Source organism: Lathamus discolor, chromosome 1, assembly GCF_037157495.1.
Source record: "Lathamus discolor isolate bLatDis1 chromosome 1, bLatDis1.hap1, whole genome shotgun sequence".
NCBI lineage: Eukaryota > Metazoa > Chordata > Aves > Psittaciformes > Psittacidae > Lathamus > Lathamus discolor.
In genome coordinates, this window is record NC_088884.1 from 122,131,148 (window position 1) to 122,203,236 (window position 72,089).

Sequence of the window (72,089 nt, forward strand, 5' to 3'; positions counted from 1 at the left end):
CTTGAACACTGCCAGGGATGGAGCATTCACAACCTCCCTAGGCAACCCATTCCAGTGCCTCACCACCCTAACAGGAAAGAATTTCCTCCTTATATCCAATCTAAACTTCCCCTGTTGAAGTTTTAACCCATTACCCCTTGTCCTGTCACTACAGTCCCTGACGAAGAGTCCCTCCCCAGCATCCCTATAGGCCCCCTTCAGGTACTGGAAGGCTGCTATGAGGTCTCCACGCAGCCTTCTCTTCTCCAGGATGAACAGCCCCAACTTTCTCAGCCTATCTTCAGATGGGAGGTGCTCCAGTCCCCTGATCATCCTCGTGGCCCTCCTCTGGACTTGTTCCAGCAGTTCCATGTCCTTTATATGTTGAGGACACCAGAACTGCACACAATACTCCAAGTGAGGTCTCACAAGAGCAGAGTAGAGGGGCAGGATCACTGTTTTCGACCTGCTGGTCACACTCCTTTTGATGCAGCCCAGGATACGGTTGGCTTTCTGGGCTGTTTAATGCATCCAAAATGTTTTTTCCACTGGCAAAATCCTTTTTGGGCTGTATTTTTTCAGTTTTGTAGTTGAAGAGGCTCATTCTTGAGTGAAAAAATATGATCAAAAAGGCTGGTTTCCTCATGGTAAAAAACAGAAAGTAAATCAAAAGGTAGGTTTAAAAAAACCCCAACTATATTGGAGTCAATTCTGAATCTGTGGCTCAGGACAAAGGGGCTCCATATTGTAGAAGTAATTATGTCTTTTATGAGTGACAAAACCAAAAGCCTGTCAGTATTGTTCTGCAAGAATGGAGTTGTTAGCACTCTCTTCAAATTCCAATTTGGGTAATTACTTTCCTCTTACCTAACTTCACCAGCAGCTCCAAAGGGATGTAATCTTCAATTCCTATTATAAACTATTGTGTAAAATCACTATAGCCCCTGTAATTTACCCTAGAACTAACTGCAATGCCTTGTGTCTGAAAAGGTTCTTGTATAGTTTACATTTAATTTGTAAAGACCTTTGAGATAATTGTAAAGTGCTATGTGTATATTAATACATGACATCACTTTCCTAGGTTAGATAAAATGGGGAATGTGATTTCTAGCTAAACATGTCAAATGCTATAAATTAGCCAAAACTTTGATAGGAGGGAACAGAACAATACATTACTCTTTAGATCTTTTGTTCTCTTCATACACAGTTCTGTCAATTACTTTATCAGCACCTTTTGTGCAGATGGAGGTCAGAGATCCAAGGGAAAGTAAAAGGCTCACTGAAGACAGACATTTAGTGGTAGCTTAACCCTCACCTGAAAGAGATGAAACACTGAGAAAGTCAGATTGTACTACAGAGGAAGAGCATGTTCTTTCCACAACAATAAACATCCATCCTTCATAGCCTCTTGCCTCTCAAGACAAGAATACTGCTATTACTGATGCATTTTTCCTCATGATGTTACACTGGCTGTTAATACAGTAAAGGGGATCCCTGGAAAACTGGAGCATTTTCCCCCTTAGCTTTAAGATGGGGGAGGTAGGAAGAAGTCAAGACATGTATTCTGGGCTGTTAATGGCAGGTATTGCTTTGAGTTGTTTTTGAAAGATTGCTTTATTTCAAAATACATCCACACATTAATTTTGTCCCAGCTATCAGCTGGGATACTTGACTTTGCTTTGCAACGTTAAAAAAAGGTATTTTTAACTTTATCTCTATCAGGTAAAATTTAGCAGCAAGAGAAATGCATGGATGTGTGATTGCAGAGATAATTTTTTGCTATATAATTGCCAGGTGTTTTTACAATTCTCTTTTTCATAGGCTTCTATGATTTGAATATATTCTTTGTATAGCTGAATACTTATTTTGACCTTATGTTATCTGTGCTGGTTTTGTTCCTCCTCCCCCCATAATTTCTTTGGGGGTGCTGTCTTTAGAAATCTTCCTTCTAATGTAGTGCCTCTAACTCTTACAGGTGATTTGAAAGAGTTGATCGTAAATGCTGAAAACTATTACAGAAGTACTGGTGATAAGTGTAATGATGCTTAGCTTTCAGCATAAAAATCTGTATCACTAAGAAATTGTACTGATTTGCAGTATTTGCGGTTTCAAAATCTTTAAACTAAGGATCAAAACCACGATACTGAGACCCAGTTCCATTATCTACTGCATAAAAAATAGGTTGGAAATAATTATTATTGGAAACTTGATCCAATTGAGATGCTGAAGTTAATTGTTTTTGCTTCTTCTCGTGTGAAGCACACATTTCTTTATCAATATAGAACTTGTCAATACTGTATGGATTTTGTGTAATTTTCATTGCTCTTTCTTAAAAAAGTGTAGTCAATGACACTCGCTTCTCCAGTTCCCATGGAGATCAATGGTAATATCGTTACTGACTTAAAAGCTAAAAAATTTCACTTTTTTTTTAATGTACCTTAAAGGGCGGTTGAGATAATTTTTGATGACAGGTGTCTTATATGACACATATTGAATTCAACCTGCATTCCTCCAAACCAAGCAAAAGAAAAAATTAAGATCAGATTTGGTGAAAGGGTAAAAGACTGTAAAATCACGAATTCTGCAGAATGAATAGACTCAAATGGCACATCTAATGGTCTATGAAATGCATGACACCTTTACAGTTATGCATTAATGAGGTGCTATTGTGTATTTCAAACTGGCTGGAAAAACACAATTTTTTGGTTTTTTTTATATTGTGTGACCTTCTGGTTTTAATACCCCAACTTCTCAGTAAGTGTTATAGGTAATTACTAGTTGTCTCAGGGCCAACAAATACCAATTTAAAAGCTTAGATATAAATTTGCATGAAGATTATTCAAAAATTGTAATGTGTCTCATTTTTCAGAACTTTTAATATGTGTTACCAACTTGTCTATGTCTCAATTTGGTCCATGCATTTGAAAATCAATTTTATTTTCAGAAGTTTTTTCCTCATATAATAATAAAATTTTTTAAATCTCTGCTTCTATATGCCTGCCCTTTTGTCCTTAATTTTACATAACTTATGTCAATATAATTATTTGAATTAGAGCGTCTGTATAGTCATCAGCTATTCAACAAAGATATTTCCATTACTTTCCTTCTGCAAGGTTTCCCTGTTTGATCATACATTTGTTTGTTTTCATCTCTCTGGATCATTATGACTGTATGCTGTGATTTCTAAAATGGCAATTTTACAGGTGCCAAGATCAAAATTTGTCTCATGGCTAAAGACCAATAAGACAGTGAGCAGTGAGCCAATAAGCAAAGTGTAGTGTTCTGTGTCCAATATAGTGTAATTCCCTGCTTATGTTGTTTTCCTCTGAATGTGAATAGCACAGTTGATAAACTGACTGTCTCTAACAATGCTTAATATGTGCCTATACCTTCATTTTATAGACAACTTCAAATATGTTTCCCTTCTGAACTCAATTTTACATATATTACTAAAATTTCTTTCTTGTTTTATTAGTTTTGTCTATCAACAAGCTATCTCATTTCTTTTATGCTATGATCATTGAACCAGATTGAGAATGATTGAGCCTTAAATCTATGTAGTCTTTTCAATACTGGTAATACACCATGGACAAAAATATGGTACATATCTGAAATGGTGAATAAACTCAGTGTTATAAAGAAGTGAATATTTATCACAAAGTGCAATCAAATTGCAATGGAACCAAAATGTAATCATTGAAGAATAATTACTTTAATATGCTGCTGTGCAGTTCCCTTGTAGAAATGTCCTAGGGAATCTGAAAAAAGCTAGCACCATTCCCAGCATGGTCCAACATTTGTATAAAATTCTGTTGTTAATTGTATATGTGCTACAGTGTGTACTATGGAGAGAACCATAATTCTCTAGAAAATCCATTTGGTATTTAGAATACTGTCTGTAGGACTCCTGTACTTCTGCTTAACTTCTAACAAAGCCAAGTACCTTTCATAAAGACATTGAAGATATAAAAAATGCACACTAGAGAGCAAGGTGTATTTATACTATTAGTATACGGTAAGCATGTAAATATAAGACAAAATCTAATTGCTTTCTATTCAGTTAAAAAGACAATTTCAAATATCACAGTAGAAAACAGGGCTTGGAGTTATACACTTGCAAAAAACCGTCATGTAAAATACTCCTGCTGTTTCAAATTTAGTTTCTCAAGACTCCAAAGCTGTACTGCATTACTATCAGAGATGGTGAGACCTAGTATTTCCTCCTCATAAGAACACTCAGTGGGGAAAAAAAGCCCAGTCTACTTATGGATAGAAAATGAGTGACCTAGTTCTATGTTTTTACCTTTATAGGCTTTTATAACTATGGAGTAAGATACAGGTAGTTTCTTATATTACCTGGCAGTTGTTAATAGTGGAATGGAAATGTGAATCCTTCTTGCACTGCATATTTACTCCCTGAAAAGGTGAAGGTGATGCACATCAGAATAGGAACACTGACAAATGAGTTGCAGCACTAGCGTCTCATGAAAGTAGGATGATCAACTTAGCTGTAAAGGTGCCTGAATCAGTGACTTTAGTCATAGCAGTTTGTCAGGCAAATAAATATCAGATGTTGTCATTTGTATTCTGGTTAGCTAGACACAGCTTTACCTTTTTTTTAATTTTTTTAAATTTTGTTTCTTTTTTTTTTCTTTTTAATATAACAAGAAATTGCATCATGCAATACCATTAATCAGTTTATTAAAGTCCACAGTAAAACAGTTTGACATTCAGGCTTCCCACTATTTCAACCAGTAACAAGGCACTTCTTTGAATTTCCAGAACAATTTCAATTCTTCATCCCAATTTATACACATCTGTTCTTGTAGCACATTACCTTTGATATCAAATAACTTTTCTCTCATTTTGATACATCGCCTCTTGATATTTCTGCAGAGTGCAATTACATCAAACCTTGGACTTTTGATACGCTAAAAGCCTAGTTCTTCTCTTCCATAGTGTCTATCTCTCTGACAGATCTATAACTCTTCTCTGTGGCAGGAGTGATCAGGAGATGTACTGTGAAATTTGAAAGCCTCTTGAGACTTCCGTGGTGGCGGAAATTCTTCTTTTCTCTGCAGTTTTTGAGAAACCCTTGTCCAATTTCCTGAGAGGGATCTTGTTCTCTTTGAATGCAGTGTGGGGCTGCTTTGGTTCTGAGCCAGGCAGGCACACCCGCAGAGTCCAACAGCAAAGAAAACCTTGTCCTCTCTTGTGTCACCTGTGAAGTAATAAAGACAAGTTTGGATGCTCTTAATCTGGTTCAAATGCATAGTAAAAAGGTTTATCTTGAAAAAACACAGTGCTGAGTATTCTGATCTAAACCCTTGATGGCATGGGAGTGTCCTAAACCCTGCTGATTCCTGTGAACCTGAATTGCTGAGTTATAATCTGCAGGAGAATGAAAGTTTTAGTATGGAAGTAGAACAGAAGCAGTCGTGATTAATTTCCATGTTAGTCATTCTTAGGCTGAGCATACTTTAACAGTTACAGGAACTTCCCAGCTGCCTAGATTCAGGTTATACTTTGAATGGTGCATTTGTGTGCTAATGTGGGTGAAAAATAAGGCCTTGGTTGTGCATGCTAAAGGATACTGTCACTCAGAAATACTATTTAACAAATAAAAGCAGAATGTATTGGGAAAGAAAAGAGCACATTAAAATATGCTATTGGGAAGTAGTCTCTGGAAGGATATCTTTGAAATAATTCTCAACATCACATGAACAAAACAGAATAACCCATTTTATGCAAATTGCATATTGTTCCACTCTGTGTAATTCGTGTGTTACACCAATGAGGACTCTGTGGTCTCATCACTTACAGTGAAAATTTTGTCGCTGATTAGAATGAAATAAAGGTTTTTTTGGTAGTCTGATCTGGACTAATTTACAGCTGCTGTGAGACAGGAAATGCTCTCATCCTTTCACCAATCTGTAACTCATCTGTGAGTGTGACCAAATTAATGGATACTCACATGCTTATCCAGAAGTTATTCATGGTGGCATTCTGGACAAATTCAGTGAATACAATGCAGAATTGTTACCACGTGTATAAGAGAACACTTACAATATTAATAAAGAAGTATGTCTGAATACCATTTCTCAGATTTAACGTGCTAAAGACTAGCAGAGATCATATAGAAATTTTTCAAAATTAAACCCTTTAAAATATAGAATTCTAAAAATTAACATATAATAATGAATTAAAAATACTATAACCTTTACAAAATGTTTTTGTGGGTTTTTTTTTTATTTATTTTATTTGTAAAGTAATAGGGAAAAAGTGAGAAAACACCTCTCCAATCCTATATAAAGTCTGGGAGATTGCTTCATTAAAAAATAAAATTAAAAAGGCCATTAGATATTCTGTATTTGTGTTTTTAAAATTGAAGTTTTATAATATTTCATTAAGGGAAAAAAAGCATTAAGACCACTTTACCAAACGTTCAGAAATGCAGCATGAAATAAACTCAAAGCTATACCTGCTTAAATGTTAATGTAAGAAGCATTGGGATTGTATGCCAACAATGCTGCCCAGGAACATCCTTTCATTTTGGTCACTTTCATATAGAATCCATAAAAAACAAAGTTTCTTGGCAATGTTATTTCAGCCATTCTTTTCTTATTTTTTTTTTTAATCAAAAAATTCATTCTATAAGATGTTGCAGGATGTATAAACATCTCGCAAACTGTTGGTATTTCCTCCTGCCTGTTAAGAAACGAACTGTAATTCAGGAATAATAAGCTCTAATTGGGGGGACATGACACCCATGATACAGTGCATAGGATCTGATATCTGTTTGCATGCCAAAGCCCACTTGACTATGCTATTCTTTGCAGGCATGTTTTAGAACCTTCTAATTATCCAAAGGAAATTATGCGCGTGTGTCAAAGTGACTGAAGAAAAATTAAATAGTTTTGCAAAATATTGGGAAATTTGGTGCATTTAGGCTTATTTTAGGTCTCTTTTTAACAGCAAAACCAATTTGGACACATGTAAGTAAAATACACAAATCTAAAAAAAAAAATAATTTGTTGAGGAAAACCAGTTATACTGATGAAGAATGAATGTTTTAATGAGAGACAAAATAAAGGGCTATAATTGAGATATGAAAAATGCACTAGTAATGTACTAGCAAATGAAAAATTAAGACTTTAAATTTACATTTTGTTCAAATGAATCAGTGTATAAATGCACGCAATTTTGAAGAGTACAAAAATAGTGTTTTCAATAGTCTGTTTCACAGGCATGCTATAATACCAGCAAATGACTGTGGAATTCATGACACTTTATTCACCTATTCTTCATATTTATTGGGATATAACTTTAGGAAGTGAGGCCATAAATGTTTTCTTTACTTACTAAAAGGCATCTCTTTGTTTTTCATTCCATAGCTATACTGCCATTAAAACAGTGAGATGCCTAATATATACAATGTATAGATGAGTATGTGCAATAAAGCATGCGCCATGAATTATAATTTAGCTAATCATGCAGCAAGTTGCTTTTTAGGATAAAGTTTGCATCAAAGTAAAGCTAAGGTAAAGTTTATCATGCGCGGTTGAACTCAAATGCAAAGAATAAAATCATACCTGAAAGTGCAAGAATAAAATCACACAAAAAGTGTTGCTTAATAAAAAAATTAAACATGTCACATAAACAATAGCACCCATTTTACCTGGGTATTTAAGCAGTAGGATTACTGAAAGATACCATTGCTGCCATTGATCTGTTACTGTAAAAAATATGTAATGTTAATCTTATTTTTCTAGATAATTTAATTTCCTTTGTCTTGAGACAAGAGGCCTGTCCAGTTCAGTATTTTCATTCTGACCTTGGGAAGTATACTGGTTACTGTATCTATAGCTATGGAAAAACAGCAACAACAACAAAAAACAAACACAAAAATAAAAAGTAAAAACAAACAAACAAAAAAGATATTGATTTACCTCTTTAGTTGACTTTTTTCCTGTCCGCTTACTATAAAAAATGGAGATCAGAAGCTCCCAAGCATTTCCAGATTATCAGTGCATATATTTTTATTGTCATGAGTATACGTGGTGAGAAAGAGTAACTTTTTTCAATCACCTTTTATAGTAAAAATGTTCCAATTTTTTTTATCATTTTTCCATTTCTTTATCATTTATCTGAATCTTTCTCTGAGATTTGAACTCTCTTTTCTGAAGCTCTGCCAGTTCTTTAACACTTCTTTTGAAACACAGTGATCAGTGCTGCACATAATATTCTGGAGGAGATGGTGTTTTAGATGGATATATGGTCATTTCTTGACTGTAATGGCACATTGAGCAATCAATGTGTTTTATTCCCTCCTTTTCTCTTTCTTCATTGTCAGCTAGTTTAGAAGGCACAGTGTAACTTGCTCCAGAACCAGTATATATATATATATATGAGTACCAAACAGAAATTGAAAGGAGATATGATGACTCTTTTATTTTCTTGCTCAGGGTTGCAGTCAATTACTGCTGTCTTAACAGTTTCTGACCCAGCTAGAAAGAATATCCTCTGCTTTGATAAGCGACTTGGTTTGAGGAGAAGTGCTGGGATGATGGCTGGAGTAAGAGGTTGTGCCACTGCCCTCTGAAAGAGTGGAGCTACACTCAGGGTTGGCAAGGACACATGCCATGTAAAGCCTGTTGAAAAACACTTTAGTTGTCTGTAGCTGGTCAGTGTGGCAGTCTCTAATTCGCTGCGTCAGATTAAACCTATGACTAAATTTAGTGAAAAGAAGGAATTTCCCCTTATGCCAGACTGTTTTACTATGTAGTGTTTTAAAAGATTCTGTTTCAGGGATCCTCTGGGTATTTTCACCAAAAAGTTCCATTCTGTTGCATAATCTCAAGACATAGGCAGTATCCTTAGTCACTGCAGGCTTCCTTCTCTGGTATTTTTTAATTCTGAAAGCTCTTGATCTTTTATATTAAAGTCCTTACTCTGTAATCAGATGCTGAATCATGTTTTGTGCATTGAGGGGTATTTCACAACTCAACACAGAACAACTCTGTATCTGTGTATCACATGTATATCTGGCTGTATTCCATCTCTGAATCTGATTAACTTGCTGGCAATGACCTTAAAGGACCATTGCTTTGTAGCTTGAGTTTCTAAGTGTGTGTAGAAGGTGAAGAGGGAAAAGTGGAAGAGATGGACAGAAAATATAATGAAGGAGAAGAATCAGAACAAATGCAAGCATAACTGCATCCTTAAGACTGGGTGCTTGCTGTACTGGAGGGTGTGGCCTTAGCCAAGAATGTTGACTCTAAAAGCTGTGGTGTATTTTACTTCAAATAGTCAGAATATGGCCTGAAATGTATGCCTCCCTGTAGCTCATGTTCTAGGTGTCAGAATATCTTTTTCACTGCCTTCTCCACTTTAGAAGCATTGTATGGGGCTGGCTTCCAGCTGTACTCTGATTTTTGTGGTTTTGACACTCCTGTTTGTCCCTAACTTCTTAAATTAAATTTGGGAAACTAAGTCAGAAGTATAGATTTCTTTAAAGGGAGCAAGCAAGGAAAAAAAGATGTTTCAGTGTTGGGGAATTTAAATCCTTCTTAGATATGGAGCTAAGATCTGTCTCAAATATAAAGGCTTTCCATAGTAATGAATTCTTCATAACCAGGGGAAAAAAAGGACATGGAAAAAATACACGCACAGAATCCAGATTTCTCTACCTCATTAAACAACAGAAATTACAAAAAATATTTATTTCAAACTGATTCTACTAATTTAGGGATTATCTAAAAATGAAGTGTAAAACTGAAGAGTAAAACTTGGGCCGCTATACAGGTTCTTTGAAGTTATTTCTTCACTCCTCTTTAATGTTTTATGACATAGGTGACTTTGGGAAATATATCCTTTTTAGATGTAACAATAGTATTTCAAAGATGCTTTAAGAATTTTATTTGCCATCTGTTTATTTCTGTGCTTTTGGACCGAAGAGCCAAGATGCTGAATATGCAGCACACACAAGCACAAACCAGGTAATAAAACCAGCTCTATTTTTTTTTTTTCATTACTATTTTAGTTTTGTTTCTCTCTGAAGTACTAAGCGGGTCATGAATTCTAAAATCTAATCTTCTGTAAGTGTTAGTAATGAGACACTGCAGCATAGAGGCATGGCCTCTTCACACAGAAGGGAAACAAATTCACTTTGTTTATGAATTAAGTCGTATGAAGTAAGTGTGGAATCTGAATTAAGGTATGAAATTTTTAGGTGGTGCCAGCTGGCATAGCTCCATTAAAATCAATGGAAAGACACTAGATTTCACCAGTATCTTGTGACTCACTCCCAGGAGAAATAAAATGGTTGATATAAATCTTTTAGTCATAAGCCTTTTAGATTGAACTATTGACAGGACAAGGGCAGATGCCAGTATTCAAAATCGGAGACAATTTGAGATCTTATATTTAGGGTTTGAGAGAATCCAGAGGATGATAGCTCTCTATCATCCAGTATTGCTTTGACCTCGACTCACATTTGAGTTTAGTAGAAAGTATCTGAATAATGTAAAGTTTCTTGTGGCTGTGGAGTAAACTGTGGGCTGCTGCACAGCGTTAGGATGAAATCTAGCTTTTCTTAAAGACTCAAGCACAGAAGAGGAAAATCAAATCTTTTCCCCTTCATTCCTCATGAGACATGTATTGAATTATACTACCCAGTACTTGTCAACAATATGACCATTGATGGATGCTGTAACTACTAATTTCAGTAAAACCACTTAAGCTGATAATATGCATGTCACTTTCTGTCGTTTTTCTCTAAGGTAGGCATGGGATGCCATTTTCTAAATGTAATGTGGCAATAGCTACAGCCAAACCTGTTTTTGAGGATACCTTACTAGGCTTAGAGAGAACGGAAAGCAGCTTTGGATTTTTCTAAAACCTCTTTCAGAATTTACAAATTCCTGCTTCAAGTTCAGGATGCCCCCAAGCAAACAAAATGTAGAATAAGAAGCAGAAACACTGCTGATTTATGTGCTTTAACTTTCTTTAACATCAAGATGAGCAGGGAGAAAAAAAGCAAGCATGAGGCAAAGCAGAATCATCCCTTTACTGGAAAACAAGAGTGGCAGACCCTATGAATCCTGCTTACATAAAACGTAAAAGAGGACATGGACAGCCTGATTTCTCCATTTACATTACCCTTGGAGGAGTGCACAAGCAAGTTTCTCACTTTGGACCTTTATTAATGAAGCTATTGTGAAGCAAGGAAGCTTGACTCTTTTCCTTAGAGATGACAAAAGGAACAGTTATTTGGGCTAAGATCTGCCTTCCAGAGAGGCACCTGAAATCTCACCAAGTTGTGACTGATTTTAACTGTAACAGTAGGAATGAATGGATTTGGAAGTTGTTTAAAAATATGCCCCATTAACTTTAACCTGTGCTAAATATTGTAGCAGAATTTTAATTTTCTGCTTTTCAATATAGCTATACTTTTTCCTGTGTTGATGCCTTTCTGTGGAAGAGATTACTGCCACTAAAAGGCTATAAATTATATTTTTCCTGAGTTCTTAGAATTATTGCAATCATAAATTCATAGCAATGATTTTGACAGCAATTACAGCTGTTCTACAAGGTTTTATTTTTAACCACCTGCTCAGTCATATCTAGGCCATTCATTGGAAAAGGTGGCTGTAAAATTGTTGTGATAGCTCACATTCATTTTTGCTCAATGGCAGCAATAATGAATTATTTTCATGAAAGACTCATGTTAGAATACGTATTCTGTGTGGAAACAGGCAGCTTTCTGATTTAGTTCTGTCTGTATTCCTCTCCTCAGAAAAAATCCAACCTTGGAAACTTTCCAGTGAGAAACTTTCAAAGTTGATACAAATGGAGAAACATGTTGCTTTGATGAAAAGAAATACGTTAGTAAACATAAGAGCAATATGAGAAGGACTGGTGTCAACATATCTGCAGTCACAGGCAAAAAAAAATCATTCTGAGCAGACTTATCACTACGTGTAGGTTTTCCAGGAGGACACCGAAATTAAGGATCTGAGTCATCCTCTCAAATTCTGCTAAGATTTTCTTCAAGTTAATAAGCCATGATTCATTATACATTAGTGCCAATTTAACAAATGTTTAGTTATGCTATTTACGTATGAATGTTCCTGTTTAGGGAAGCCTTTAGAGATGCAGTATCTCACTTTCATTTCAGTCCCAAGGGATAGGAAGCAACTCATGCATAATATCTATCAGTTTCATAAAGCTAATGAATTCACACTGCTTGTAAATAATAATTGTGTATCAAATGTGACAATACGCAGTAGGAGATTAACAATTTGTAAAAGCACTGACAAGATAACTGAAAAACAAACATAACTCTTTTTTAAGCAACATTTTCAAATGACTCTTTACATATACTCCTTTTAGGAAAGGAGATAGGAAATAGTAAACTTCTCTGGGACAGAAGTGTGTTATGCTACATTAGCAGATTACAAAAAAATTAATGGGAAAACAACCCATTAATCCTCTAGATTAATGTGTGTTGGTTAGCTTCCTCTCTGTTCCTGCATTTAGATTATGTGTTCATTACTGTCCTTTCTTATGTGCACTGGATACTTTTAACATGCTGTTTGAAGCAAAAAGTTTTAGTAATGGTATTTTGATAGAAGTTCGGAGAAGTTCTTAGGATTTTAACTCAGTTTCACTCTGCTATATGAAAACAAATTCAGAAACAGCTTCAACACATTCTGTCTATGCAACTAGGGGCAGAAATTTCATTCCAAGTTTCTGTTAGCCTCATTTTGGTACCATTGTATTAAATTATGTCATTCTCTAAGTGTATCCAAAGTATCATTATGTAAGCTAGAAGTCAGCTAGAGTGAAGTGGCACTCTGGCATGTGTCTACCATCAAGGCTTTGTTTAGATTTCATTGTCATAAAAAGCGGATGTTGTAATGACATCAGTGCCATCAAGACATCATTAAGAGATCCCCTTAGCTGTTAATCCAGAGAACTTTTATAACTCCTTTGCACATTCGTACTGTGCAGCATATCAGGGCAAAGATCATAACATCTTTCCAAAATAGTGCTTAAGCACTTTAAAAGGGGCAATAGATATATTTTTTTCTTGTCATAATTTTCTCTTCCACTACTGTTTTATAATAAATATAATATCCACAACATTCCACCAATAAATACTTTATGAAAAAAGCTCATATATGTAGCTCTTTGGACACACAGAAGCAGAAAAAATACCCTTTAGATCAACGTGTTTAACCTGGTTGCTAATCAATAAACAAATTGTCTTGTGCCCAGCAGTACCAGCAAAGGTAACTGTACTCTGCAACTTCCTTGCAGCAGAAAAAACTTCGTTACTTGGAAACACATTCTAATCATATAAACAGAAGGAAATCTTTAACAGGAAATATAAATACAGTCAGACAAAAATGAAAAATGTGGGAATGATATGTAACATGTATACTATAGATAGTAATTTCCCCTTATCCAAAAGGCTGGCAGTATTTCATGGAGTATCCCTGCCCTGAATTGATGGGAAGCTTTCTCAAACGACAGTTCATTGATTGCATCAAATCTTGCCCAATCTTTCCTCATACTCTTAACAAGTAATTAACTATAGCATACGTATCTTCTTATCAGGCTTTTACTAGTGTCCAAAGTACCTTCTGTCTTCTTTAAACTCACCAACAAAAATTGTTAAACCAGTGATTAAATAAGTTACTGATTATCAGTGCATTCATGCTGCTGTTCACTTCCTTTACTCACAGTAAATCTATTAGTCTGCAGTAGCACCTCATCAAGCGCATCGTAGAATGTAAAGTAAGAATACCTTTGGTCAGATCCAAAGGCATATTAAACACTTAACCAATCTTTGATTTAACTGCATTGCTCAAAGTAAAAAAAAAAAAAAACCCAAAATGTTCACAGAGTCATTTCAGTTAAAAAAAAGGAAAAGTTTTTTCAATTTAGTGTACTTCTAGGATTGCTGGAATTAAAAATTGAGAATAAAATGGCTAGTAATTCCTTTATGTACATTATTACTGCCAATGCACTTGAATAGATTTCTTTTGACAATGTCTTCTGTTGAACTGATTTCCCTTGTTGCTTTTAGTGACATTTAGAGTAGAGAGGATGAGAAAGAGACAAAGAAAATGGAAATCAAGGAAATGAAGACAAGGGAGACTCGATATTGTTGATATCTGCTTGATATTGTTTTCAGCCATAGCTTTGGACTTGGCTAGACTTCAAAGTAATGATTTCTCTGTAGAAATAAATATTTGAAAGTCACATTCTTGCCCTCACTAAGTTCATAATTATGGTTAAAATAGATTTAGTTTATCTGATTGAATTGGGCACTGGCCTTGAGTCATTTCAGTGGCAAAGGGGACAAAATAGTCTTCTTTGTGGCTGCTTGTATGTTCATTAGCGCTACTGGCAATTAAGAGTAGAGTGAAGCAAACTTGAAACTCTTCTATGTAATTCTCTAAAATCTTGACTAACTTTACAATCAGAGACCTGAACAACTGCTACAGAGCAACTGTTCTCTCCCTTGTGAGTTCATGAGCCAAACTATAAATGAAAACTTGGACTACGAAATTGCATTTTTCTCCCAAAGTAGCCAGAAATATTAAATGTTCAGATTCATATAATCATTATGTGCAATTTTAAATACAATAAAGCAGATGGTTCAGAACAGAACCAGCTTCTTTTTGGTTGTTGAATTGCTAAAAGAAAAATGTCTATTGATACTAGTTCAGGAAAATTTTAGCTGTGAAACTTCATTCCTTTGTTTCTTTACTTCTCTCTGCAATTAGGAAAATGTTTCAAAAATTAATCAGTTGTTTCAAAAGCTTTCTTGTATCCCAGCCAGCTGATGTGTACTTCAAGTCTATAATTAACAAGTCCTTGTTTTTCTAGAATCCAAATAACATTATTTTTTTTTAGAAAAGTGACTGCCATTAATAAATGATCCAGAAATAATGATTATAATTTTAGCATTTCTAAAGAGTGGATACAGTTTTTCTAGAGATCAAACTACATTTGAACTTTAAAGTTGATAGGAAGATTAAGACCAAATTATTTTCTTGTATTTCATCCTGAAATTTGATTGTTCAGTGCAAGTGTTAATAGGAAAAACTAGCATCAGCTTCAATTTTGATTTTCCTTTTTTCCAGTTGTGACATATCCACTGTACATGTTTATAGAAAGGCCCTGATTCAGTCTTGTGCTCTTAGAAAGAACGTAAACTTGAAGCTATAGTTGAGCTGTTTCCCATAGAAGCAAATCAATTTTAATCTCTCAGAATGAGAGATGCAGTTGAAGACTTAATATTCTTGCTCTTAATCTGATGGAAACTGTTTCTTGTGTCCTGCTAAATAAAACTACATGGCCTTATTTGAAGGACTTCTGAAACAAGTAACTTTCTTCAGATTCCTCCCCTGCCATTTGATGACGACTTGTAAATCTGGAATCTGTGTTCCACATGATACAGATGGATTCATTGGTGTCTTTCACTTGCTGGGAAAGGCATTGAAGAAGGTCATAATTATTGTGGACTTGGTTGGGGTTTTTTTTGGTTTTTTTTTGGCTATAGCATTTATATATTTGTGTGAGAGAAATGACAAAATTTGAAGTTAATAAGATAATAATGGACATTTTGGAATTAAAGTGCTTTTTGGCTTACAGAATATTGCTGTCACCATTTGATAATAAGGAGAATGGAATGGAGTGGTTTACTGAAAGCCAGTCTGAAAGATAATGATACTTTTACAAAAAGCATCCGAGCTGTGCATCCTCTGTAGATCATGTTAAATGAAAAAATAAGAGTCTAGAATATCTTGTTATTTCTGTTTTTCATTAAACCACATGTGCTGTTAGAAATATACAAATCTGATACCCTTCCCAGTGGAGCTTAAACTCTTCAGTGGACTACATGAGGAGAAGAGGGTAAAGAAACTAAAAGCAATCACTCTATCTGATTTTATGTCAGTTCCCCAGATAGTTATTTAGAAAGATTGGGACATATAGAGACATATGAATCTCTCTTTCCTAAGAGGACTTAATCTAGGAGAGTGCCAATATATCATAAACAACTAAGTAGACACTCTAATTTTACTTGCTATCAGTTATCACTTTCTTGAGAAAAAAACTAGGTTCAATAGGCCAGCTGAAAACATCACATCTCAGGAGGAATTTGAGGCAACATGAAGAAAGCAGTGAAAAAAAACCAAACAAACCAACCCCCAAAAAGAAATGGTTGAAAGCAAGTAAATTGATAAATAAATAAGAAAAAACGAAAACAGTGTGGAAGTGGAATGCGTTTTTCCTTCTCTTCAGACAGAAAGGGAGACAAGAGTGCTCTGCCTCATTTCTGAGAATGTCAGTGAGTTCATCTTTGTGTTTGACAGCCAAATCAATACAATCCTTTTTATTACATTACATCAACATACTTCTTGAGAAAGGACCAGTGCTCTATTAGATCACTCAGGAATGAGGCAGTGGGAATGAACATGTAGTAATGCTCAGTCATATCCTCCAGATCTACAGGGTCTCTCTGCAGCTCTCACCCATCAGAACACATGAAAAAGCTTTGATTCATCTAAAGCCTATACATTTCCCCTTTGGTCAGTTTTCATATGCATCCCTTGCTGCTGGTTGTCAAAAGGACCCTTACCAGTGTTTAACTATTATTCAACAGTGCCATCACTGGGTGACAGGGATAAAGTCAGACCGGGAACTTTGCTGCTTCTCAAAACCCATTTGTACCCAAGAAGGGTAGGTGTTCAATAGCTTGCACAAAACAGGAAAATTGCTACCTGGGATGCCAGTGTTGAACACACAGTGGAGAGTTAGTTTAGCCATTTCAAAGGTTTTTTTGAACAAACTAACATCAGGAGGAACAATGCCATAGATTCTTATGAGGACCAACATTTCTTAAGAGTTTGTTGTCTCCTCCATTCCTTCAGATGTCCATCTGGACTGCTAAGGCAAGGGAAGACAGGAGTCTGTCTTTCCAGCAGGATGAGAGATCTTTGGACAGAGGACTTAACGCCTAGAATAAATCAGAGAGAAGCATCTAGTGTGAGACTAGGAAGGGGAATAAAACATTCTAGTGTAAAGGGTGAGTCATTTGCTCTCACACCTGACAGACATTTATTGTCTCCTCTGTTTGTAGTTCCTGAAGCCACTGCACCTGTACCTAGTTGTGAGAGTACCTAAAAGAAGGTGGACAATAATTACTACATGAATAGTCGTCTTTGATGAGACCTATTTATAATAGAGTGTTTTTTGCCTCCTACCCTTCCCCCTGCTTCGTCAATTCCAGCTCAGGCAATTTTTTGTGTATTTCAGGGCTATACGCTTTGTTTTGCCTCCTTCAGAATGGACTACTCCTGACAAGTGAATCCTTTGCGCATCTTCTGCAAAGACTGTGGTGATGCAGGCCAGGTAATAATTTTACTACCACTAGTTTGTAGGGCTGTTACCAACTGAGCCAGCAGCAAAGCAGGTCTGTCTCTGCCTTGCAGTCATGATTGTGGTAGGGTAGCCAAAGAGAGTTGCTCTGGAGTTCTGGATGATGTTGAGTGCTTGGCAATAGTGTGGGATCAGGATCCTACATGTGCAGGAACATACATGTGGGAGATTACTGCAGCTGGCTGCCAGTAATTCTGGTGGCTTGTAACTTGCAGCTGAGTTGAAATGATAAGAAGTTCTGATACTGTATGAAATCTAATGAAATTTCTTCACAGTAATAGAGGTGATTGCTCTTAGCAGACATGCTGGTGCCACTGTAACACCAAAGTCTGCTAAGAATATGTGAGGCCAATGTTATGCCTGTGTCTGTGTCACAGAGCTACAAAGAGACAAGGCAAGCAACAAGATGTGGGATTTCTGCAAATTTTTCATGAAAATGTGGTTCTGTTTCGCAGCTTTCTACATGGTATCTCACTGATACAGACTCAGGTGGGGATGCTGTTGAGGCCTGAAGCAACAGCTAAGGAACTTATTTCTCAATAATGAATGAGGTGAGCTAAAATAGAAGCTCAGGATTTTGAGATTAAATGTATTAGAATTATTGAGTTATTAATAACCTATGTCTTTGAAACCTGAGAGAACACTTTACGTTTATATTAAAAGGTTTATTACCTTACAATCTAAAATGTCATGCTGTGTAATTGTGAAGGGAAAGGAAATGGAAGAAAATAACTCATAAAAGAGTATTTCTAAAAATGTATTTTTGGAATTATATTTCTGTAACTTATGTAGAGAAAAATATTCTGGATATTTAGAGAAGGGGAAAGGGCAGGGAGAAATGGGCTCCTAAAATATGAGCTAATAAGTGAAGTTATACATTGTACTGAATTTTGTAGCTCAGTCATAAACCTTTGAAAGCAAGGGTTTACAGAGTAAGTGCTGATGTTATCTTAAACACCATAAAATATTCTATAATGGTACCAGATCTCTGGAATTTCTTTTTATATTTTTTAATAGCTAAGCTTTTTGGAAAGAAATCTTACAGGTTATAGTAAGAATTATAGTTGAAGAAAGGTATTTTTTTTCTTTAGTATAATAGGTGTCAGTACTAAAGATTATTGACTTTCTAGCAACATACTGTAAGTAAGCATAATAGAAGTCTTGATCTTCTTCATTTAAAACCTTCAAAGTGAATTTCACTTTTTTAAAAAACTTTTTTTAAATAAAAGCTGCTTACACAGATACTTGAAATGATGCTGCTATTGATATTTTTTCTCACTATGTTCACATTTTTCTCTTCACTCACAAGAAACGACTCCTTGGTTCTGAAATGAAATATCTGTAAGTGCCACATTTCCTAGAGATGGGTTTGTGTGGTTTTAGTTAACCGTCATAATTTCGTCCATGCACCAAACCTGTAATATTACAGTTGTAAATTCATAAGTTTGAGTCAGATATCACATACACAGAAACACTAACTTATTGTTACAAAACTGATCTGTTTCTGCTTTGAAAAAAAAAATCTCCTTTGTGGGTAAGGATTTTTAGATATAAGACCATATAAAACTGTTGATTTAGTTTTTGCTTTTCAATGTTGCACATTTTTATCTACTGCCATTCTATTATTGGTAAGTTGTTACTCTAAAACCATCATGGTCCATTAGGGATAACACAGTCTTTGTCAAGTTTAAACTTGTCCTCATCCGCAAAGCTGAAACTTTCTTTAGATTATCAGTGGGAACTGTTGCAGGACTTCCAAGCAGGTAAATTCTGATTCATGACAGCCCTAAGCCTTTCTACAGGTAATGTGGGAAGCTGAGTGGCAATTAAGGAATCATTATCATCAGCCCTTTCCATCCTTCCACAGTAATGACTGACTACACCCAGCCTGGGACAATCATATAACAACACCTTTTAGAAAAGCAAGGTGTTTCCTTCTAATGAAGGAACTAGAGCCCACTATGCACTGAAGTAGGTATACATTGAAATGCTGAAGGTAAAAGCATTGTGCATTCTTCAAAATGACATATTTGCTTCTTTCTCCAAAACCTGAAGTCACAAGATAGTGGTGGAAAAGCACATTTTAGTCTGCTTGCCTCTGGCTGCTTTGGTAGTGTGATGACTAATTGAATTTTAGGGAACTGGAATTTCTGCTCCCACTATTGGAGGCTGTGCTGTTTCCAGGATCTGGTAGCATCAATTCCAGACTGTAAGTATTGTCAGCCTTCACAGAGAAAGCTGTTAGAAGTCTGACATTTTATGATTTCAAGGATGATTTTTTTTGAGCCATATGTTCATGTGGTACAGCGTATAGAATATGGAAAAAAGAACATTTAAGCAGTGTTGGTCAAAACAACAGTTTTAAAGTACTGGAAAACAGGGTTTGCCAAGAGAACATGAATTCTATCAACTCTTGCTGTGTTTAGACTAGCAATCTCTTTGGAACTGGCTTCTCTGGACGTACAGATGAGAAAATCAGGAAGAAGGAGAGCATTCCTGAATACGGTGTCAAAGGTTGAATAACATATTTTTAATGCCTTTAACTGTTTCTGAATGTCTGCTTGTGTAAGAAGAGATGTTTGTATGAATCTGTATAGACATATGCTTTCCTACTCTGCCTGTGAACCCACTGTGAATCTTTATTCCCACAAGAATTTCCACATGCATGAAAAAATTTACTTTATTGGTGTTCCTGTCTCGAAATTTCCTTTCTAACTTCTGCTCCCACAGATCTTATGAAAAGACATCTATCATAGTTGCAAAGACCCCCCCAGGCTGTTTCTTATTTTCTGAGTTTGTTTTCATCAAAACTTTTTTGCACTAATTTCTTTAAATCTTTGCCCAGCTCTAAAGTTAAAAAAAAAAATAATCTTGGTGTTAAACATGTTGTCTAGATCCATGTTTCTATTTCCAAATGAGATACACAGACATGAGTTTCAAGTTGAAATATTGTTGCAACATTCTGTCCTTGTTTAAGCCACATGATATTTTGGACTGATGTGATTACTGAAGAGAAAATACAGAAATTGGTGGTTAATTACATGAAGGGCAGACACAAGTACTTTTTGGTTTAGCTCCAGGAATGTCAGCTTATTCTGTAGCTATAGAAAATTGACTGAGAAATACACAAGCCTGAAGTTTTCTGCTTTTAAGGACTGATCCAATACAAGTGACACTCCAAAAAAGTAGCCATCAATTGAAGGTGAAAACACATCCAAGTCGCTTGTAACAGAAACAGTGCAGTTCAAAATGGATATCATACACAACATATTTGTCCCTTGTTATCTTTATACTATTTCTATATCCTTGTATAAGAAGACCACTCCATTGTTTCACAATACTATATAGAAGAGATGAACATATGCCACACAGGTGGCTGTGGAGACTGTACCTCTTGAAACGCAAACCACATCAGGCTGGCCAATCTGTATGCAGTCTTAGTTCTGCTAAGAAGTAAACCAGATTATATTGAGAAGCAGATCATGCTTTGGAGTATAGTTTTAATGGGTAACAAAATATACTCAGGATCTAAAACAGTTTAGTTCAAGGACATGTCTGATGTCCTTTTTAACGTAGCAAGGTGATGAAGGATGAGGGGTGTATTTTCCTGTGTTCTATAAAACTGAAATATACTTTATTCTTACAGCTCAGAAGACAATTTTGTGCCACCACTGAGCTCTATCATTACACAGAACTCTCCCATGAGTTCTTTATTTCTGGTGGCATTAAGCAAGCAGGAGCCAAGCGAAAACTTAAATCTATGGAATGACTGAGAAGCTAGATTGACTGTTGGATGTTGGATTAACTTTTAGATGCAGATATATAAAGTCACATATTTAAAAAAATCAAGAATACCGCATTCAATATGCAAAAAATGTACATATAATTTGTTTTATAACAGTAGCTAGCCATATCAAAGGATCTTTTCAAGTTAGACTCTTGTGAGGAGTTGTAAGTGGTTGGCATCCCTGAAGTCTGGTTTTGACAGAGTATGAGATTTGAGGACTGCTTTTCTTTGGATTTTTGTGAGAATAAGACCTACATTGTTCATAGAAATGGGATTTCTGGTCAGTATTCTTTCTTCTTTTATTCTATTAGACAAATGTTTTCCCTCTTCAAGGAAGCTGTAATTTGACCGCATTAATGCTCTACTGTTCTTTCACAATAATGGTGTTACTGGCTGTTTTACAGTTTGAAGTAATTCAGACAATTATATACCGTAAACCTTGGGTGTTAGTAGAAACCCAAGTGAAAATACATATCTCAGACTGGGCAATGAAAAGCACAAAAACCTGGGAATTTTTATATCACTTACTTTGAGCAAACAAAGCAGGTTTTTCTTTCAAGATTGTTATACAGAAAAAAATAACACATTGAACTTATGATTAAATGGTTTTAGAAAGATGAAGACCCTTCACTTACCTTATTATGAAAATGGGCAGACCTGCTATTTTGAAACATATCTTTTGGATCATCATAGTGAAACCATGCTACCGATATTAGCCAGTTGTATTAAAGGACGCTCCTTGCCTCATTATTGTTGCTTCTTTTGTACTGTATTGATAGAATTTAAAGTGTTGGAAATGAACTAATGTTAAGGTCTAATTTCCATTTAGTGGTATAATGAAATAATAAACACAGTTTAATTCAGATTAAAAGTTTTTTCCCCTCCTAACTAAAAGCCTTTTAATATCTTTATGTAGATTCAACGTCTATAGAAAAATAGCTATTAGCTGCATGGTTACATTAAAAAAAAAAAAAAAAAATCCAAATTCAGCCCTTGCTAATCCCAGAAGAGGCTTATCCTCAGTGCTCAGAATTTTTATGGTATCTGGCTAAGCAAAGCAATATCGTTCATTCAGCTTGGTCATGAACATTAGCCTGGATTTGTCCTATGAGCCAATTTTAAACAAACATAAATGAGGGCATTTCCTTCACTCCCTGCAGACAGCTTGATTGTTCCCCTTAACGGCATACAACTAGAGGTGTTTGCTTCCCAATAATGCTCAGCACCAGCTTGTAGTACCCATATGGAACCTATATTTAAAAAAGAAAATGCTAAAGAGATACAAAGATGCATTTCTCCTTCAGTCCGAAAAGCACTGGATCAAATCTTGCTCTTGGCTGTATTGTGTGCACAGCACTGTTAATAGAGTGAGTATTTGCCTATAGTAATCTAATAATGTCTTTGAACAAAACATATAGGAAGAAATAATGCTATCACCCAGAAGGCAGGACAAAGTACTGACGTGATGTGGAACAGGTTTGCTCCCGTCTGCTTGTGAACTGCAGATCAGAAACAGTGCAAAGAGATAAAGTATGCTTATCCAACAACTTTTACCCTGCTCAAAGTCGTATTGACAATAATATTTATTTTTTTTTTTAATTGTTGGAGTTGTAGGAAATTTGTAACTGGTGTACTTAGGTTTTATGTTATTTGTTATTATAGATTATATAACTCATAAGGCCAGTTCAGTACCTTTCTGAACAATTCACTGCTGAGGAAAATAGGGATATGTGGAGCAGAGAAATACCTGCTGGTTTTGTCACTTCTGAAAATGGGAATGACAGGCTATGTGTGCTCGATTAATCATGTTGATTTGTAGACAGGGACACATTTTGGCTGCATATCACTTTCCTAAATATCAGTGTGCCCCACTGTTATGTTTTCTCTGTCATTTTTGATGAAATGTAAACAAACTGTATATTAGCTATCTGTGCAGCTCCAGTATAGCAATAGTATCAGTTCTCTGATTCCACCTTCTGCCAGAGATTGCCAAGCTGTTTTATCTATATTTATATCATCTATATCTATATCTATCTATATCTATATCATCATCTATATCTATCTATCTATATATATACACACATAAGTGGAGAGAGAGAGAGGAAGAGCACTTGCTTGTTACTGGGAATAGCTATTTTAAAGAATTTGAAGACAAACTTGCCAAGCAATTTGTCATGTTTGTTAGCTATGCCTCTGCAGACTGTGGAATGGCTCTCAAGCTCAGGTCTCATCATGTCTCACTCTGCTCCTCAAACTGTATCTCTTATTTTCTGAGTCTGTGAAAGCGCTGTGGGTTTCTGCTCACTACACACTACAGAAAAGTTTTGTGAAAAATCAAGCAAAACCTGGTATTATAAGTTCTCTGTGACTTTGGATTAGTCTCCCTGGGAGTGGTTGGCCGTGGTGTCTTGCGATACATTGACAAATAATGAATGACGATAAGCTTTTTATTCAAGATGTATCCATTAGGGGTCAGAAGTGGTATATGATGTCCCTTATCTAATCACCATCTTGTTTTGCAACAAGGGATCGCTGAAACATAATAAAATTGTGAATGTATTCTATGAATGTATATATTTCAAATTTCCCTGTAACCATTACATTTAAAGGATTTATCACCTGCATGTGGTGTGAATTACATATTGCTTTGAGTATTGATGTAACCTTCTGAAGTGATGGACAATAGAAACAGCAGGAAAATCCTTATTGTTAAGAAGCATGGATTTTAGTTTTGTGTTTTTGGGTTTTGGTTTTTTTTTTTTTTGGTGAGGTGTTTTTTTTCAGTTTTGATTTTTAAAATTACAAATCTGAACAGAAGGTCAGCTCACACAGTGTCTTCCGTGGGGTTTCCGGATACTGTAACAGTTGATGTGGAATTTTTCAGCTTGCTAGAAATACCTACAGTGAATGACAATGATGTGTACCCTAATCTGCAGGGCTGCTAGGCTGCCTGAGAGCATCAGGAACCAATTAGTCCAGCATTTGGGCACCTAAGTTGGCACCTAGGGCTTGCTTTGGAAGCTTCTTGCTAAGACTTCTTGAGTTGACTTGTTTGGAAATAACTGCTAAAGGTCACTCAGTCACCAGCTCTGAAATCTAGTTAATTAATACTTGTCAGAAGAACTTTCCCCTGGATGCCTAATGTCTAGTTACACTGACCTTTAAAAAATAACACTTGCAGCTGAGATATCTACCTAATAGCACCCTGTCTCCTGGATGCTGGCTTTCAGAAACAGGCACAGCAGGCTTACAATACACTTTTTCTTTTGTTCAAAACTGTCACACTTCTTGTCCTCCTTTTATTCAAAACTTTTCATCTAGCCATAGTGCAGACACAACCATGGCAGAGATCACTTGCACTTTTTATTTTACCTTTGTCCTCTTGCAGCATTGTTGGTCACTTCACCAAGCACTTCCCTGTGTTAAAAATGTCATTGTCTTCCTTAACAAGTTTTGTTTTGGGGTTTGTTTTTGTTTTGTTTTGTTTTGTTGTTCTTTTTTCTGTCTGAATTAAATTTCTTGCTGGTCACAACATTTTCACCTGTCACAACACTTTATAGCTCTAATCTCTAATCAAGACATGCATATAACCAGATCTGCAATTTCAAATTTGCTTTTATGTTTCAGTACAGACCATTCATAAGATAAAGACATGAGGTCTGGTTTTCAGAGCAGACTCTCCATGCATTCCTTCTCTACCTTTTATTAGACAGTAGTGTACAATTACATAGCCAGCTTGTGGTTAAGCAGAGCAGCAGCAGCAAGCCAGGTCCATCAGCAGCTTTTACACAAAAAAGGTGCCACAAAACTGGCATCATCAAGGTTACCAGGCTTTCAATATCTGTATCTACTTAGGCATTCAAACTCCTCATGTGGCAGCTTCCTGTGCCCTGAGATTTGCTGTTTGCCTCTGTGCAGGCTGCTATCCTGCTAACTAGAGAAATGGTATGTGCTTGGGAGCTTTGAGACTGCAGGCCAGTTCTGCAGCATCTGGCTGCCCCTCCTGCTTGTTGGGGTGGGAAACACTGAAAGCCTTGTCTCCCTGAACACACCACAAAACAAGTTGTTGGGGACCTGGTGGGTCAAGGGGCTTCCCTTTTGGGTGAGTGGATTCTAGCACGAGAAAGTTGGCAGCTGGTAAGAAGTTAGAGGGCATTGCCTCAAAAAATGGAATTAGCATTCTAGAAGATTTTCCACCTGATGTCATGAGCAGAGCTGTGAAAACAGCACACATTGCAGGAGGAGATTTTGAAAAGGTCATTGGCTAAGCAGTCATTTTCCCCCTTAACTTATTGAGGCTTGAGAGCATATTTCAGGAACAGAATGATGCCCAAGTGTTCAATTGTCTTTGGAAAGTTACCTTTTTTCCTCTGAATGTCCCAGCCTGAATGTCTGGTATTGGTGCTGCATAACTAAGATTGCCCTTTGGAAAATTTCCCTACATGTGGTTTATACAAATTGTACTATATTTTAAAGATTTTAATTTTTTTTTTTTTACTTGTAGTATTTTAAAATTCTTGAATGACAATATTTTAGGAAAATTATTTTTATTTATATGCATGCAATGTTTTAAAATCACCACTATCAAGTACTATTTAACTTTGCCACAGGCATAAGTCCAACATTGTGCATCAGAAGACATGTGGACTTTCTGAAAAGGCACTACAGTCACCTTCCTGCACAGCTAAACAACATAGAGCTACAGTTGTTTTTAAAACACACTTTATTACAAGATAAGTAGAATGCCCTTCTATGAAGTTAGAAATGTCAATATTTTACAATTTCAAAAGAGACAATAACTGATTTTTAAAAAAAATGGAATCACAAAGAAGAAAATAGCACCACATAAATGGGGAAAAAGGAACAGAAAAGCATCCAGCAAAATGTGGTTTTGCCACTTGTATTTTACCATACTGTGTCATGATAGCAGAAAGCTAAAACTAAACAAAAATTGCTAGTGCAAGAAAATACAGAGCAGAGAACAAGCGTAGCAAGAAGTCAGTCATACTTCCCATTTCCCCTGTGCATCCTTCGATAATGAGGAAGGTGGTGCTTCTGTATTGAGCTGCTCCTCATCATACAACCTTGACTACTCAATCCAACAATAAGAGGAAATCAGCAATAAAAGAACTCAAAATCAAATACTGAAATGACAAGTGATGCAATTCTATTTTTCTTACTGCATGGCAGAGTTTACACTCATCTCTGCCTCCTTCTATACTTAGTTATTGATATCAAATTAATGGGATGAAACACAAGTGATTATCTTCCATTTTGTATTGGACATGCTCTGTTCAAAAGCAGCAAATGATCTGAAGGCTTTTACAGCGGCAGAAACACATATTAACACTTACAAAATTATAGTATACCTTAACACATAATTTCCATTTTAATTAATCAAAATGAAAAACTTTGAAGCATGAATTCCATTTTAAATAGTTAAGCAGTTATTTGAACTGTAGTTGCTGTAAATGTGGTTGCATCAGATGCTAAATAAATACATTGCCTGGTACAGTCAACTCTTTAGTAGCATGATTGTAGTCACTGGGGGTCTTTTCTCTGACAAAGTGTTTTGAGGCAAGCCTTTTGTTACTGTGCTTTTGTAGGTTATGTTTATAAACGTGCTGTACCATATTCTAAGAAGCACTTGCAGAGCACTCCCAGTGAGGGAGTAGCAGGATATGAGGAAAGTGCTTGCAATTGCTTGCTCTAGATACCAAAGTGCAGAATTCTTTTTCAATTGCCTTACAAAATACTGCAAAAAGCTCCCCATCAGTCTTTTGTTCATTTCATTTTATGCTATGTCTAGGCCCCTACAAATGCTCTCATCAGTTGAAAAGACCCACATAACTGAAGAGCTGTATTTTGAGCTGTAGTATATCATGTTTCTGGAAAAAAGAGAGCAGAGCAGTGTCAAAGCTGAATAGTTAGAAGGCTTAAAGGCTGGAATGTATGTTATTCTGAAATGGAGAGCAGAAGCCAGAGGGTAATCACCGCAAATTCCTTAAGATAGATTTAGAAAATCATCCAAGGGCAGTTTTTTATTAAATCCCTCAAATAAAGTTCTCTGTATTATGCACAAATTCCCAAAGCACATTTACCAACGTAAATGTAGCCAGTAAGGTAGCACCAATGGGCGAGTACAGCACAAAGATCATATTCCCTGAATTACATTTAGTGCTATGTCTGCTGCTACAACTTTATTCCTCAGATGATAAAATAATCCAACCTAAAAATGTGAGTTTGTAAAGAAACTCCAGTATTATTCCATCAAAGTTATACTTTCATCAGAAGGAAACAGCCACCTATGTCTGATGTAATACATGATAGAAATTGCAAAAGGAGTGAGTCTGGAATGGGCTAGTCATAAATGCAGAGAAGTGTCCATTTGACAGAATGCTTTTTAGGGAATGACACTGTGTACAGATGGTTTTAGTTATAAATCTTTTCATTTTTTGTGGTTGTTCTTTATTTTTTCTTTCCCTCCTGGAATTAGAGCTGCAGGGATAAGTACTTACCCTATCGGTAGTTCATTTAGTAGCTCATAAGCCTTAATGCTGTAAACAGCTCTACCTGGTGCTTAAAATTGTTTAGAAAAAAAGAATTTCCTTATGATGGTTCATAAACAGAAAACTTCAGACTTCTTAGTAAAAAACATGCAGTATGCTGGCACTGGTTTTCATCTTTGACTGTATAAGCTGATGAATGTTTCTGAGTTTGATGAAACAACTTGTTAATCTTTAGCAGTATGATTTGTCTCTTCTGAAATCAAAGTAATAGATATTCTAAGATACCGGTCATAGAATGTAAAACCACCAGTCTTATAGAATCATAGAATAGTTAGGGTTGGAAAGGACCTTAAGATCATCTAGTTCCAAACCCCCTGCCATAGGCAGGGACACCTCACACTAAACCATGCCACTCAAGGCTTCGTCCAACCTGGACTTGAACATCTCCAGGGATGGAGCATTCACAACCTCCCTGGGCAACCCATTCCAGTGCCTCACCACCCTAACAGGAAAGAATTTCCTCCTTATATCCAATCTAAACTTCCCCTGTTTAAGTTTTAACCCATTACCCCTTGTCCTATCACTACAGTCCCCAATGAAGAGTCTCTCCTCAGCATCCTTATAGGCCCCCTGCAGATACTGGAAGGCTGCTATGAGGTCTCCACGCAGCCTTTTCTCCAGGCTGAACGGCCCCAACTTTCTCAGCCTGTCTTCATACAGGAGGTGCTCCAGTCCCCTGATCATCCTCGTGGCCCTCCTCTGGACTTGTTCCAGCAGTTCCATGTCCTTTTTATGTTGAAGACACCAGAACTGCACACAATACTCCAGGGGAGGTCTTGATACTATCTTAGGAAAAAGATATCTAAATTTTGGCCCTCTATAAGAATTCATGTGTTATCCTTCTTCAGATCAAGTGTTTTCCTTTAGATTAGTGTGTGTGTGCATTTTTCTTGAATGCACATTAAGTGTGAGAAACTTGACAGTTTGGAAAATGTAGAAGGTCCAAGGTGAGTTCACTAAGGAGTCATCACCTTTTCTAGGTGGAGCTGTTTTGAGTACTCCAATAATATTTTGGATATAAAGAAATGTTTGGCACGTAACTTTTGAATCAGTGTACTGACGAACAGGTGGGTGAAGAATTATGCTGTTAAGGTTTCTGACACAGTAATATTCTATGCTACCGTTCTACATACTGTGGTGTTAACAACAGTCACAGACCTAAGATTGATTCTTATTAAGCTCATTAAGCTCAACAGCTTTAGCTGTTATAAATAACAAAAAATTGATTTTAAGCACTTCTCTATAGATGTTTGTATAATCCTAACACTTAAAAAAGGGAACAAGGAGAATCAAAAATACGTCCTGAAGTGAGATGCGGACAATAATAATAGGAATAACTCATAAATAATTTGAATGTTACTTCTGTTCTATGGACATTACAACAGTTTTGTCTTTAGGAGCTGGGTAGTTTAAAGGAAAAACAAACCCAGTAGATATCTGGTAATAACTGAAAACAATAAGCCACATCTAGCCAAGGTGGAAGTGAAATTCTCATTGAAAGTATTACCGAGTTTCACATGTTTATATACTAGCTGAGTCTGATCTTACATAATCCCAACCTAAGGGAAAAAAAATAGGATTCTGAATCTTTTATGTTGAAATATCATTTAGAATGCAACACTTTATAAACTTCCAGTGTAATTGTATTTATTTCAAACATGTTCTCAGTCATTGACTTTGGTAACCTCTCTCTGAAGAGTTAGGACTTGGTTTTGTTAGAGGGCAACTTCATATTTGTTTTTCTAATAAATAAATAAATAAATAACATTGCTCAATTCCTGTTTAGCAAAAATAACTTGCACCTTAACAGCAAGAAATCCTTAGAGAAGCCGTTGGGAACACTATAATTTGCAAGAACAGGATCAGAAAAACACTTATTCAAGGTGACAAAGAGATACTGCTGTGACCAAGAGGAATGAATTAGCTTCTACAAAGTGACTTTTTTTTTGTAGGCTACAGAAACAGCATTATCAAAACTACCACAAGATTTAGAAACATTATATTATATGTGTGACAAAATCTTGAATCAACTGTTAACAACGCTCCTTCATCAGAGCTCTTTTTAGTTTAATCTCATGCTTGCTGATTATTTTTTTTACCTATATTATCTCTAAGATAAGGTTACAAGTGAAGATTTCTGAAACATATGATATAATTTACGTGAAAAATAATGTTCCTGTGATAGCCACTGTCTGCAGAATGAATCAATATATTTTATTAGAGCTTCCCAAAATCACAAGAAAGAGAAAACTAAATAGCACCTTTCTCACTAAAACCAACAATAAACTATTTATCCTTTCCAAATTACAACATGGCTGGCGTGCTTACAAGTATCATGACAAACTCACAGACCAAGCCTAGCAGATTCCTGTGTAGGGAATTCTGAAAAATAGGTTAATTACTGCTTTTTTATAGAAAAGTCCAAATGAATTTGTGGCTATAACACATATAACACACCAAATTTCAATATGTTTGAGGTAACTGAAAATTATTTAATGAATTTAGAAATTACATGTTTTAAATGCCAAGAACTGTAGCATCTGCTTTAAGTATTACTATTCTCAGTTCCATCAGACCTATTCTTAAGGTCTTTACAAGGACAAATTTTCAGTTATGGCAAAGAACTTCAATGTAGTTATTTATGAAATATGTTCTATGAGACTAAGAAAGCAATGGAAAAACAAAATTAGCTTGCTTTTCTTAGAGTGTGAAAGTTGTCACTTAATTTTGAATCTACATGTCCAAATTCTAACCCCACTTGCAACTTTGGTTTTAGTGGATTTAGAGATACTTCTCACCATGAACCTGATGAACAATTCATGCTTTGGGAACGGAGAAATGTTCAAATGTGTCTCTGTGTGGTGGCTAAAGAGTGCAATTCATGATATGTTATCAGTCAGCTTCCATGTTTTGCAAATTGGTAGAGAAAGTAATTTGCCTTAGACAAAATTCTTAATATTTTCTGCCCATGAAATGCAGGTAGCCCAGAGACAGACTGTTATGGTACAAGCATGATGATACTGCTTTTTAGGTTAAAGAAACATAAATTTTAGTTTTCAGGGGAAACTTTTTCACCAGGAATCTGTCACTCTGGGACAAGTAGTGCCATAGTTACGGAGAGTAGTTCCATTATACTGAAGTATTAATTCTCAGCTATTTCAGAGCTGTGAAGAAATGTAAGAACTCTTGAACTGGATCAAAAGACAGTGTCTAATATAATTTATTTGCAATCATTCAATTTCTGCAGGTTTTAGAACTGTGCTCTCAATTTCAGTCTGTTACTCAAGCATTGTTGAGAAAATACTCAGAAGTGGAAAAGTGTGCAAAAACTTCAATGTGCTTTTTCTATTACTTTCTGAGCTATGCTCTTATTTCTATTACTATATATATAGTATATATATACTATGCTTATATTTCAAGTATTTCTATTACTTTATGAGCTAGATGTGTTGGGGGAGGGGGGCATCATTCCATCCCAACACACCCAGTCAGTTGCGAACACCTATAATAAATGCTCGGAACAATGTACATACATTCTGGCTGCTCCAGCCAACGAGTCGGCTTCAATTGGAGCTTGGCTCAGATGCCTCTATACAAACGCCCGTAGCATGGGGAACAAACAAGAGGAATTGGAGATGTGTGCACATCTACGGGGGTATGATATAATAGGGATCACAGAAACATGGTGGGATGGCTCCTATGACTGGAGTGTTGGAATGGAGGGTTACAGGCTCTTTAGAAAAGACAGGCCTGGCAGGTGGGGAGGGGGAGTTGCCCTTTATGTTAGGGATAGGCTGGAGAGTATGGAACTCTGTCTGGGGACAGGTGAGCAGTTTACAGAGAGCTTGTGGGTCAGGGTTAAAGGGAAAACAGCCGTGGGAGACATTACTGTGGGGATCTGTTACAGGCGCCTGATCAAGGAGAACCTGTGGATGAAGCACCCTACAGACAGATAGGAAAAGCTTCACACTCACAGGCCCTTGTTCTCATGGGGGATTTCAACCACCCTGACATCTGTTGGAACGATGGCACTGCACGGCACAAGCAATCCAGGAGGTTCCTCGATTGTGTGGAAGACAACTTCCTTCTGAGAGTAATAGAGAAGCCAACAAGGAGAGGTGCCATGCTTGACCTCAAGCTCACCAACAGGGAAGGGCTGGTTGGAAATGTGACTCTCCAGGGCAGCCTTGGATGCAGTGATCATGAGATGGTCATATTCGAGATCCTCAGGACAGTCATAAGAGCGTGCAGCAAGCTCACTGCCCTGGACTTCAAAAGAGCAGACTTTGGCCTCTTCAGGAGCCTGCTTAGTAAGGTTCCATGGGATATAGCCCTGGAGGGCAGGGGGGCCCAAGACTGTTGGTTGATATTCAAGGATCACCTGCTACAAGCTCAGGAGTGCTGCATCCCCACTAGAAGGAAGTGCAGCAGGAGGGCCAGGAGACCTCCTTGGATGAATAAGGAGCTGCTGAGGAAAATTCAAGGGGAAAAAAGAGGCTTATAAAAGGTGGAAGCAAGGACAAGCAGCCTGGGAAGAATACAGGGGTGTTGTCCGGGAAGCTAAGGACCAGGTTAGGAAAGCTAAGGCCCAGTTAGAATTAAACTTGGCTAGGGATGTGAAAGATAACAGGAAGGGATTCTATAGGTACGTTGTGAATTAAGGACAGACTAGGGACAATGTAGGCCCCCTCCGGAAGCTATCAGGAGAACTGTCTACACAGAATTTGGAGAAGGCTGAGGTTCTTAATGACTTCTTTGCCTCGGTCTTCACTGGCAAAGGCTCTGACCACACCACCCAAGTCTTGGAAGGCAGATGCAGGGACTGTGAGAATGAAGACCTTGGGCCCACTGTAGGAGAGGATCAGGTTCAAGACCATCTTAAGAACCTGAATCTACACAAGTCCATGGGACCTGATGAAATCCCTCCGCGGGTCCTGAAGGAGCTGGTGAATGAAGTTGCTAAGCCACTGGCCATCATATTTGAAAACTCATGGCAGTCAGGTGAAGTTCCCGACGACTGTAAAAAGGGAAATATAACCCCCATTTTCAAGAAGGGGAAAATGGAGACCCGGGGAATTACAGACCAGTCAGTCTCACATCTGTGCCTGGCAAAATCTTGGAGAAGCAGTGTGCACTCACAGCCGAGAAAGCCAACCGTACCCTGGGCTGCATTAAAAGGAGCGTGACCAGCAGGACAAGCAGCCTGGGAAGAATACAGGGATGTTGTCCCGGAAGCTAAGGACCAGGTTAGGAAAGCTAAGGCCCAGTTAGAATTAAACTTGGCTAGGGATGTTAAGGATAACAGGAAGGGATTCTACAGGTACGTAGCAAACAAAAAACAGACTAGGGACAAAATAGGCCCCCTGAGGAAGCTTTTGGGAGAACTGTCTACACAGAATTTGGAGAAGGCTGAGGTTCTGAATGACTTCTTTGCCTCCGTCTTCACTGGCAAAGGCTCTGACTGCACCACCCAGGTCTTGGAAGGCAGATGCAGGGACTGTGAGAATGAAAACCTTGGGCCCACTGTGGGAGAGGATCTGGTTTGAGACCATCTTCAAAGTCTGAACGTGCACAAGTCCGTGGGACCTGATAGAATCCATTCGCGGGTCCTGAAGGAGCTGGCGAATGAAGTTGCTAAGCCACTGGCCATCATATTTGAAAATTCATGGCAGTCAGGTGAAGTTCCTGATGACTGGAAAAAGGGAAATATAACCCCCATTTTCAAGAAGGGGAAAATGGAAGACCTGGGGAATTACAGACCAGTCAGTCTCACCTCTGTGCCTGGTAAAATCTTGGAGCACATTCTCCTGGACAGCATGCTAAGGCACATGAAAACAACAAGGTGCTTGGAGACAGCCAGCATGGCTTCACTAAGGGGAAATCCTGCCTGACCAATTTGGTGGCCTTCTATAATGGGGCTACAGAATTGACAGACAAGGTAAAGCAGTTGATGTCATCTACCTGGACTTGTGCAAAGCATTTGACACTGTCCCGCACGACATCCTTCTCTCTAACTTGGAGAGATATCAATTTGATGGGTGGACCACTCGGTGGATGAAGAACTGGCTGGACGGCCGCACAAAAAGAGTTGTGGTCAATGGCTCGATGTCCGGCTGGAGATCAGTAACGAGTGGTGTCCCTCAGGGGTCGGTGTTGGGACCAGTCTTGTTCAGCAGCTTTGTCACTGACATGGACAGTGGGATTGAGTGCGCCCTCAGCAAGTTTGCCGATGACACCAAGCTGTGTGGTTCGGTTGATACGCTGGAGGGAAGGGATGCCACCCAGAGGGACCTTGACACGCTTGTGCGGTGGGCTGATGCCAACCTTATGAAGTTCAACCACGACAAGTGCAGGGTCCTACACCTGGGTTGGAGCAATCCCAGGCACAGCTACAGACTGGGCAAAGAAGAGATTCAGAGCGGCCCTGCAGAGAAGGACTTGGGGGTGCTGGTTGATGAGAAAATGAACATGAGCCGGCAGTGTGCGCTCGCAGCCCAGAAAGCCAACCGTATCCTGGGCTGCATCAAAAGGAGTGTGACCAGCAGGTCGAAGGAGGTGATCCTGCCCCTCTACTCTGCTCTTGTGAGACCTCACTTGGAGTATTGTGTGCAGCTCTGGTGTCCTCAACATAAAAAGGACATGGAACTGCTGGAACAAGTGCAGAGGAGGGCCATGAGGATGATCAGGGGACTGGAGCACCTCCTGTATGAAGATAGGCTGAGAAAGTTGGGGCTGTTCAGCCTGGAGAAGAGAAGGCTGCGTGGAGACCTTATAGCAGCCTTCCAGTATCTGAAGGGGGCCTATAGGGATGCTGGGGAGGGGCTCTTCGTCAGGGACTGCAGTGACAGGACAAGGGGTAATGGGTTAAAACTTAAACAGGGGAAGTTTAGATTGGATATAAGGAGGAAATTCTTTCCTGTTAGGGTGGTGAGGCACTGGAATGGGTTGCCCAGGGAGGTTGTGAGTGCTCCATCCCTGGAGATGTTCTAGGCCACGTTGGATGAAGCCTTGGGTGGGATGGTTTAGTGGGAGGTGTCCCTGCCCATGGCAGGGTGGTTGGAACTAGATGATCTTGAGGTCCTTTCCAACCCTAAGTATTCTATGATTCTATGATTCTATGCAACTCAGTCAGCTATACAGCATATGTACAGCAAATTTTTACAGTGCACATAGCACTGCCTTGTTCCTCTGTACCAATAATAGCAAGCAATAAGAGATGTGGCAGTTCCATAGACATCTCCATGGCTGCTCTTGGAAATGTTTGGATTTGCTACAATAAGGCCTATAATTTTTAGTTTTGCCATCAGGAGAATGATTGGAAAGTGGGAGCTGAAGCAACTTCAGTCCCTCTACACAGAGCAGAACTGACAAGAGCCCTTTAGGGGTTTATGCTGATGCTAATCTTGTAAATTAAAATTGCTCACTAGTGCTTCCATTTGTGAGATATTTTCCTTTCTGATGAGGAATTTACAAGAACCTTCACGTACTCTGTGTCCAGAACTGCTTTGCTCTGAAAAGCAGAGACCTGTTGATTATCCAAAAATTGGCCAGTGCAGGACTGCAGTCTGTTGAGAATCCCAATCTAGTAAGTGTTTTCCAAACAGGATGGATGCACCAGCAGCAGACGCACAATCTGTGACTGATGTAGTGCTGCTGGTACAGTCTCACCTGTTAGGTGTGACTGCAGGGGTTGTGTGATACTGGAGAGCTGCATTGCAGTATCTCCTCAGTCAGAAGGAATTCAGCAATTCACATCGCATGGAGAAGGAATATTATTACCCTTTATGGAAAAAGTGAAGAAAACAGTGCTTGTAGACATTCACTCTGAAGAATAGACTTCAGGCTGCATTCAAAGTGGGCAGAGGCACAACTCTTTGAGGCAGAGAAGGAAGTTAGATACTCATATGAGTTTGTAATTCTCCATTGGCTCACTCCATACTGTTTTCCTCACAGCTGGAGCATTAGGGTTACCCTCAGCAAGCGGCTAGTTTCTTTCCATGTTCATAGGAAGCCATGTAGGTCTTTTCATTTTCTGGGTTAGGAATAACTAGTGTGCTATTGGTTTCATAGCTGTGAGCGGTCCTTCAGAAGTATAGTTCTGCCTAAGGGAAGAGGTTTGTTTTTTTCTGAAGGGGGAATCTGAAGAGGTTGATGAAATAAATGCAAAGCAACTATTTGAATTACGTGTGATGCTGCATATGCCTTTCAAAGACTTGTTGAGAACACTCATGCTGAGGTTATGTGTCTGCTGATTCCACCCACTGAGAGCATCTTTAAATTCTAGTGACAGAAAGTGAAATAGATACTGCAGTTTCTCTAAGGCTAGCTCTTCTGAAAAGAAAAAATAAAGAAAAAGAAGTAATAAGATATCTAATGTCTCATCCTTTGCATGCTATGCAGCTGGACAGGTGTATTGTGAAGAACCCCTAGGGAATGTCAGCATTGATGTAAACAAAAAGGAGATTTAATTTCATGAATCACTAGATTGTCAGTCATGCATTACACCTTGTCACAGATGTTATGGAGCAAAAATGAGGTATTGCCCTGAATTTTATACCCTAATGACTAGAAAATTTGAACCTGGGGATTTTTAAGTTACATGATTTAGCAACAATTTTGTCAACAGTTGTTATCACTGTGAGCATTTTGGGGCCACTTTTTTTAATAGATTTCCTAACTGGATGTTGTGATTAACCCTTTGTTATCTTCCTAATGATGACTACTTTCTTCTGTCAAAGGCAAAAATTATAGTTCTGACTATCAAGCAACTGTTTTATGCATGGAATAAATAGTGATGTATTACTAAACAGAAGGATTTGTGAGTTAGTTTCTGCATAGTAATAGATAAAGAAGCCCTTAGTTATACACTGTATGTGGTAGTAGAGAGTTGAGCATTTCACGGTATGAGTCGAGGTATGCTTTGGTGCCTTACACTGCGATCAAGGACAAATGGCATGAATGCTCAGTAGAAATTGGTGGTAAAAGCAAGATAGCCAAGGTAATGACATAACCTTACCCTTCCCAAGTCAGAGGAGCAGAAGACTAGATGAATGCTCATGTAAAGTGTAGAAAATAACATTCGTCAACAGTGCTGAATACCTATATGGGAAAAGTGTTGAAGTTTGGTCTCAACACTCTTGGCTGTTCATTACCCTGGGGGATGTATCAGTGGCAGAATTACTTGTGCAAGTTTTGAGGAAACTAAACTGGCCTTTTTTTTTTTTTTCTTTTTTTTTAATATATATGACCATTTTAAAGTTCATTTTCATTTGGCACTCAAAAGTCTCTCACTGAAGCCACTGTTTCAGTCCAGAGTTCACAATTTGATATACTTTCCAGAACTTGAAGGATAATCCTTTTGTAATCAATTGCATAAGGTGTTTGTACTACCAGGTAAACATAAGATATCTGCTTCTTTAAAATGAGGTATTATTCTTGAATACATTGTATATAGTGAATATTCAACTGAACTTGGGCTTTGTTCACTTTGGTGTAGTAGAATGCTTTTGACCATTTCCAGCTGTCATCACTTTGCGAGTGTCATTCAGTGCAGAGTGCCGGCAGAAAATATTATTATTACCTTTGCAGAAAATATATTTGACCTTCTGAATTTCAAAAAATTCATTTCATTAATTTGAAAGCAAAAACTTAGCATAGCGAACATCAGACAATCTGAAGTACTTAATCTACTAGCTCAGCAAAACACCAAATTGATTCAAATCTGAAAAAGATTCTCCATCTGTAGGAGAAGCGTGTTCTCAACTACATATCGAATTAAATAAGATAGAGGAATGTTGTTGAAAGCTTGAAATTTATGATTTCATTAGAGTGAAAAATTGAACCTAAAAATGTGCAAAAATCCACATTAATCATTTAGTTTTAACACATAAATGTAAACGGCTTGGAACTGAGTTTCATTTCAGACTGTAAGTAGTAATTATCTAGTGATACCTCATGAGCTTCATTAGAACCCTGCTTTTAATAAAAGTGTGGAACACTGGGGATCTGCACAAATAAGAGGATTACGGTATTTAATCAGCATAAAGTGGTAACGATAAAGCTTCACTAGATAGTATTTCCAAATATGAAATCGAGGAAGACAATCTTGATGTAAGTGGGTTAATGTTAATTTTAAAATATTTTATTCAGTGAATTCTCTTCTGTTCCTTTATGGGTTAATTTGTATGAATCAGTTTGGTGTTTGAAATAATCATCTTCAACAATTAGTAGATAGAAAATTCTTTCTTTTATTGTTCACATACAATGCCAATCTACAATTGGCTTTAGTATTTATTAGCATTTTAATGCTTGTTATCCACTGTTTGTGATATTTAGTGATTGCTTTCATCACAAAATTGTTTCTGGTCCACGGCTGGCCTTTATATCATCTACAAAATGTAAGTTCATATACAACCATATGTTTATGAGAATTTGTATTATGTTGCATGTAATAACACAGAAGTCCCATCTTAGGCATTTACATTGATTTGAATTAGCATTTAAAAGGTATAAGGGAAACATTTTAAGTATATGACAAAGGATTTTAGGGTATATACCCAAGATGTACAGATATGAAGGCAATGGAATTATAAATTTTTAAAATCATAATGGAAAGAGAAAGACCTACTTCTCACTCTACAAGGCAGATTTTGGATAAAAGGGGTACATTCTCTTTTCTTCAACTCAAGCTTACATTTGCAATTCCAGTAAGTGAAATGATTAGATAATCTTCTATACTTTCTTTCCGTCTCACACTAATGAACTCAGGCTCTGTGTTTTTGGTGATGTTTTATTTGCAGTCACCCCTAAATGTGTTACAAATATTCTGATTCTGCATGTGAGGGAAAATCTTCTGCTGACTGTTTTGTGAGTTTGGCTAGTATCAGGCACAGTATTCTGGACGTCATGATCTACTGTGAAATTTTCATAGAATCATAGAATAGTTAGAGTTGAAAGGAACCTCAAAGATCATCTAGTTCCAACTCTTCTGCCATGGGCAAGGACATTCTCCACTGGACCAGGTTACTTAAAGCCTCACATTTAATAAAATTTTGTTACGGTAGAAAAAAATGTACATCTGCTATTCTTAAAAAGCACCAAGGCCTTAGTTATTATTATTATTATTTTATGTTGTATGTTGTCTTGTAATTTATGATGTAAAATTTGACTGTCTCATTCCATTGCTTTGACTGCTGGCAATATCTCATCTTGTGATATCCTCCCCACTGCAGATTTATTATCTGTGAGTACTAGGCCAAGTACTACCTTCCTAGACTTCTTTTCCACCTGTTCATACCTAGATCCATACATTCAGTTCTTTTTTATCTGGTCATGAAAACCTTATGCTTGTACAAATCAGAAGGTTCAGTAAGAAAGGTGCTTAAACAGTTTGGATAGCTACACCAAACTTCACCAGTGACCTACACAAAATACACTTCAGAAGGCGTATGTAATTTCTGCACATCTGTAATTGCATTTTGAATTTACTCAAATGTCCAATTGCATGTCTTCATCCTATTGATCTCTACATGAGATTGAAATTAAGGTCTGGGTCATTAGAAAATTATTCTGATAGGATGGATGTCTTTCAAGCACAGAAGATTTACAATTGAAGATGTCCATGCACAAATGAAAATCAAGGATGAATCTTGGAGAATGCTTTTTTCTGGTTGTGAGGCTGGAATTTTGCAGTATTTTACATATTTTCTCATTAAAAGCCAGAATTTTCAGTCATTCCGTGATTGCATCAATATGTAATCTAGATGTTTGCAGATAATGATACATTTATGACTCTGATTATCTTTAAGTTCTGCACTGATTCCTCTTCTAAACCATGATTTGTAACAGTTTTGGTGTTCTGAAGTTCCTTTTTTTTTTTCCCTTACACAGTGTAAAAATTTTTTTACTCTATTATCTTAATCATTGTATTCAATTTGAAATTTAGTACTTTACCCAGTGGTCATTAGACCATGCAGTTATAGCCTTAACAAAGCATTAGTGCTGCTGTTTTTCTTATTAAATTTTCCTAAAGGCATTTTAGAGCTCATGTAATTTTTTTTTGTCATAGTTGTTATTTCATTGCAGTAAAAAAAGAGACTTTGCCCTTCTATAGTTTTTCTTTCTATCTTGCTTTGTAGGTTCTTGTTAACCTCTTTTTCCCCAAAACGTTCTAATCCCTTTCAGACCTATTGTAATTCACAAATTTCTCAGAATGACCTTTCTGTAGCAATCAAATTCTTCATACCTAGACCTGAAGAAAAGTCATATTAAGGTCAAACATGCTTAGCTCTTTATTGTCTCATCAGCAACCTACCTTAGAGAATAAGGTATTTTAAAATAATCCAATAGCAAAAAGAGATCATAAAATTATTGAATATTTTGAGTTGGAAGGGACTCTTGAAGGTGCTCTAGTCCAACTCCCTGCAACAACCAAGGACATCTTCAACTAGATCACGTTACTCAGAACCTGGTTCAAGCTGACCTTGAATGTTTCCAGGTATGAGGCATCTGCCGCCTTTCTGGGCAATCAGTGCCAGTGTTTCTCCACCTTGCAAAATAATTTCTTCCTTACATCTAGTCTGAATCTGCCTTCTTTCAGCCTAAATCCATTCCCCTTTGCCTTACATGCCCTTGCAAAAGGTCCCTCTCCAGATTTCTCATAGACCCCCCCTTAGGTACAGCAAGGCTGCTCTAAAATCTCCCTAAAGCCTTCCCTCCTCCAGGCTAAACAATTCCAGCTCTCTCAGCCTGTGTTCATAGGAGAGATGCTCCTGCCCCCTGATCATCTTCGTGACCCTCTTCTGGACTTGCTCCAACAGTTCCACATCCCTGTTGTGCTGGAGGCACCAGAAATGAATGCAATACTGCAGTGGGGTCTCATGAGAGCAGAGTAGAGGAGAAGAATCACCTCCCTCCACCTGCTGACCATGCCTATTTGGTGCAGCCCAGGATACGATTGGCTTTCAAGGATGCAAGATCAGATGTTCTGGAACAGGGAGGTTGCACGTTGTCCTGGGTTCAGCAGTAGCAGTCATTTTTCTCCTTAGCAGCTGGTGCAGTGCTGTGGTTTTGACTTTCGGCCTGGGAACAGCGCTGATAACACCGATGTTTTTAGTTGCTGCATAGTAATGTCTAGGCTGACCAAGGACTTTCTGAGCCTCATGCTCTGACAGGGAAGAGTGGAAGCCGGGAGGAAGCAGAGACAGGACACCTGACCCAAACTAGCCAAAGAGGTATTCCATACTACAGCACGTCATGCCCAGGATGTAAAACTGGGGGCAGTTACCCAGAAGGGTGAGATCACTGCTCGGTCAGGCTGGGTATCAGTCGGTGCTTGGTGAGTGGTTGTATTCTCTTCCCTTGTTATTTCTCTTATCATTATTATTATTGGTGGTAGCAGTAGTGATCTGTGTTATACCTTACTTACTGGACTGTTCTTATCTCAACCCATGGGAATTACATTCTTTCGATTCTCCTCCCCTTAGGCTTAAACCATGACATACATACATCATTTTTTGAACATCTAATTAATAAAATCTCCAAGTTCAGACTATATATATATATAAAAAAAATCACTAGATAATCTTAAGATCTTTTCCAAACCTAACCATTCTATTATTTAATAAAATGTTTGCAAGTAGCCCTTACACTGGAAGGAAGTAAAAAAGTTTTATTCTAGCACAAAAATTATTCCTGTGTCTTTATCGTCTTTGATATTACCAGGATCAATAGGTGAATCCAAGCTCAGTTATTGCAGCAAGAGTTTGTAGGGCTGTCCCTAAAATCTGAACCTGTTCATCATAAGAATTTTTGCTGTCTAAGAAGCAGTTGCTCCAGGCTGTTGGAACAAATACAGCTGTTTCATTTTCCAGCCATCTGTCTAGACAAAAATACCAAAAAGTATACAACTTACAACATCTGTGACATTTAGTACCAGAGTTGTTAATGCTAGAGGGTCAAAATCAGTAAAACTAGAACTTAAAGCTTTTCCTTCGGGTTATAAATGACTATTTAGTTTAAGCTAAAACCTTCACTGTTGACACTCATGTCATAAAATTATTAATGTTTTTTAAATAACTGGTCTCACATCTGAGGTGTGAATATTCTGAAAATACGTATACAGTTCTAAGGACTGACCCTGGCGCAGTGTAAAAACACAAAAGCTAAGTTCATTTTATATTTAATCACCAACAAGGGGGGTTGTGAGTGCTCCATCCCTGGCAGTGTTCAAGGCCAGGTTGGATGAAGCCTTGGGTGGGATGATTTAGTGTGAGGTGTCCCTGCCCATGGCAGGAACTAGATGATCTTGAGGTCCTTTCCAACCCTAACTATTCTATGATTCTAAGTAAATAAAAAGGTAATTAACCGCACGATTTAGTGGCACAGTTATGTATTATCTATAATGAAGATATTTAATCTTTTACAATCTGTAGACACAGCTACTGGTTGATCTTAAATTCACAGACTTTGTGAGTCTGCAGTCAGATACATTATTCCAGATGCAGCTCAGCTGGTTGAAAAGGTAGTTCATGGCTTCTCTTAGGATGTCAATACCTGTGAGAGTTACCACCACTTATATTTGCCAGCCTAAGTGCACACTCCATCATTACCAGCATGCTTCTGTAAAATTATCTGGGTTAGAAAACAACACCCCTGCTATTAGGTTGTGCTGTGGAGTGCTGATACCTACATTAAGCCAATAGATCTGGGAATGAAAGGATGATGGGGAGCAGAGAACAGTACTGGTGTGACCTAGCTCAGCTGCAGCCAAAAAGAGCATATCAGACCATTGTCTTATATGATCCCAAGGACATTCTTATTCTCTGCTGTTCCATGTATTTAAGCACAGTAATGCCACCTGAACCATATGAGGTCTGGTTAATACAATAACCTGTGAAAGAATTATTTGCATAAGCTTTTTTTCTAACAAACTATTGCTTCACTTGAAGTTTGGTTGTCAAGAGAAAGAACACCCAGAGAACAGTCAGAAGCATGAGATCAATTTGGATGGCCAGCATATCTGATCAAGGTGATACAGCTATTTTGGATTACTATTGAGGAACACCAAGGACAGAGAAAAGACATATGTGTATTCAATTATTGCAATTAATGACGTTTTATAGATGATTTCAGAATTACTTAAAACTGAAATAAGCTCTCTTGTGCCACAGAAGTAATATAAATATGTTGAAGCTCTGGATTAGGAAATATTATTCTATGGGAGATGCAGCAAAAGGTAATGTTTTGTCTTTTAAATAATGAATCTCCAAAGTTAAGAAGCTCTGGACCAATTTTATACTGGGTTTATGATGTGAATCTGGCTTTTTTTTTTAATCTCATTTAGCCCTATCTATGTGACTGATGTTACAAGGGTATTCCTCAGATTGCAGTGATTTAAACACGCTCACGATCAAGTCCTGTATTAGTATTGATGAAATAAATGATAGTAAGAGTGTAAATCAGAGAAGATTTAAACGTTTACTCTTCTGAACTAACAACTTGTCTTAAACTTATTTTGCTAATTTTGGAAAGATTTAATTCAGTATTTCTCAACAGTTAAAATGACATGCAGTCTAACATCACCAGTTTTATTAGAATTATCACAGAAATTAAGTCTGTACGTTTTTAAATTATTGTTCCACTGCCTGTAGCAATTGAATTCTAACAGCTGCACAAAGACTTTAGGCAGTACTTTAAGGTGAAAATTCTTGTGATTAATTGTTTCTAGAACCACCCTTACCAAAATAAGTATGTAAATGTTGTATAGCTTTTCAGTATGTCTGCTTTTATTTAATAATACCCAAAAAAAAGTTAAATTTAAGATCAATTTAAACTTACATTAATAGAAAGCAAGCAAGTTGTAATGCTTTTGCAAAGGCAGTGCAATTAAAAATAGGCAGCTGTTGTGGAAACCACAAGGTTTAATGGGGAATGCTATAAATCATGATTTATAGTGAGAGAATGTAATTTCTTAAAGTGGATCAAGCCTGAACTAAACCTGCTCTAAAAGTGCACTTTATAAGATTTTATCCGGCTCTATATGATTTGCAAAATGTCATTTAAATGGTAGCCAGGGATATAATTTGTACTTCCTATGACAAAACAGAAACAAAGTTAAAGAGAGTGTACAGCACAGTGCCCACTGCAGTCATCAATTCTTCTTCACGGTATCTCTACAAAGTCCCTTTTTGCTGCAGTGTTTGTTTTTTTTTTTTTTTTTTTGTTTTTTTGTTTTGTTTTGTTTTATTTTATTTTTTCTTTTACCCTAGCATTGGACATTTCATGATATCTCTAGAGCCTTTGAACTTCATGGAATCATAAATCTAGGAGAAGCTTTGTACCACAGACTAGTGAAAAATAGGGGACAGCATTATTTCAGAGATGATCTTCGAAGTGAGAAGGTATGAGAAGGTATAGAGAAATGTTCATGTGTGTGAAAAGATTCAGCTTATCTGTACAGATTGCATCGGTGGCCACTTCTCTTGATGAGAGGGTTGAGTAGCAAGTTAATTGTTAGATAACATGACTGCAACTACAAATATATTAATGGTCCACATGCACAAATTACATAAGGACAAATCACAGGGACAAATCATCAATATCTGACCTTGGCCCACAGCAAATGAATGTTACATTGTTAATGGAATAACCTGGGATGGTTTTGGGCAATAATCTCTTAGCCTTTTCATCAAACTGTAGAAGCATAACTCCTGACAAAATTTTTGCTTCCTGATGCTTTCAGCTTCTAGTTCGTGGCAGTGTAGCTTCAGTTCTGGAAGGCACAAGTATGGAGTCTTCAACAGCTCCCTGTTTTTCCATCTTGCTGGAATGACGAAGGTATTCAGCAATGTCACAGAGATTATTTTATGTATGCCACAAATGGCGTTAACCGGCAGTGGAAACTGAGATGGTACCTGTATCTTCTTCAGTTACTGATGGCTTCATGCAAGGTAAGATATTGCTCAAAAGGTGAATTTCCACTAACAAAAACATATAAATTCTATTGGAAATTAATTGTTTAATAGGTTGGAAATTCTATTGTTTAAACTGAAACCAAACTGCATGTAATTTTCAGTGTCAGCTGTCTGTATCATGATCTGGTTGAACAAGGTTACTGTGAGGTTTATTTTGATGCTGACAGCCATGAGGTATTACCACTGGTGCTACAGATGGGAGCACAAGGCGGATGGATGCTGTCATTTGCAGATCTATTAGCATTCCAAGGACTGAGAAAGCACAGAAAATAACCCTAAATCAACTTAATCTATTGCTAATTAAAATAAATATGTAGTTACCAATTTGGGTACTGGGAAGCAAAATGACAAATATTCAAGCAACAGTTTCCACCCCAGCTACCTTTTCCCATGCTCAACATAATTTTTTCATTCCCCTTGCCTCATGACAGGGGGTAAGGGGGGTATAGTCAGTATATGGTGGTTTCCCTCTGTTGCTCCTTCTTCTTGACACTTCTTTGCTCCAGCATGGACCCTCCACAAGCTTCAGGGGATGTCTGCTCTGCCATGTAGCACCTCCTCTGACCTTGCTCTTCTTTCTGCTGTTTCTCAGTCTTTTTATTCCCTCCTCTCTCTGTCTGCAATTTATGCTTTTTTAAAAATAGGTTTTCATGGAGATGCCATCAGCTTGGCTGATGGATTCATCTGTGTTCTGCCATGGGTCCTTTGAAGCCAATGGTACCTGGCTGTCTGGCACAGAGCAGCCCCTTGCCTCCTCCCACAGAAGCCACCCCACACTGCCCCTGGCTATCACCTTTCTCAGAGCTGGAAAACTCTGTGAAATTTTAATCATATGGGAAATCCAGTTCCTTTCCCAGGTTTTTGTTTCTCTCTGGTATACATCACAGGGTACCCCTTGCTCTGCAGTGAATACAAAAGCTGAAACTGCAAAACCATGACACCATTGGCTAAAAATTCAATTATGTGATCCAGAATACAGCTGTGCGGCTGAGCCTTTGTTTTCAGAAAACATAACTTCTTTTACTCCTTAGCACTGCTAGTTGAAATTGCCATCTTCCCTCCCCCACCAAAGTCATTCTGAAATCTAATGTTGATTAAGTAGAAAGAGTGTATAACCTCTGGAAAACTTAAATTTAAAAGCTTCTGATTTTCAATAGCTAAACTGCAATTAACCAATTACTTTTATTGTTTAGTACTCAGACTTCACCAGCTTTTAAAAATGCTGTTATAAACATCAGTTGTTTATGATCCTGCAGTCGTAAAACAATGCTATTTGCAGCTTGGCAGGTATTTAATCTCTGGTGACTGTGAGATAGATCATATATTCCTGCTTGAAAGCTCTTCAGTAGTATTTTGCAAATCCTTGCATTAGCGGTAAAGCTGTAGGTCTAATCATACCCATTTTGGCACAGGAATCTCTTCTTCTAGTTGACCTTTGCAGCAGCTATTAGGAAAAAATATCTTGGATTTTAAGTCAGTACACTAAGTATTCTGTGAAGATTAGTAATCACTCAGTTCTGGCTTGCTAGAAGGGGAAACAAAAAGACTGTCTGACCTTTTTCAACAGGAACTTCCAAATCTTAATGATACAAGATTTACTTACTTACAAAAAAAGGAAAGGAAGAAAAAAACAAAGCTGTCAGTAAAGAGGTATTCAGCTGTTGAGAAAAAAAAAAAAAGATACCTCACAGAGAGGGCATAGAGGAAAGCAATGTCAGAAAGGAAGCAAGCAGAGAGGAAAGCTAATGTAGGAATGAAACAAGAGCAGTACTGTATGTTCTTGATATGATAAAGGCTGGATAAAGCTAATTAAATACCTTCTTTAGACTAGCTTTCCCTTTAATAAAGTACAACTGTCAACAGAGGGAGAAAATGTCACCAAATGTCATCAGCAGAATAAGCACAAGATAAACCAGAAAATTTTCCTAGAGATAAAAGCTGTACAAACTCCATGAAACTCTCCCAATCAAGTTCTAAAAGAAGCAGAAAAAAGCTTTAGGGGGAAAAGGTCAATGCTAATAGACAGTCAAACAGAAAACAACCCTACTGGGACAGAACAAAAAATAAATTTCTCACAAGTAGCATCCAAGTGCAGACTGACCTGAATGAATGACCTGGTACAGGAGTCTCCAAATTTAGAGAGAACAGCATTTTTGAATTGGAACACAAGGTAGTAAATTGTATTATGGAAAATAAGATGCTAAATTGTGTTATGGAAAATAAGATGCTCTGTGGTAGTGTATCAGTGATTTGTTCCATACAATGGGATTTATGTGCTTAGTAGTTTTCTAAGTCTTTTTCTACTGTAAAGAAAAGAAACATTTTTATTTCCTGCAGTTAGATACTTTAGTCCTTCTTTGGCAATGAAGAATAAATTCAGTCCATTAATGCAGACGGCATCTTGAGCTCACTTATCTGGAAAGCGTGAAACATGTTTTCCATTTTCCTCTGCCTAAAGACTACTTTCCCCCTCATCTTTTTTTCAGACACCTGTCTTGTGTGTTCAGGGATGAAGTGTCCTCATTACCACCTCATGACATTTTTGTCCTTTGTATGAAAGCAAGACCTATTAATATAAATTATGAAACATTCATAGCCTATGAACCTCTGAATAGTTTGGGGGTTTACATAAGTATACTATGTATATGCTGTATACAGTTAAAGGAACTAAAAATTATGTAGGTAAATGGGGATTTTGGTAGAAGAGATGTATTTACCTTGAAACAAATGGCACATTTATTTTTTATCAAAAAAGAAACAAAAAAAAAATAGCTCATAGAACATATGAGGTCTAATATTGCTGCCACATAAACAATAGCAGGATTACCAGCCTCTGGGCTTTATGTCTCCTATGAGTTTAGTAGGATGTTTACAGCATCATCATCAACAGCTAAACAATATATTATGTACTTCTGACAGGTTTGGAGGCCAAGCTAGGTTGTGAGGGTATTAAAAAAAAAAAAAAAGTAAAAAAGAAAAAGGAGAAGGTACGAGAAACAGAGAAAATAAGAGCCAAGGAGCCTGGCATCAATGCAATGCTTGAAGTAGGAAATACCTGTATTGCCCTGCCAGTGATTGCAGCAGAAGCAGCTACCCTAAAATGTCATGACTGTTTGTACTGGATTTGCCTGGGATGGAGTTAATTTTCTTCACAGAATGCTATATAGTACTGTGATTTTTAGACCTGCAACTAAAATAGTCACACCCTAATGTTTTATCTGTTCCTGAACAATGCTTATAGTGATACTCCATGCACTTGAAAGAGTGCCTGTCTCCTCCTCTCTCCCCCCGAGCTACTGGATGCTGTAAAAGTTGGGCTCCACTGGGACGTCTGATTCCTAATATGGTAGTACAAAAAGGCACTAATAGAATGGCAGATATTTAAATAAAACTAAACTTACAAAACTTTATATGTATGTATAAATATATGTGTATGTATACAAACACACACAGAGGAAATCCTTTGAAAGAAAAGACTCTTCAGGAAAAAATATTTTAGGAGGAAAGAAGCCAAAGCAATGTATGAGGCTCTTTGTTTAAGTACTACTTCAGTGCCTGAAAAAAAGCTTAAATTTCTTTATGGATGCTCAGGTGAGTAAATCTAGAAGGAGGTTTGCCCTTGTGAATCTTGCATAGAAATCAGTTACTACTGATCATTGTCCTAATTTCAGTACCTCACTTAAGAGAGGTTCATCCCTTTCTCCCTCATCACTTCTTCCTGATCAACCCGACACTGTCTTTTCTGATTCCTGTTCCTATACTCTATAAACCAAACAAAAATATTGAGACAGATCAGGTGGGATTCTGAACCCCACAAGATGGCAAAATACTTTAAACCAAGTCACTAGTATTCCTCAATACCCCTTTCCACAAGCTTTATATGTGTAACATATCGATGATATACAGCAGCATCAGAATACAATAACTAGTCCTCCCATTCATTTCTCCTACCTCTGACTGTTAAAGTATCCAGATCTCAAAGACTTATGCTCCATGAGTGAAGTCCCACAGAATTTAAGAGCAGAATTTACGTTTGTGTTTATCCAGTGTACGGCCCCTTCAGGCTTTTCATCCATGGACAGATGCAGACAAATAAAAGCATTCAGAGTCATGGAGGTCCTGCACTCTATGGTAGTTTTCTATGGTGTTTTTCACTCCAGCTCTCCAAAGTTTATTTTATTTCCATTTAAATTACTGGGTAATTTAAAGGGTGTTTTTAAAGGCCTGTTATTCATTGTGAGATTAACAGGGAAATTCAGCATCAGATCAACAAAGTACACACCTAGGGAGGAAAGAAAGTTTGTGAGCTCTGAGCATCTTGTTCGTTAGAAGGGAGGAATGTTAGCTGGTGCTCCAGTAATTAATGGTTATATTACCCTTGGGTAGTAGGCAGTAGGTAGAATAACTTTACAATCTTGTAGCTTTAAATTTCACATCTAATTGTAGCAGTGGGAGTTAGAATACAGGTTGAAGACATAATGAAATTACCATAGGGAGTAACAGACTAATGAACTGAAGTCCAGCAAAAGTTATAGCTACATTGGTGTCATCTTGGAAATCTGTAAATAACAACTTTGAAAACCATTGAGGACATTAGACAATGGATTTTATGTGCATATAAGCATGAAATGTGGTTTGGGAGGAATAATTGAGTTTGCTATACTTGGAAAAAGTATACTAGGAAAAAAAATCACTTGTTCATCATTTATTCTCCTTTGCACACCTTTTCAATCTTATTTGCATTTTTAATGCAAAACCTATAGAATATATCTTCAATCATACTGAATTGGTTTGTGTCAAGTAGTAAGTGCATATACAACTTTGTAAGTCCTTTTATTGTCCATCAAAAAACTTAGAGAAAAGCTCAGTAATCCTCTTTATGCTTTTGGTACTTAGAATTTCAAAGTCAAACCCTCCATTTTATTAAGAATTCTGAAGTCTTGGTTTATTGAATAGTAATTCTAAACCAGCTTTTTAATGAATTGGCCTGTTTGAAATCAAATTATCTTCAGTTAATAAAATACAGATGAGTGAATCTAATGCTTTAGCAAATGTAGCTGAAAACTGATCTTAGTTAGTAGATGTCTTTTCTTCAAGGTCTTTTAATATGATCTTACAGATCTATTTATTTATTTATTTATTTAAATTCCTGTTCTGTGGGAATGTCACATGAGTATCAAGTATGATCCTTTACTGGCTACAGAAGTTTGACAAAATGCCACATGACCTTCCTAAGGAGGCTACAGCTTTTACTTGTTACATAAACCTAAATGCAGTTGATGTGACTTTACCTATAACATCATCTTCCTAGATACCGTGGATTTTTTCATGGATTACCGCTGTATCGGCTACATCGATTCTATCAGTTTCACCTATCAACAGTATTAGTTTCTGCTTTACCCAGACATGGGTCTTACCTAACCTGTGAATTATTCCAGTAGTGACAATTCCATTAGTTTACTGGTCAACCTGTGCCATCATCTCAGTCCTTATAATCTATTTTCTTTCCTAATCTACTAATTTTTGCTACAACAGAAACCTGTTACTACTTGTCCTATATGCCACAGTAATTCAGGAATAAATTATTTTCTCTGTGTTCTGCAGCTTTTAACATAATTAAAATGTATCCTATGTCTCTATTCAGTTTTGCCTTTAGGTTAAAAAGCCATCCAGTCTTGTCTTCCTTTGTTTCCTGGACTTTTGACCACCTGCTGATCTCTAAGATGCATCCAGTTAATTCCCATCTGCATCTATGTATGTATGTATGTATGTATGTATGTATGTATCTATCTATCTATCTATCTATCTATCTATCTATCTATCTATCATCTATCTATCTATCTCCCATCTGCATATATATATCTTCCTATATCTGCAATAACTGTGTGGTTTAACTCCAGATAGCACCTAAGCACTACCATGTCTGCTTTGTTCATGAGGGTTGTGTCCATGATAATTAGAGCCAGGGACAGGGGTTTAGATACTGATACACTATAATTCTTATATTCTTTTCTGCAGATCTGCTATTTAGAGCGGTTTGGGGTTTTTTTGCATCCTGTCCCCTTTATCCTATTTATATTTGGCTGCTGTTGGCCAATTGTAATGTCTTGCACCAATTTCCATTTTGTCATCTGCACAGTCCTGCGATTTAGATACCATCTCCCTTAGTGTAGATCCAGGAAGCATCCTCTGCCCCACCCTCCATGTAATTAATGAAGTCACTGAATACATCCTAACTAAATATAGGCTTCTGTATGTCCTCTCAAACAGTCTCTGAGTTTCATTATCATAACAGCTTTTTAGCTATGGTTATGTAAGTAGTATTACAACTTCTGTATAGCAATTAAAACAACTTGAGCTTCCTAGCTTCTTATGAGGATATATTATGACATTGAAGTATAAGATGCATACTGCTCCTGCAGAATGTTTGCAAATAGTTTTCTGGAATACTTATCTCTCAGTTTTCTGAGAACTAAGCATAAGCTGTCTATACTTCTTTAGTTCCACTTTGCTTGCATTTTATTTTCTTACTTTTACTAACATTAATTCTATGTTTTTCCAGTCTTTTGGTCCTCACCTCCTCCTCAATGATTTTTCAAAGAGAATGATTCTATGAGTTTTCAGATCATCCTTCAGGTATTAAAAGAAGTTCATCAACTCCCAAAGTTTTGAAAATATGTAATGTAGAAGTTACTTTGTATAATTTTCCTTCCCTGTTCTGGGAAGATACCTTACCACTGTTTTATTATTATTAAGCAGTATCAGGTAGCTACATGCTTCTGTTTTTTGTTTTAATGAAGACTGATGCAAGAATGTGAAACATTTCAGCTTTCTCAGCATTACTTATCACTTACTAATTTTTTTTTCCTCCACTCATTACCAAATTAAGACTTTTTCTGGTCTTTGTATGAGCACATGTGGTTGACTGTTTTGTATCACAGTGTTTTACACACCAACCAGTCATCTCTGTATTTTGCCAGTAGCTGGTTTGAGGCCATTTTCTGAAAAAGCAGTTAGTGGGTATAATATGAAGGTATTAAGAATTGTATGATAACATATTTCGTTGACAATTCATTACAGTGGTGGATCACACAAAACATGGTCAATAGTTTGTGTTTTACTTCCAGTTTGAGTTTTTTTCATTTAAGCCACCCAGTCATTAATTCTCTCTTTGGTACATTTCCTTTGCTAGATTAACTGCCAGTCTTTTGTAAAGCTGCTATCAAGTCATCTTTCAATTTTCATTTCACCTCTGAGAAATCAGTCTCAATTCTCCTCTCAAAAATCTACCTGCAAGAATACATCCGTAAACCTACCTGGTTTTATTCACTTTTTCCCTATTGGTTATATTCTAGGATAAGATTAATCTAGTTCTATGATGGCTGTTGTAGGGGTGGTCAAGGCAGTGAAATATGAGTGTAAGGGGTAAGAAAGAGATGACTGGGTAAGGTATGAGGTTTGGAGGTAAATGGTGTTAAAAAAATATGAGGGGAAAAGCTAAGAGAGGAGTGAAGCTATAAGAGGAATGGGAAATCCTGTTAGGATAAATAGTGTAAAGATATGAGCTTTTTCTGTGGGTTTGGTTTTTTGTTTGTTTTGCTAGGTTTTGTTTGCTTGTTTGTTTTCTTTATGACTGACTAGCCTGAATTTTGGATTATATAGGTAAACTTGTTCAAGATATTTGGATTTCATTAGCATCCCAAAGATTTGCAAAATACCTGTTTTCTTATTTTTGGTTAATTTTCAGAAAGTGGATTTGCCTGTCTCAACATTTTGTTTTGACAGATATCCCTGAAATATAATTGACCTCAATTTCTGTATCTGTGGTTTAATTAATAAAAGATACAGTAAGCAAGCATATAGGTAGAGATGGCAATAATATAAATAGCAGAAACCAAGACTTAAATTCCTCACTTAAAAATATGATGGTATTATGATTTCAAAGATATACTTTTAATCCCTCCCTAAAACATTCTTTTTAGCATATTTATTTAGGCATTTTGTACCATCCATACAAGGACAACATATGATTTCAGGTCAATTTAGAAAAATTATGCGGCCCTAATTCAGGACCAGATGCATATTAAGAAATCCAAGAATGTAACATTAATCCCTCCACCAGCTTCTTATTTGTTATCAATTTCACAGGTTATCTCCAGTGCAGTAATAACTCAAGCTATCCGTTTTTTAATTAACGTTTCAAGTTACTGTAGCTGTGGTGCAAGTGGTCAAATTTCAAAAATTGGTTAGAACTACACAGAAGGGCTGGATTACTAACACAAAATCATTAAATCAGCCTTTCAGAGTACTTGGACTTCATTGTACTACTAGGTTAAACAGGAATGTACAGCTGGTGTTGTTTTCCTACTGGTACTTCATTTTTGAATTTAAAATCCTATTTAACCTGAGATGGAAACTTCTGTATGTACATGAGAATGGATTTCTCAATGAGGTGTAACTCTTCTTGTTCCACACAAGGTAGCATTGCACTGAAAACAAGAAGATGAAACAGTCAAGCACTTCAGTAATACTTACACAGCCATTGTCCCTCAATTCCAGTTTTCCTTTATTCTGCCATCAACCTTCTTTATACAATAAAACACATAATCAAAGCAGGGAGCTAAGATAAAAGTGAAAAAAAGCACTAGAAACTCCACTTTGTGGGATTTTTTTTCTAACAAGCTTAGTCTTTGATCATTTCCCATTTGATCAAAGGATGCTTTGATGCTCTTTGAAGAAGTACTGAATCATTGGGATAAAGATATAGAATCTGATTCACATTTTCATCTGAAGAAAATAAGTGAAAGAACTGGACTGGTAGTTTGCAGTAGATATGTCTGAAGATGTACAAATAATTGGAAAAAAAAAAGAAAAGGGAGTATAATCTAGTTACAAACAAAAGTGAAAAGTGGGAAAGAAAGCCAAATATATAGTATATTTCTTCTAGAAAATGTGTCTCTAACTGGCAGTCAAACTGCGATAAATGTCTTCAGCTTGGAAGGAAGTGTATACTTATGAATATCAAAGCACAAAATGTATTGCAGATCCATGCCTGAACAATATTTACCACAGCTGGAACAATTTCATTGTAAAGAATGCTAGAAAGAAAGAAAGAAACGGCTAGAAAAAAACAAGTACATTTTTAGCCTTGTATGTTGTTTGCAGGGTTGCATAGTAAATGAGATGGAGGGGGCTGTGGGTTTTTCGCTTGATGGCTGAAGAGAAAATTGGTAGAAATGCCTTAGGTAATGTTCAAACTTCCTTTCAAAGTCAGCAAAATGAATATACATAAAGTTTGTAATTTAGAGTTAAATTAACTTTTTCTTGCCTTTAGTGAAATACTTCTGTTTTGTGTTGTAGAGTGGATGGTGGATGGTAGCCAAGATATCAAGTAAAATTTTAAAGTCTATGTTCTTGTGTTTTGGGTTTTTTCCTTTTTTTTTTTTTTTTTGAGTTTTTTTTTCTTCTTCAGTTATCTGGTTTTAACCTCATAAATAACCCAGTGTAATGAAGTGCTAGAAAGTGCAGATAGAAAAGCCTGGAAGTTGCATGTAGTCTAGGAAGAAAAAGAATGCTATTCGTCAAACTGTAAAACTCTTTAAATAATAGCATGGAAGTAAAGGCACAGATGGAGAGGGGGAGCAAGTCCTGAGATACTGATTTATTTTCAGGCTCTAAATAGGATGATATGAAGGGGGCCTATAAGGATGCTGTGGAGGGACTCTTCATTAGGGACTATAGTGATAGGACAAGGGGTAATGGGTTAAAACTTCAACAGGGGAAGTTTTGATTGGTTATAAGGAGGAAGTTCTCTACTGTGAGGGTGGTGAAGCACTGGAATGGATTGCCCAAGGAAGTTGTGAATGCTCCATCCCTGGAGGTGTTCAAGGCCAGGTTGGACAGAGCCTTGGGTGGGATGGTTTAGTGTGAGGTGTTCCTGCCCATGGCAGGGGGTTTGGAAGTAGATGATCTTAAGGTCCTTTCCAACCCTAACTATTCTATGATTCTATGATTCCAATTATGACATACATATTTTGATCAAGTCGCCTTTGTTTTAGAACAGTTATTTAATTATTAATTTGTCTAACTTGTAATTATTAATTTAATAACACAACAACTTTAGAATGTAACTACTGACTATTCCTATTTTAGGGAGAATGTCTACAGCATTGAAGTTGTCTATCCTGAAGAAACTTTTGTAGTATCAGCTTTTAGATCTCTGTCATTTGATTAACATAATGTTAGTAGAAGCTCTTGGTGCTCAATATTTTGAGAAAAATCTCTTCCTTCAAAACAGATTCCAAAATAACTTTTCTTTCTTTTTTTAAGCAATATGAAAAAACAAAAGGTCTTCATAAATTCAGGCTGATGCTTACTGTGGCTGGTAGGATTAGATTTATTTTAGAGAGATTGTAAGGCCGATTTGGCTGTGACAGTAAATACACCTAATCAAGCATGGAGAAAGATGAATGACATCTGTGTAAAGCAAACAAAGGCAAATTTGGGAAACGAGCTCAAACCAAACAAAAACCAGATGAGTTCTTGAACATGCAGAAGATTTGAACAACAGAGAGTAGAAAGAATATACCTTGAGAAAGGAGGAGAAAGATGCTGCGTATTTGGGGAAAGAGGGGTTTGAAAACTTTTCTTTGCTTTAGTAGAGCATGGAACACAGAGGCTCAAAATGGAAAGGACAATACAGGCTGGGAGGAAGCAAGTTATTGGAAGCAGCCTGTGATGCTGACTTGGGGTATTCTGTAGGTCTTTCAGGCCTTCTCCTCACAAAATTACTTGAATTTCTAACTCACTGAAATCTTTATCACCCTAATAGTGTGTTTAAAGAAATCTTGCAATAGTGGGTAAACTCCAGAAAATTGGAAAAGTGCTATTTTTAAAAAAATAATAATTTGTAAATGAGCTGGATCATGTAAGTTGCCTCAGTCTACATCCACATGGACACATTAAAAAAAAAATAGTTACAGTATTCACAAAAGCAAAGTGAAGCATTTGAGGCTAAGGACCACTGAAGAGTTTTTAGTGATGAAAGCAACAACTTGGAAAACTCTAGAAGCAATAAAGGCAAGTGAATGAGAGAAAACCACAATACAAGGTTATGGCTAAAAGGGTTAATATCATATGTACATATTAAAAATGAGTAGGACTGAGAAGCCATTATCCAGCCATCTACAACACTGGTTGCACAGTGAAATATTGTGTATGGTCTGGTACTCAGATTTTAAGTGGATATTTTATCAATAGTACAGGTGAATAAACCCACCTACTCTAACTACTTAAAATGACAAAAAAAAAATGTCTTTCACTGAGAGAGGTAAGTCTGAGGAATGATAGCTACAGAGCTTGTCCACCACAAATTCAATCCATATCAGTTTTTAATTATCAAATCATGGTACATTTCTGTGCATATACGCTTTTCTAGAATGAAAATGACTTTAGTTTAGTTGAGTCATTTCTACTTTTCAAATTATGATAGGGATCTTTGTTCATATTCGCGCATAAAAAGCTTGTACATTTTTAAGTTTCAGTTCTCTATGTTTCAAGTGGTTTTTTTTTCCTTCTGTACCTTTGGATCTTGAAGACAGTGTTCTGGTTCCTTTGCAGGCTTGCTTTTCCATTGTCATAGATTTGATCTAAAAATACTCCAGCTGATTTCTTGTTTTGCTATACTTCCTAAAGAGTGAAATCTCTTTTTGTTTTGTAGGTTAAAGGAAAAACCCAAAACTAACCCCCGAAAAAACAAAGAAAGAATAAAAAAACCCAAGAAGCCAGACTCAGGGAATATGAAATAAATAGAACAATAAATAGCAAGCATAAAATACTGGATTGAAGTGTCAGGAAAAAAATTACATAAAGAACAAAGAATGTGATGTTTTCATAGAAAATATTTGTTACCCTTTTGGGGGTACTATACTGACATATGGTAACTACTTTTGCTACATTTTCTTGGAAACCCATAAATAAAGTTCTATATATGAAAATTAATTTTAGAAAAACAAAACAGATTCATGCGACATTTCAAATGGTAAAGAAAACTGCAATAAAACTGGAAGAGACCTTCTGGAAAGAGATTTAACATGACAAATTATTGAACAATGTAATTGAAATGAAAGTTACAGGAAAAATAAAACATGCAGTTTTTAACTTAAAGTACAAATACAGTAACATATAAATGCATTCTGTGTCATTAGGACTTTTAAATAGTAGTGGAGGATATGTTTAGTCTCAGATGCAAATCCCATCAGAGCTTATTTCCAGTTATTTCAAAGGATTCAGGCTAAGCTGTAAACCTGTAGCCTGTATTAGACCTACACTGATAAACCAAAACCTTACCCTAAGTAGATCACTTCTTGGGGCTGAGGGCACAGATGAAAGAGACATCCTGGCCCAATGAAACCTGATGAAAGCCTAAAAAATATTAATACCGAGTGTTCTCAAAGCCAGTCACAATGAGTACAGATGTAAAAAAGTAATTTTCATTTCACATTTTGAGAATGACAGCTCTTTCCAATGGAGTCATGCATCTGTAAATGATTTACTGTGGTATTCTGGTCACTCTTGTAACAGAATAAAAACAACATGCATATTCCCATATATATATCCTAAATTGCTTTCATCTCTCTTTTCTGCTACAGAAAAACCATACAAAAGAATGGTCTCCATGTTCTTATTTCAACACAAACTTATTTTCTATTCAGAAACTTATTATTTCTTCTATGAAACAGAATAGTGTTGTGTTTTTGGTGTTTCTTTTTTTTTTTGTGAAGCAAAACTTAGAATGCCTCAAGCTTGTAGTCATATCACTGTTCTTGCAGTTATATTTATGTGAAGCAACACTGATGCAATTCCTGTCATATTGAACCTATGTATATTTTTTCTTCTGATAAATGTCTGCAGAAGTGCCCACCACTTACCTCTCTTGCTCTATTTGAAGTTATCATGGTGCCGAATTCCAAAGGCTAGAGTTTCTTGCTATTGTCCAGTCCAATTTATCAAGCATGCTGAAATGACAAGAGCAAGACAGAAAGTTCCTTTTGCCCTTGAGCTGGCAAAAACTGGTCTGGTCATCTGAAATTCAAACTAAGGTTTGTACCTGGACATTACAGTTTCGTTTGGTGATTTTGTTTCTAAGCAGTGAATTATTCTGCATATATTTTGATCCTTAAGCAGAGAAAGCAGCTTTATGCTGGAAAATGAAAAGAGATCCTAATATATTCTGAAGGAAGATAAATGTGTTTAATTCAGCACACTGAATCTATCACAGACACAAGTATTGTTGGTGGGGAAAACTCCACAAAAAACTGTTTTGTCTCTTGGTATGTCTTCACTTTTCTGAGCAATCACTAAGTCCTTGAAGATAAGCCAGTCACATACAGAAACAGGTTTATGTGGTTAACCATAGGAGCAAATAAATATGATCTTTGCCAGGTTGACTCAGTGTCTGTGTTACTGTCCTGGGTTTAGCAGTAGCAGTCAATTTTTCTCCCTCTTAGTAGCTGGTGCACTGCTGTGTTTTTGACTTTCAACCTGGGAACAGAGCTGATAACACCGATGTTTTCAGTTGGTGCTCAGTAATGTTTACTCTGACCAAGGACTTTCTGAGTCTCATGCTCTGCCAGGGAGGAGGGGAAGCCGTGAGGAATCAGACAGGACACCTAACCCAAACTAGCCAAAGGGGTATTCCATATCATAGCATGTCATGATTGGGGAGGTAACTGGGAGTTACCTGGATGGGCATGGGCTCTCTTCTGGGGTCGGGCTCGTTTGGGCAGGTGGTATCATATTCTCTTCCCTTCCTATTTTCTCTTATCATCATCGGTGGTAGCAGTAGTGATTTGTGTTATACCTTAGTTACTGGACCGTTCTTATCTCAGCCCGTGGGAGTTACATTCTTTTGATTCTCCTCCCCATCCCTCTGGGAGCAGGGTGGGGGGAAGAAGGAAAGAAAGAGGGAGGAAAGTGGGGAGTGAGTGAACAAGCTGCGTGGCTGGGTTTAAACCCAGGGCAGTTACTTTTGATCGTGTATAGGACATGTATAAAATGGATAAAGCTAGAAGCACTGAATGTTCAAAAATAGGCTTCACACATTCTGTGCTGAAATAAAAAAAAATGTTTTGAGACTCTATATTAATCAATTGCCCAGGGACAACACATTTATATCTGAAGAAATGGCATCGTAGAATCAGAATGATTTGGGCTGGAAGGGATGTTAAAGATCACCTAGTTTGAACCCCCCCTGTCAGGGGCAGGGACATCTTCCATTAGACCAGGTTATTCAACCTGGCCTTAAACACTTCCAGGGATGGGACATTCACAACTTCTCTGGGCAACCTGTTCCAGTGTCTCACCACTGTCACAGTAAATAACTTCTTCCTAACACCTAATCTAAATAATCCGCTTTCAGTTTAAAAGGGTTAGCCCTGGTCCTATCACTGCACTCCATGATAAAGAATGGATGTGGCTTATCCTGTGTAAACAGGTGTAAGGAGATTCATTATTCCTTTGGGCAGGACAGCTAAGACAGATGTTGCACACCACTTAATGACTGAGTCATCTTCCCTTCCTCTCCTCTTCCCCTTACCACGGAGCTGAATGGAGAATTAACTCTAACACCCCAAGCTGAAACACTGCAACTGCAAAAGTATTAGAGTAAATAGAGTAAAAATAATGCTAACAAGTTCAGAAGAATTACAGATTAATTTACCACCCTCTGGAGTTTAAAAAGAGCTAGGGAAATAACTTTGCCCTTATGCGGTTTTCTTCCCATTCTATTCCTATGGTAGTACAGCTTTTTGCTGTTTCTTGCAACTGACTACCAGGGAACTTTCAGACCTTACCCTACATTAGTGAATCTCAGTAACAGAGTTTTCATAACAGAAAACCACATACTTCCAACTGATGTGTGTTTTGTATATATACAAATGAATCACAGTAAAATAAAAATAATTCAAACATCTTTAAGATGTTTGTAATTTGAAGCTCAGAAAGGGCATAGTAAAATTGTAGTTCTCCTTTGTAAACACCCATATGGGCTCACCATCTACACTCCATATGGCACTCAGTACCTCTGCTCTGCATCACACTGTGCTCACAGTGTAATCCATATGGCCTTTACTTAATTGGTTTGCTATTCTTACATCATTTACTGTCTCTGTTCATAGCTTTCCATTAAACATCCACTTACTGAAAGAACACATTATGTAAGTGGACATAACAATGTTAGAGAACACATTATTATGTGACGATTTTGTAGTTTGTTGGAAATGTGAAAGCATTAATTTCTTTGTGTGTTGATTAGTGCTGTGGCCTTGTCCATAAGTGATGAGGTAGAACACTCATATGATCCATGATGCGCAATTTCAGTCAAATTTTGAGTGGTCATATGCAGCCTCTAAGCTTAATTTTTGTGCATTTCCATATTCAAACAGAGCACTCTAGGATATTCAGCAACAAAATGGTGGTCCAGGAACCTGGAGGAAGGCCATGGACATGCACCAAGTGCATTCAAGTGCAGGTAAGTTCTTCCTGCTCTGAACTGGGTTAAGAGTTTTATGGGAGCTCTGGGGTTGCTAGTGCGATAACTGCAATTAACTGCAATTTCATAGGTAAGAGGCACGAAGGACAAAGCCAGGACAAGTGTCACTCTGCAGAGAGTTTTGTTTCCAAGGCAAATCAGCAATGCCTGTACACTGCAGGATGGATGTGTGTGATGCAAGTCCAAGGCTAGTGGCAAGTTTACAGCTGCTGATCCCAGATACCAGAAATTCCTAGCTTTAATGCTGCCTGGATATATGCATAAAAAACACTTGGCCAGCCCATTAATTATTGACACAGTGCGTAGCAACGATCCCAAAATGTTACATTCAGTTCTGATTGTCCTGTCTCTAGAAGGATTAAGCAAGAGGATGCAGTGCTCTATGATGAAATACCATGAGTATGGCAGGTTCAGAAAAGAACCAGATACTTATACTGATGGTGAAAACATCCAGAAATCTGTCAGGTGTTATAAAAATTATCCATATCTACAGATGATTTATTTTTGTATGTGTAAATATATGTCTGTACCTTGTAGAAATTTAGCTAGTTACTGACCAATAAGATTTAGGATGAAACTTGTCAAATATATATATATATACACACATGAATGCACACACTCACACATATATATGCATACATATATTCCCTTACAAAAAGCCTCTAGAGTTTTTTGCATCTTCACTGAACTGTGCCAACTGTGTAATAAGGAGCATAAGGGAAGCCTTGGGACTGCTGATACAACAGCTGAAAATTGATAAAATAGAGGCATGCTGAAGGACAAAGGAAGAAATCGGCAACTTTTTTTTTTTGTGTGAACATCTCTTCTACATAGAATAGCTTATAGGAGGGAAAATATCTGTGATAAAAAATACGCTATTATATCTTTTAGTTTTTATTGCTTCATGATACCTGATAAACTGCTGATTCTATCTGGTTCAGTGACAGACTGTACCTGATTCTCCCCTTGCCCTTTCTCTTTCTTCTTTCCACTGCCTCTAAGAATAATTTAAACAGATTAGATTATCACAACAGCCCATGTGACATTTTCTCACCATGTTTATTTTTAAATACATTATATTTATACCTAGAGATTTACAGATGTAGATGTGTTTGGTTTTCAGTCTCCAAATTTGATTGTACTGTGCACACAGCTCTATGTGCACCTTGGCAGCCTGTATATATCACCGTTGCTACTGCATCACAAAACCACAGAACAGTCGAGTTTGGCAGGCACCTCTGCAGATCATCTAGTTTAAACTCCTGCTTAAAATAGGGTGACCTAGAACCAGTTCCTCAGGGCTGTGCCTGGTCAGGTTCCAAGTAGCACCAAGGAGAGAGACTCCACAATCTCTCTGGGCAATCTGTGTAGTGCTGCCACCCTCACAAAGAAAAAGCTTAAACAGTATTTTAGTTTGTGCCATCTTGCCCAGTCATTGGATCCCATGGAGAAAACTCTGGCTCCATATTCTTTACTTCTCCTGTCAGATACTTACAAACACTGAAAGGATCTGCTCTGGGTCATTTCTTCTTCAAGATAAACAGTCCCAGCACTTTCATCCACTTCTTATAAGACAGACACAGTCCCAGTTCATAGCCTTACATATGCACACTGACCTCTAATTCCTCATTTGTTCTCTATGTCGCATGCATTAGCATACAGGCACTTCCGAGAGGCACCCAGCTCTATTCATTTCCCAGAAAGGGCACAATCACCTTCCCCACAACTCTAACTTCTCTTGCACACCTTTATTTCTGCACACATGCTTGATACTGACTGTTTTCAACCTTGTTTTCTTGATCATGAGGATGCTCTAGTCCCCATCATCCTGAACCCTTTGCTTGTCAGCCTAGTCCACCATTTCCTCAGACGATTGCTGGTTGTTGACTCTTTTCTGTGTTGTTCCTACTTTAAAGCCCTCCTTATTTGCACAGCCTGGTGTCAAAGATGATTTTGGCCCATTTTTTAAGGTGGATTCTGCGTCTTCCTAGCAGCTCTCAGTCCTCAGAGAATCCCATGGTCATAAAAACTGTTTCCAACACCAGCCATGCACACAATCAGTGGGTCACCAGCAGGACTGAGGAGAAAACCACCTGCACCCTTGATGATCATCCCTAGAGCCATATAGCATTGCTTGATACAATCCAGGTCTTCCCTGTCACATGGAACAGCAGCAGAACAGCCCATGGAACATGGAACAGCACGTGGAACAGCAGCAGGGCTGGTGAAGACCCATCAATCCTTTGCAGCATCCCAAATCTGACCCCTGGCAAGCAGCAAAATAGCCCAGGAAATAGGTCAGGGCAGCTGAATGGGCCTTCAGTCTTTTGCCATTTCTGATACTGCGCAGTATGCCAGTCTCCTCTAACAGCTCCTTTACTTGCTGAGATTGGCACTCCACCAGTGCACTCCTTCTGCAGGCAAGGAGCCCATCTCCTGCTACCACAGCCTCAGCAAAAGAGACGAGGCACTTTTTCAGCCTCAGACCTGAAAAGATGCATCTGCACTTGAGTTCAGACCTCAGATGTGCTGGGGAAATGTTCTGGTGTATGCTGGGCACTGTGCCCTGCAGTGTGCCACCACAACTGCTGAGCAGCATATATGCAGTCCTTAGCAGAGTTTCTGCCCCACCCTGTGTGCCCTTCTGCGTGAACTGCTGCCTCTGTTATATGCAATAACCCATCACCAGAATAGGTGAATTGCTAGTCTGATCTAGCTAGTTCCTAGGTGTTCTTAGTAACTTTGCAGTAGTTTTCTCTGCGTATTGTGTTGTCAGAATAATTATTTCGGCTTAAACAGCAGGGAACTGTATTGCTTATGAGGGATACATAGGTCTGGAGAAGGAAAGGATTGAGGGCAGGAATGGGTACACATAATCTCAAATATGGGCAGAATGTCAGACTTTAAAGAATCAAAACCAGAGAGGTGTATTAACCTTTTCCACGCCAAGGAAGATGTGACCTGAGCAGAGAATTATTGAAAAGGGGATAGGAAAGACAAATAATAAGATTTTCCTTTTTTATTTTTTTTAAACTTTCACTTTTCTTAGGCCATACAGACTCACATCCTAGTGTCTAGTGAGTTTTTTCTCTACTGTTATTTGAGATGAAGTGGCAAAGACCTCTCTTACAAGTGGAGAAAGGGGAATAGTCTTTAAAATCTCATTTTGCCACAGGCACCAAGAAGTATTTATACACACTGATTAGCAGCCATTGTCTTTTTAATGAGGAATGGGATCTCACTTGTCATTGTAGCAAACCCTCATGTTATTGTTCTCTACTGTATTTTTAGCAAATGTATAATAAATAATAACTGAATATGAAAAAGTGAATAGCTGTATTGCTCCCAGATGAGGAAAGGTTCAGAAAGATCCGACCAAAACCCCAAACTGATTATCACTGAAGAACAGAGAACTACCCTAAATTTTTCATTGTGACTACATTCTCTACTAATAACATATGGCACAAGTATATTTTAATTCATTGTTTTAAATGTTAATATTACATTAAAAAGCGGAAAAAACTTGTAGCTCTGTTCATACCGCACAAATGGTGTGGAGACAGTTACATGAATGTGGAATTATTTTGTACTTGATGTGGCCCTGAGTGCTACCAGAGTGCCAGAAAAAATAAACAAAACCTGAACTCACAGAGTAATTTATTTTCCCCTTCTTCCCACCCCCACCCAGATAAGCTTAGGTTCCTTTATTCTAGTTAACACATTGTGTCTCCAGCTGCCTTTGAAGTAGATGTGAATTTAGACATGTTGTTAACAGAAACACTGTTGGACCCTGAGTAGTTGAAACATTCTGGAAAAACTTCTCTCCTTCCCATGAATACTGCTCAAAAGTAGATGGCTTGTACATTTTTATACAGTGGATGCTGTATTGACTTTACAGTAAAATGATGTGATGTTAGTAAGTCTAGTCTAGCTGTATCTTGTATAACAGCTAAAAAAGTGAAGTGGACTGAACTTGCAGTATTTAGATATGGATAGTAATGCTGTTCAATCTAGTGACAGCGCCAGAGTGCTTCTTCTCCAAAAGCAGACTTCTGCAGTGAGGGACTAGCTTTTATCACTATGGCCTCTTCATTCAAAATTCATGGGTGGAATTTCTGTTTTTTTCCTCACAGCTGTTAAAATCATCAGACACAAATGAAGAAGCTGCTATCTCTTTAGGCCCTTTTATGGGACATTTGAGAAGCTGGGCAGAGGTGAAAGAACTTCTGTGCACATAGAAAGGCTAACATAATCAACTGTTTTTTTTTCCCCATGCTACTGACTGATTGCCCCATGTTTGCTAAAATGCAGTAAAAATCTAACACTACCCTCCCCCCCACCACCCCAGCACCAAACAGTGGGCATTCTCTGTAAGGCAAAAACAGTTTTCATAGTGCAATAAAATGTAATAAAGCAACACTGAGTTTGATATGAATTTGGCAACGATTCAGATGTTTTTCAATAGTTTGAGTTGTTCATTAGCATGAAAAATAACAGTCTTAATTACATTCATCTTAGGAGTATGTAATGAGGGAAAATAGCAACAAAACGTATAAAAGCTGTCTGTATAATAATACATTAGCAGTTAAGACATATAATAAAATGAACACAACCACCTAGAATTATATGCTAATTAGAATGATTTGTTATGCCCATAGCAACAGAGTTTGATCTAAGCTCTCAGATACTTGCTGGTGAGCACAGACTGTGGGGAAAGGGCAGATAAACTTTCCAGATCCATCTAGCTGCCAGAGTCATCCTATTCATAGTGATTTCATATATGATGTTCAACTGGTCACCCAAACACTTAAGCACTTAGATACATGCATTGACCATGGAGATCCCTCATCCCTCTCTTATTTAAAAAGAAAATGTTATTTTTGTTTTTTGCATAGGAGCAGAGTCTGGAAGCAGGTAATCACTGAGTCATTGAATGCAGTGTTCCAAAGCTGTAAACAAGAATTAAATACAGCACTTTCCAGTCCCTTTTAGCAAAACACTGCAGTGGTCATCTCTTCAGCATGAAACAAACAAACAAAATATATCTATAGACCAAGTGTTAAATAAACCTTTAGCATAGATTTGGGGTTTCTTTCCCTTTCATCACTTAAATAAAATCAACATATTTTATTGTCATTGCTTCTGAAAACCTTGGGCCAGCTGCTGTGTCCAGATTAACCTTACTGACTTTAAAGGCATTAGGTGGAATTACAGGAGTACTACATGGATGCATAGTTCAGACCACTGCTGAGGTACCATTAGGCTATTTTTGTCTTCAGTTCAAGATATATGCAATGTAACACTATGTATGACAGGGACTTTCCAGTACATTATGGCACTTAGAGTTCCACTTACAATTCCGGAAAATTAAAAAAAACAAAACAAAAAAAAATAAAGAGAAGAAAAAAATGGGCTTAAAGTCTTAAAAGAGTCTGTCTTTAGTTAGTACTATTTAACATAGATTTTGAATCATCTGCCACTCTCTAGCACTGAAAACTTCATTAGAAGGGTTTTGCTGCCTATAGAAGGAACTTTCAGTCTATTTTATTTGATAATTAACTAAAGTGTACAGTTTTCCTTTCTTCCCTTTCATGGCCAATTAATTTCCCTTATAAAGCAAATCAATTTTGTGACCACCAACAAATGTTGCTTCATTAGACCAAGAGCTAGAAACTGTTCCCAAGCTATGTCTTTGTGAACTCTGCTAATAAATTAGTCTTTCTCAACACTGATTAAGACCGGAACACTGTGAACTCAGGGACTCTGTTCACCTAAAGCAAAGTTAAGTAATTTTACACACAAATGATGCAGCATGTGCATTCAGATATAACTGTTAGCCTTTTGAGAAGGCTGTGGGGTGTGTGAACCGGGCATGCAGCGTGACACTCCCTAGTGCCAGACTGGTTCTAAGGACTGTGTATTATTGCACTGAGGCTGCTGTAAATCTGTCAACAATTCTTAGTGGTCTGGTCCAAGATGGAAGGATTGGCTTAATGCAAGGACCTGTGCATCAGAAGGTCAGAATGTGGGATGATGTTCAGAGAAAATGGTGTAAATTTCATCATGCTCGGATGGAAGAATTTCCTCAAAAATGGAAGAGATGCTGCATTTCCTTTTATCATTCAAAGTCACAGAAGGATTTACAAAGAAAGACAAAGAGATCATAAGGTCACAGGAAATGTTGACTTGAAGATAAGTCTTAACTGCTGGGTAACTGCAGAGACCTAAATAACATTGTGATTTAAGAAAGAAATATGAGCTGTTTTCTGGAGAGGAGTGTCAGAGATCTCCTCTCCCTCCAGGGTGATAATGTCCATAAAGAAAAGGAGGGATATAGAGATAAGTTTCTTATGCAGAAGAGACAACAGAAAATTTTCTTGGAAAACCTTTGATTGTTTTACTGAAATATCCATATGTCAAAGCTCAGTATCTTCCATATGATGTATCTTGGATGGACCTGAAATGAGGTGAGTAAGAACTTTTTAGATGTCCTAAGAAAGGCCAAGGATTAGCACAAGTTCTTTCATGTAAGACAGTAATTCCTACTGGTATTGAGAAAATTAATACGTGGAAGTCAAGTCCAGAGCTTGTTGAAAATGGTAAAGTTTAAAGGTTTTCTAACTCAACTCTAATGGTAAAGTTCAGAGGCTTTCTTCACTATAAGAAGAATTTGTAAAAAATACCCATGATCAAAATTATAATTTCTCTATGATTCAGCAATGAATACACTCTTATTTGTTTAATTTTCCCATTAAAATTCATACAAACTCCTTTTGTTCACACAAATATTTGGAAAAGATCTTCTATGTGCATGAATAAGGTTACCGGAGCATGAATGATCATATTTTTTTGTAAACAAAGGGTATTCATGCTGAAATTTCTTAACTAGCACCCTTACATAAAAATTCTTTGTACATCTATGAGTTATGGGATAGCAATCAGAGGGAGAGAAAGAATGTTTGAAAACATAAGAAAAAAGGTGTTTGTATGAACTAACACAAACAGAAAAAAATGGAATTAAGGCATCATTGTCCAGTAACAGCAATGAAGAATCACTAAAAAGGCTGTTCTCTGCTACTAAGAGGAAAACAGTGGTACTGAAAGATTTGGCTGATCAGCCTCACCTCAGTCCCTAGGAAGGTGATAGAACAACCATTCCTGGAAAACATTTGTAAGCATGTGAAGGGCAAGAAAGTGAACAGGAGTAGCCAGCATGGATACACCAAGGAGGAGTCATGTTTGACCATCTTGATAATGTTCTATAATGAAATTGTTGGCTTGGTAGATGAGGGGAGAGCAGTAGATATCGTTTCCTAAACCTCAGTAATAATTTCAATGCTGTTTCCCAGAAGATAGTCATAGATAAACTATGAAGCATGAGCTGGATGAGCAGACAGTGAGGTGGATTGAAAACTGGCTGAACATGCTATCCTAGAGAGTGGTGATCAGTGGTGCAAAGTCTGATTAGAGGCCATTAATTATCAGTCAATAATATTGACCAGGGGTCAATAGCAGGTCCAGTCCTATTTAGCATCTTCATTAATGGTCTGGACAATGGGACAGAGTGTACCCTCAGAAAGTTTGCTGATGACACAGAACTGGGAGCAGTGGCTGACATTTGGGAAGGTTGTGCTGCCATCCAGAAGGACCTTTACAGGCTGGAGAAATGGTTTGACAGGAACCTCATGAAGTTCCACAAATGGAAGTGCAAAGTCCTGCACCTGGGGAGAAACAAACCCATGCCCCCATATGCGCCAGGATTTGACTGTCAGGAAAGCAACTTTGCAGAAAGGGACTTGGTGGACATGGAGGATCCTTCCTCTCTGATCTTTTCCCTTTACTGAGCACTGGTAAGGCCACACCTGAAGTGTTTTGTCCATTTATGAGCCTCTGAGTTAAAAGGGAGATACAATACTAGAAGGGGTCCAGCAAAGGACCATAAAGATGACTATGGGACTGGAGTATCTGTCATACAAGGAAAGTCTGGGAGATTTAGGGCTGTTTGGCCTAGAGAAGGGAAAGCTCAGGAGGGGATTTATCAATGTATTATAGATGCCTGAAGGGAGGGTGCAGTGTGGACAGAGCCAGGTTCTTTTCAGTGATGCCCAGTGCAAGGACGAGACAAAATGTACACAAACTGAAACACAGGCCGTTCTGTCTGAGAATCAGGAAATGTTATTTTTCTGTGAGTGTTTTCCAGGGAGGATGTGGAGATAATAAAAAGCCATTCAGACATGGCCCTGGACAGCTGGCTCCACAAGGCCCTGCATAAGAAAGATGTGGTTGAACCAATAACTGCCACAGACCCCTTCCAACCTCAACCGTTCTGATTCTGTGATCCCCTCAGTTGTCATAATTTAAAGCACAACAGATACATGCTCATAGCAGAATGTTTGAAAAGTATTGTCAACAGATGACATTCCCTTATAGATACCACAGGGTATGAAACTTTACCCACTGTAGATGTCCGTACCAACATACACTGTTCATTAAATAAATAATACTGAATTGCAATCAACTTATAATCGCTCTTGCTCAATTTTTGGAGTTACAAAAGTATTTTAGAGATACTCACTGTTTTAGAAAAATCAAGTAAACTAAATAAAGGAAATAGCAAAAAAAAAAAAAAAAAAAAGAAAAAAGTGTGGCATAAAAAAGGTAAACTTTGTTTTTCTCTTAAAAAACCCAGCCATATGAATCTGTTCAAGGATTAACCCCTAAGTTTAAAGACCTGTGTTTGGCATTGAAACAAGTAAAGTCAAGCCAAGGAAAGTGAGGGGAAAAAAGCAGACTAGCTTGCTTACACTGACATTAATCTTTGAGTAGGATGTCTGTGTGATACGTACTCAAAGTGTGATTTTGAACTTTCCTGTCACGGCTAATGTACTGATAGAGTGATCACAATTAAAATATAAATTTTAACAAGAGCATCTGAAATATCACACATTATGCTCATGTTTCAGGACAGGAGAGATCTACAGTAGTTACTAATCTTATAATGGCTTCTAACAGAGCAATAATGCACACAGATGAAGCTGTACATGAATTTGTCATTGCTTTTCTCAGTTCAGCTTTAGTTCTTTCTATACCAATTGACTGTCATGTTGAAAAGTATCACAGGTTTGCATAAATGTAGACCTGTTCTGCAGGGCTGGCATACTTTATTGTCTTAAGTATGCATTTCCAGGTGAATATTAACATTTTCTAAGTGATCCATAAATTTTTACTTAGACATTTAAGCTTACAAATTCCTGAATCTGTATCACATGCAATATGTTATTCAAGACGAACGGTTTTGGAGGAGAATGTTGGAATAGCTCTCAAATATGTTGCCACAGTTAAGATATCCTCATGCTGTTTCAATTCATCCATGTTGCAAAACAAATCATGGATAAATTTTAATTTCCCAGGTTCTTCTCATATATCTAGGCCTTGGTCAAGCAAATACTGTGACACTGTAAGACACTTGAACGCATTTCCAGAGGCTTTAAGGCTCCTTATAATTTTCATAATTTGCAATGTTCAATGAATCTTTCCTGAATTCCAGCTGAACTCCTATGAAACGATCATGTTACTGCTACTTTGCAGTCTCTGCTACTGTTTCTTTGGGGTCTCTGTAGGATATTTAGTTAGTAGGGGCAGCTGCCTTTTCCACTTCTACCTTGAAAGTATCTTCTTAGCTTGTTGCTAAGAATTGGATATCATCTACTTTTTGTTTTCCTCCAAACCTTATCTTCAGGATTCTGTGCTTCACAGAAATTATGAGTAACCTTTCTGATAGCTGCAGTCTTTCTTTTAAAGCTCCTGAAGTGTATGTGTAGAAATGAACTGTAGCTCCAGTTCACAGTGCATTTCATATTTTTGAATTCCTGTTACACCATGCAATATTTTTGTTTGTCTTTACAGTTTTTATAGTTGCATATTACAATTTGTTCTACTGCCTGCTGCAGTTCTAAACTGAGAATCTGCTTTCCTCTGCTAAAGAGAATTTCAGTGGTGATATACTGTGCTGTAAAGGTAATGCCCTTAAGTTTAGCAGAGCTAAACCCTTCCAAACTCTGTAACCTTTTTCATCATCTTTTAGCTGGTTTAATTTCTTTGTTCATAAAACTTCGCTCACAGATACCCCTGATGTTAAATGCTGAAATACAAACTCTTCTGAAAAGAAGTTTAAACAGTTCATAGGAGACTCTTTTCTCTCATTAAACTGTGAACCATCACCAGAGAAAAACTTCTTGTCCTGTAAATACAGATTTAATGTACACTTGTGACATATTACGTTGTGCCCTTTAGCTACGTTGCAAATGTACAGTAAGATTTTAATTTTTCAAGAATCCAATCTCAAAGGAATTTGAATTATAATACCACATCAAACTATTTTATCCATCTGTGACTATAGACTAATTTTCTAATTGTGTATCTCAGCTTTTTTAATTTATGTCTATGTCTGTATTTTTGAATTGTGTATCTCAGATTTTTTTAATGTAACCTACCGGTAAATGCTTAGCATGTTTATGAGCTTAGCAACTACAGCAAATATAACCAGTTTCATTTTCACTTGATTTTGAGCTCAAGATTATGATATTCTTCAGGAAGAACAATTTTTCCACTCTAAGGTATTTTTGATAGATATTTTATGGGTCTTTTTTTTTTCTCATTCAAAAGCTCACAGCAAAGTATTGCAAAATGTTTAAGTTCATGTCATCTAAATACAGATGTTGGATGCTTGCATCTGTGCATGTTTCTATATCTAATGCAATTTCTGTCCATCACAGCTTCTTGCTGTTCTGCGATGTTTCTCACTTTATATTGTCTTTCAATTTTCCAATTTCCCTTTTGGATAATCTGTTTATCCAGTGTAACTGCATCTCAGTTTTCTTCTAGCACCTTTTTGACATGTCCTTACTGCTTGTCTTGATTTAAGTTTCTATTTTGTAGCTGTCATTCCAGTAGCTTTATGTCTTTGATTCCAATCACTATTTGATCTCTTCTAATGGAGTCAGTCAGTATGCCATAATTACATGGCTGACTTGTTAAGTGATTGTCAGTCAAACATTCCTCAAATTTAGAGAAATGAAAGGAATTCTGTTCTTAGAGAGGTGCATATGATGACAATGATGTCCTTCAAAAGTTTCTTTTTTTATTAGGAGTACAGTGTTTCTCCTGCAGATTCTCAGAGACAGTTCTTTCATTCTCTTTTAGTGAAGTACTTACAAGGAATGGAGAACTTTGGGTACTGCTGCATTCGAAAAATAGTTACCTTTTTTTGACTGTATTGAGTCCAGATGGTCATGCATAGATTCAAAAGCCTGCTTAAATCTTCTCCATGACTCTGAAGCATTGCCAGAGAACTCAGTTACTTCTCACTCTCAATAGCATTCTTCTGTCTCTATTTCTTTCAAAACTTACTTTTTCAAAAGCTACAGCTGTAGAATGGTTCTAAAGCAGCTACTATGAGGCTGCTTCTCTGGGATGTAAATTTATTTGATAATGTTAAAAATAACCAATACACTAAACATTTTTAGAATGCTACTGGGTAGGGTAGCAGACTCCCTGCCAATGGAAGTATTGTGTTGAAATGTCTTTCTAATCAGACTACCCTTGAGATAGGATTTGCTGTTGAGTTAGGGTTTTTTTTGGTTAGTCCATCTTGACCTCTTGTCTCTTTTTGTTTGTACTCCATGACTGTAGTCTTCCTGTGAAGATGATTTATGTCTATATATACCAAAATGTCAGTGCTGCTCAGTGCAGTCTGACAGTGATACTCAGCTAAA

General features: G+C 37.3%; 1 long non-coding RNA gene across 1 annotated transcript; it reads left to right on the forward strand.

Moving 5' to 3' along the window:
- Positions 1-17,929: 17,929 nt before the first annotated feature.
- On the forward strand, positions 17,930-21,253 carry LOC136007339 (uncharacterized). The gene is made up of 3 exons (XR_010609635.1): positions 17,930-17,987; positions 19,574-19,645; positions 21,083-21,253. It is a non-coding gene; the product is annotated as an uncharacterized LOC136007339 (long non-coding RNA).
- The last annotated feature ends 50,836 nt before the right edge of the window (positions 21,254-72,089 follow it).